Consider the following 58998-nt stretch of genomic DNA (forward strand, 5'->3'; position numbering starts at 1 on the left):
AGTATCTGAAAAGCTAAGCACGTTTGCGATCAGCGGCATGTTCAGCCTGTAAGTTAGCTGTGCCATTTGTACTAAATCTGCCTCTGTGTTAAGAACTGCATTTTTGAGGGGCTCCCTTATGGACAGGATCTGACTTTCAATGCAGTTTCTCAAACTGGGGGCCCTGGAGAAATATTCTCCCCACAGGGGGTCCGGAAGTCTCAATTTGAGCAACTGTGGCAAAATGAGTGCAAACTTTGGGGAGTGTCTGTTCCGAGGCACTGGGCTGCACTGATGTCAGAAGCTTTGAAATGTTTTCCAAGCTGAGCTGGAACTGGAAGGAGGCCGTAGTGGTTAAGGTGCTGTTGCTCTTATAATAAATCTCACGAAGGTTGCTTTCCCCCTTGAGACTCAAAGTCCGCCCTCAAATTCCCACCAGACCACTGGAAGCCAAAGAGGCAAACAGACGCGGGCCAATGCTCAATACCCGATTTATTAGAGATCTCTTCCACATAAAAAGAGGGGGGTGGCAGGTATGGGGGGCGGGCGGGGGCCCGGGCTGCATATGAGTGTCATTTGGGGCCAGCAGAGGCTATTGTTTCAGAGGTGCCCACGGTTCTGGGTTTGAGGAACACAGCACCCGCGTCTGTGCCACGGGCTCGGTGCTCCGGATTGTCACGCGCCAGACGGCAGGGCAGAGGAATGGAGTGGAATCCTGGTAGGAGATAAGACACACGAGGTTTGCAGTTTTTGTTTCCGGAATCAGTTCGTCCATAAAAAGGGGTTTGGGGTGGGGACGGGTGGTGGAATGGAGGAGCCCCCAGAGAAAAGGAGACAGAGGACGCTTGTCCCGGGACAGGGACGGAGGGGCTGTGGCGACAGTACCATGGCAAGGTACAAGGACAAGAGTATTGCACTGAGCAGGACAGGGGACACGTCAGGATGGCTTCGGGGGGACAGAGGCTGATGGGGAGTGGGGGACACATGGGAGTTTCCACCTTGTCAGTCTCAGAGAAAATGCTTTTGTGTTTACAGTACAGGAAATGGGACACTGTCCGTGTTCTCAGCGACAGCAGCCATCAGAGACATGAGGCAGGAGGCATGGCGGGCCTCAGCCACCTGGGTATTTACAGACTCCTGGGGCGGGGACAGCTGGGTGGGTCCTTCCTCGCTGGGGGTCTGAGGAACGTTATAAATAGGTCTTGCCTTCCTGCCCCCTACCCGGAAATAATACCTCAGCATCGCTTTGCAGTTCTCTGGAAAGGAACAAAAATAAAAATGCAACCAACACAAAATGGGTCTCCAACAGGGCCTCGGAGACTTAACACAAAAATAGAAATGTTGTGATGTCCACGGAAGTTTGCAAATTTCTCCTGCGGGTGAGCGAATGACGGAGACTCGTGTGTCCTGGGAGTCGCTCAGCAAAGACGAGGGGGCCGTCCTGGACGTGGTGCCTGTTGCTCTGGGTTATCCCCACTGGCTGGCGGGGTCTCTGGTGCCATCCCTGTTTGTCATCCAGGTCCCATATGCCCCTTCTGCCTTCTACCCTGTCTGTTCCAGGGGCCGGCCAGGACGGATCAGGAGGCCGGGCACCAGCAGGTGAGCACCAGGATGTGACTCAAGCCCGAGGCCACTTGCGGGGGCTGGACAGACACTCCTGGGCAGGGGGCGAGGACCCCAGATGGGCTTGTTTGGATCCGTCCTCCGAGCCACCCAGTGGCTGGTCCACGCTGAGGGCTCTTTCCTTTCCTGGGCCGAGACTCGAGGAGCTGCTGAGGGAATGTCTGTCCCTGCCTGGGAGAAAGGCCCGGGGGGTGCAGCCTGGTTCTCCACGGCACAGGCTGTGGGAGGGCGCGGGGAGGGACCTGAGCAGCAGGACACAACAGCACGTAGGAGCTTGGGACAGGCTCGAAAACAGTGCAATCCTTGCAGGAGGTTCCAGCTGATCTGGCCCCATGTCAGGCTCTGCTGGGGAGGCACGGGCTGGAGGAAGATTCTCCCAGAAGGTGTGACTTCTGCTCCGAGCCCGACCCCAGCTCCTCCCATTCTGGGCTGTCACTGGGGAACCGTCACCAACGTGCCTGTCTCTGGAGTCCCATGTAACGGGCAGGGTGGGGGTGCATCCGCAGGGGCAGGTGTCACTCTGCTCTAACCAGTGCCCTCTAGATGCAGCAGGGGCCCCGGCAGCCACCCCATTGGGCTCTGGGCTCCATGGTCCCACTGAGGGTGCAAGCCCAAACCATGTCTTCTCTCCTCCTTTGATCTCCATGGGAATGACATCACTTAAAAATCAATGAAGGAAACGCTCTGGGGAGAGGGGTCTGCCCCTCTAGGCTCTGCCTGGGGCAGAGGGGGCGGGGGGTGGCCATCACATGTCAAGGCCAGTCTGCCCGCCAGCCCCGAGCCATCTCCAGGACACAGGCTCTCTCTGGAAACCCTGAGGCCCGGCTCAGCCTCCTGGTCTGTTTCCGGCTTTGAAGGGGCATCTCACATCGCTTGGAATGTCTTTGCTAGATGCTGTGTGGTCCAGGCTGGGATGGGGGACATGTCCCCAGCCCCTCCCGTGTGCGTCTGGAGTGTGGGCACCCGAAATTCTTGCTCCCAAGGCCCCTGGGAGGTGGGGTCAGGAGGTCTTTCCCGAAGCGGGGGGTGCCTGAGTGGCGGGACACACAGATGCTGAGGGGCTTGGCCAGGCGAGAGCTGTCCCCAAGGCCACCGCTAAGAGCAGAGGTCCTGTGCTGAGGCCTCCAAACCTGAGCTGAGGGAGGGAGGGTCTGCTTCCGGGTGGGGGGGCGGCCCCTGTGCTCTCAGGCACCCCAGTCCATGAGGGACAGAGGCAGAGCCTGGGGACCCTGCCGTCCCCTCTGCAGGTCACAGGCTGAGGCTTGGAGTGTGATGTTGGCCGGGGCAGCCGGGACATGGGGTCCCGGATCCTGGAAGGTGGCAGGAACGGCCTGGTCCCCTAGAGAGAAAAATGCAAGCACAGCAGAGAACCGAAAAGTGCAGTGGGATGGAGTTTCTTCTTTTTCCACTTGTTTTTGTGTCTTTTTTGTTTTTTTCCTAAAAAAGCACATACGTGCTTCTGTCTGTGTGCAAAGAGTAAGGACCCAAAATAAATACATGATCTGATGCTCGGGAAGGTCCCAGTCTCACAGGTACAGGCAGCTGAAGGGAGGGCCGGGGCCCAAGAAGCTTGGTGACCCAGAGCTGTTGGAGCGGAGGGCCTCGGCCGGTGGCATCCGTCAGGGGAGGAGTTTGGGCCCAGGTGGGCGGGCGAGGTCCATTGGGGTCTCCCCAGCTCTGGGCCACAGCTGGGTGGGCAGTGCCTCCAGGGAGCGGCCGGGGCGGCAGCGGGCGCTGGGCTCCGGGTGGGGACTGCATAGAAATTACTGCAAGAGGGGAGAGGGGTGGGTGAGGCCTGTGGTGGCGTGAGGACTCCCCCCAGGCCACCTGCTGGGCCTCTTGCTAGGGACCGTGTGCTCCAACAGGCGCCGAGACACTCACCCCACAGCCACTGCCACCTCAGAGAGCCCAGGTCAGGGCTCTGGGCCACCCTTGCCCTCCCGCCCCGGCCTCAGTGTCACCAGGCCTGTCCCTGGGTGTCTGGGGGCTGCACTCTCGGGCCTTGGCCCCGGGCCGCACTTACTGTGTCGCTCTCGCCGTCGGAGGCCGGGTGGGCCTGCGTGCTATAGTGGAGCGGGGAGTACACCCAGCTCCTCTCGTCAGTGGGCTGCGGCGCGTGCAGGAGGGGCGCAGACAGCAGGGTGCGGGAGGCGTGACAGGACAGGGAGGAAGGAAGAGACAGGAGAAAATAAAAGAGGCGGGTCCCCCACAGGCGGGGCAGGGGCTCAGCCCCAGCTGCCCTCTCTGACCAGTGCACCTGCCCCCAACCTGGACGGCCTGGGCTCAGCGGGCGGGCGGCAGCAGGAAGCGCTAGTGCGGTCAAGGCAGGCCCGAGACAGCGACAGCGGGTAACAGAGACGGGAGGGAAAGGGGCAGGGGTGCGACCTGGGCCACCGTGTCCTCCTCCTCCTCAGCCCGGCCCACTCAGCCCCCCACCTGCCTGCGATGACGAGGTTCCTGGGTTCTCGGGTGCCCACCTTGTTTTCCAAGTACCCGGAAGCCTCTCAGGACTTGGCCCAGCTGCCCATGTGGCCCAGGGCCCTGGGCCCGGCCAAGGGACAGGCCGATGGTACCTCCCTGGTGTGGGTCCATTGTGGGGGCTCCTCCGGCCCCGCTCCACCCTCTAGGTCTGCTCCCACCTTTCCTGCTCCCCACCCTGGGGCTGCCTCACCTCGCCCCGGCACCCCATGTGCTCTCACTGGGCCTCGACATGCACCAGCCCCGGCCACATCCACCGGGGCATCCCTCGGCCCCTGTACACTTGTCACAGCCACAACCCAGCCCGTCTCTACTCTGTCCAGTCAGGACAGCTGTCCACCAGCGGCCCAGCCGCCCACGCCTCCTCCTCCTTGTCCCCTGTGGTCCCACCCACCCCTCTGCCTGTGCCAGCACCTCTGTCACCCGGGCTGGTGTCTTCACAGCCTTGAGGAAGGCCCCCTCTCCCCGGCGTCCTGCTCAGGCCAGCCCCTGGGGCTCACTGCCTCTACTTGCCTAGGGCCGGCTCGAGACTCCCTCTGCCCGGGAGACCCCCCCACCTGCACCTGCAGCTCCTGCCAGATCCCTGTCCCTGGCGCAAGCCCCCCGGACACCGACACCGCGCAGCTTGCTCCGGCCCGAGGACGGCTCAGGCACCGAGGCACCGCGACCCCGGGCGCAGGCCCCCTCACTCCTTCAGGCGATCGCAAATGCCAGGCAAGAACCCTGCCGCCGGAGCGAGGGGTTGGGCTCTGCCTCCAGCCCCACAGCGTAGCACGGGGGCTGCACCGATGACTCCACAAATGTGGGCCCAGAAAGGGTCCTCACCTGGACCCTCGGGGAGGCCAGCAGTGGCCATTGGGGCCAGCGGCAACTTCAGAGCCGCCCTCTGGGAGGGCCACCCTGGCTGGGCTAGGCAACTGCCCCAGGGCAGGGACAGTGGACAACTGCACGCTCTTGCTACCTCGCTAGGAAGGACAGAACAGCAGCCTCCCTGTCCTCCAGCAGCGGGGACAGAAAGGGCCCCTCAGTGCCCAGCTGACGGGAAGGTTGGGGGACAGCAGCAGCAGGGATCCAGGACGCCGCTGACCCCACGGGGGCCTGGCCTGGGGGCACATCCCTCGGACCCCCGGCCCTCATGCTTTGCCTCTGCTGCGCCCGGACCAAGGCCACTCTCTTCCTTGTAAATCAGGTATTTTTCAGAGTCCCAGGCACCCCTCTCTGGGCAGCCTCTGCAAACTGCTCTGCTACCAGGTGACCCAGCAGGGGGCTGCGGGGCTCATGTGGCCCCTCCCCCTCCCAGCAGAGCCTTCTCTGGGCAGCAACGGGACCAGCTGTGGGGTGTCCCACCCCCACCCCAGTAGACTTCCTGCTGTGGGGGCTGCTTAGAGGGGTCTGGGGAAGTGGCCTCCACCTCTGGGGTCAGCCCCAGCACACAGTGGTGCTCAGAGAGGCCTGTGGGTGGGGCCAGGCTGGGGGTGGCCCCAGACAGCACCTTGTAAGAACAGAAGCTCCTGCTCCAGGCCTGTGCCTGTCCTGCTGTGCAGCTCCGGGTAGTTCCCCAGACTCTCTGGGCCCTTGATCACTGTTCCCAATGACAATGACACACCCTGAAGCTACATGGGAGCCACACGGCGCCCCAAAGGGAACTGCGGGAGAGTGTGGGCCTGGGTTTTGCCCAAACTGTGTGCTCCTGCAGGCTCCCAGGGTAGCGAGGCCTTGGCTTCCCTGTCTGTGAAATGGGTATGGAGATGCCAGCTCCTCCCCGCCTTGGCAGCCCTCAGCTGCTCTGACCTTTGTCATGGTCCCTGTGCAGTTGGGCAAACAGCCCTGTGGCTGGGGACAGCCAGGTCTGGGCCAGCAGGAAGGGTCCACCTGGTGCACCCTGATGTGGCAGGGCTGGCAAGGGGCAGAGGTGGCCCTGAGCCTCAGCTGTGCACTGTGACAGTGTCCCCATATCAAGTGCCGCTTCAACACGGGACGGAGTGACATTCTCCTATGACGCACGCAGCCCTGCGCCCGGCCTGGCCAGCACGGCTATTTCCCCGGCGTCCTTTCGAGGACGGGACATGCTGGGCGCTGTGTTTTGGGCCGGGGACCTGCGGCTCCCTGCTGTCCCAGGCGGGCACTGCCCTTCTCCCCGGGGTGGCCGCTGCGGTCACTTACAGTCCCCAAGGAGCTCGGCGTCACGGCCCGCAGTCGGCGATGGCGGGGAGAGTAAATCCAGTACCTCCCATCCGTGAACTGCACGGGCGGTGGGCCGGGCGCGGAGAAAGGAAAACAGAGGACACGGATGAGGCCACAGGAACCCCCGGGCCGGGTGGAGAGAGGTGGTGGGAGACAGCGGGGCTGGAGGCTGGGGACAGGTGACTGCCAAGCGGGAGGTGGGGGGGGTGCCAGGCTGGGGTCTGGCCGAGGCTGCTCCCTTCTCTGCGGCCCGCCCAGGTGTCAGGACACAAACACACGGCAGAACTGCCCCAGCCGCCCTCCTACCAACAAGAGACCAGGACGCGCACAAATCAAGCCTGGGGATGGGGTGACGACGGGTCGGGGGGCAGGCATGTGGCCCCTCCACCCTCCTTCAGGGCCAGGAGGAGCACAGAGCGGGGCTGTTGGTTATGAGGCCACTGGGTGGGTGCCCCCAAATCAGGCCCTGAGCCTGGTGCCCCAGCCTGCCTGCCCCGGGGGTGCGGAGATGAGTGTGGGCAGCTGGGAAGTAGGGCTGGTGGGGCTGCAGCCTCTGCCCGTTACCTGGGGCTGTCTGACCCCCGAGCAGCAGCCCCAGGACCTGCCGCTGAGACTGGACGTCGCAGGCCTCCTCCCTGGCCGCCCCGCAGCTGCCTCACCCAGGCCCCTAGTGACGGGAGGGAGGTCCCATGTCCCCAAGGCCAGGCACACCCCATCTGGTCCAGAAGCAGCCGCATGTCCCTGACTAGGGAGCCCTCCTGCCACAGGCCCGGTGCCCTGGCCCTCCTGAAGGACGGAGCCCACCCGGCCACGCCCACCAAGAAAGGAAGAAGATCTTGTCACCGACAGCGATCAGGCTGCCAAGGACACAGGGCCTCGGCCTCTGCCTAGGCCTTCCTGCGGGGCCAAGTGGCTGAGGGCTCCGGACGATTCCCAGGGAGACTGAGGTACAGGGCTGGGGCCAAGGCTGTGGCTGGTGGCCAGGCTGTGGTCACAAGGCCGGGAAGTGGGGATGGGGGCAGCCCTGGGGCCTAGGAAGGGCTGGCCTGGCCGGCGAGGGGCTGTCCCACCCTGCGTGGTGAGACTAGGCACAGAAGACGGGTGTGAGAGTGTCTGGCAGGGCGCACGTGTGTCCAACTGTGACTCATGGAGGAGAGACTCCATGGATGGCCCGGGGCAGAGGAGCCCGGGAGACTTACAAAGTAGATGTCGGTGGCAGGTGCGTCCTCTTCGTCCGAGGCCTGGCTGGCGGGTTCTGAGGCCTGGCTGGCGGTTTCCGCTTCAACAGCAGCAGAGGCACCGGCCAAAGACGCCTCCACCCTGGGGATGGGCAGACAGGGAGTCCCAGGTGGGCTCAGGGCCACACACTCCCTCCCCTCCCCTCCCCTCTCTCAGGCTCCAGGCAGGGGCTGCCTCAGGGTGTCACAGCTGAGACGAAAGACTCAGGCTGTTACCTGCTGTGCACCGTTTCACGCAAAACAGAACAAGACAAAATGTCCCAAGAAACCCCACCAGACACCGACCCCAGGAATGCCTTGCTAGCCCAGTGACCCGATCTGTGCACACCCGGGAGGTCACGTTCCTTCTCTGAGCCTCAGTTTCTCATCTGTAAGGAGGGGAAACATGGTGCCCGCCCCAAAGGGGTCGGAACCTTTCTCCTTTCCATCGAACACTTAGTACATGCCAGGCCCGGCTCTAGAGCCTTCTGTGAATGAACCCAATGACTCTCCTTCATGGGGGTGGGGAGAGGATGCTACTAACGCCCCTGTGTTACCGATGAGGAAACTGAGGCACAGAGAGGAGCTGAGGAATGTGCCTGAGGCTGAGGCTGTGTGCCATTTTCATCTCACAGATGACATTAAGGACTTGTTGCCCGCTGTGTTTGAGGTTCGGCTGTTTTTGGCAGAGACTGAAATTTTACATTGCAAGATTCGGCTAATGGCAGAGAGCAGACGGTACCAGGACGTGTACATGCGTGTGTGTGCACGTGTTGCGTGTGTGTTTAAAATACGCTCCCAGTGGCAAGGCCAGCCTGGGAATCTGCTGAGAGTGCTAAACGAGGTCTCTGGGAACAAAAATAAAAACGCATCTAAAGCAAAAATCATTAGAAAGGCACGAATCTGCCAACACAGTGACAGAACTGCACACACCAAGGAGACGAGACACAAGTGAAGACACAGAGGAACCGGATGATGACAGCGGACAAACTGGCTGTAAGAGGCTCCCAGGAAACATTTGGAGCCTAAAGAGAAAGTGCGCCTCATTCCATACGTCTGCGGACACTTAAAACAACAGGTTTTGAACTTGACCATTAGGAGTTTTTTTTTTTTTTTTTTTGAGACAGAGTCTCGCTCTGTTGCCCGGGCTAGAGTGAGTGCCGTGGCGTCAGCCTAGCTCACAGCAACCTCAAACTCCTGGGCTTAAGTGATCCTACTGCCTCAGCCTCCCGAGTAGCTGGGACTATAGGCATGCGCCACCATGCCCGGCTAATTTTTTCTATATATATTTTTCATTGTCCAGATAATTATTTCTATTTTTAGTAGAGATGGGGTCTCACTGAGGCTGGTCTCGAACTCCTGACTTCGAGCGATCCACCCGCCTCGGCCTCCCAGAGTGCTAGGATTACAGGCGTGAGCCACCGCGCCCGGCCTGACCATTAGGATTTTAAACTATTTTTTTTTTAAAGACATAGACTTTTTAAAGGCTACTTTCTTCAAATCAAAACTCAAGAAAATTAAAAATAAATATTGGCCAGGCGAGGTGGCTCACGCCTGTAATCCTAGCACTCTGGGAGGCCGAGGCGGGGGAGGATTGCTCCAGGTCAGGAGTTCGAGGCCAGCCTGAGCAAAAGTGAGATCCGGTCTCTGCTAAAAACAATAGAAAGAAATGATCTGTACAGCTAAAACTATATACAGAAAAAAAATTAGCCGGGCATGGTGGCACATGCCTGTAGTCCCAGCTACTCGGGAGGCTGAGGCAGAAGGATTGCTTAAACCCAGGAGCTTGAGGTTCCTGTGAGCTAGGCTGACACCATGGCACTCTAGCCCGGGCAAAAGAGCGAGATTCTGTCTCAAAAATAAATAAATATTAAAAAGGTAAACAAATAATATCCTTAAATACTTGGAGGTTCAGAGATGTTCAACAACCCTCCCCTGGGCGCTGTGGACACTGGGGCTGAGTCGTTCTTTGCGGTGGGCCGTCCTGGGCCCTGCAGGTGCCGAGCAGCATCCCTGCCTCCACCCACCATGCCAGGAGCACCCCCCACAGAGCTGTGACAACCACAGATGTCCCCAGACATCACCCAGTGTCCCCTGGGGGGGCAGAATCACCCCAAGCTGGTTGAGAACCACTCCCTTAGATCAAAGGAGGAATTAAAAGCAAATTTATTATCTGTACGAAAGAACTACTTTGTGCTAAAACCTCCAGATGCTGTTGGCTCTCCCAGGCTCACAGCAGGTGCCCCGACCTCCCACAGAGCTATACTCACTCCGCATCCTCCTCTTTGGGGACCACGATCTCCACGCTGCACGTGGGCTCCACCTGCACCGTGACCTGCTGCAGGTCTTCCTCCACGTGCGGCTCCTCCTGGGGCCTGGAGGCAAAGGGAAGCTGAGCCTCAGTTTCCCTCCTCACTCCCCTGCCCCCAGGAGTGCTGGCTGAACCCGAGGTCCAGTCCTGCCAGGGAGCTGGGAGCCTCCAGCCTGGGTCTGGTCCCTCTGGCTGTCATACCCGGCCGGGGGTCTGAGTTGGAGGAGAGCCTGCCACCTGGGTCCCTCCTGTGACTCTGGCACCTGGCAGGGCCTGAGGTATAGCAGGTCCTTGGGGCACATTTACAGAATGAGCAAATGGCAGCCCCAACATGCTCACGTGTCTCGGACACTGCCCACAACCCTGGGGGTGCCTGAGCTTGGAAGCCAAGGCCCTGATGCAGGCTGCCGGAACATCCTGGCAGCAGACCTGGCAATGCATGTCCTCTCTGAATGGCAACCAGAGAGCAGAAAGGTTGCTGACTCGGGAGCCAGGCAGCTAGGCAGAAGGGGGAGTGGCTTTCCACTGCTGGCACCCGGAGTTTCTTTCATTAGTGATTAAAAACCGATTAAGGAAAACAATACCTATTAACTGTCCTGGTGTTAACAAGAACACACCTGGGAACCACTGGAATGTCCCCAGAGGGGCTGGCTAAGTAAGATGAAAGGGCTTGGGCAGTCCCACACCGGCTGGGAGGATCCCTGCCTACCAGGTGACAAGAGCAAGGTGTGGGTGGCTGCAGAGACGCCTCCTTTAGTGTCAAAAGGGAACCACAAGCCTGGGTGTATGCTCGCTTGCGTACTCACAAAACACCTCTGTGGAGACACAAAACCCACAGTCGCAGGGGTTGCTCCCTGTGAGGGGATAGGTGTCGGCAGGAGGGAGGCGTTTCGCCACATTCCCTCTTGCACTTTTAAGTTAAAAAAAACATTTAGTAGAAGAAAAAAGAAGGATGGACAGGCCAAGCTGCCTCAGCTCTCCGGGGCCCCAGGCTGGAAGAAACAGGCAAAGCGTCTCGGAGATTCCATGCAGTTCTGCAGCCTGGTAGGGACTTAAACCTGTGCCCGGGACAGAACGGTCAGACGCACAGGGGCTCTGGGTGGGGAAACGGGGGCTCGGGGCTGCGCAGGACCCCTGGTGAGACTGAGAGGACAGGGCAGGGGAGGGGACCAGGGTCTCACCTGCCATCCTGTCCGGACGACTGCGTGCGCCGTCTGCAGAGAGACCGGAAGAAGTGAATCACTAGTCTCCGCCCACCTACCTGCAGATACTTAGTTGCTCCGCCCACCAGCCCGGCCCCGCCCACCAACCCCGGCCGCCCCGCCCACCTGTACCGGGGCTGCTCTGACGTCTCGGAGGGGGAGCGCTCCGGGATGGAGAGGGAGGTGGACGACAGGGTCGTGGCGATGGAGGCTGTAGTGGCTTCTTCAAAAGAAGGGGGCGTGCAGGGCAGGAGGTCGGGCCGGCCTGCAGGGAGGGGGCAGTGGCACTTGGCAGAGCTGCCAGCCCTTCCACCCCGCCCCATTGGTTCCCCTCGGCTGGGCTCACCCTCGCGCCCTCCTGCCTCCTGGGTGCTCCCACCTGCCTCCCAGCACAGCTCTTTACAAGGCAAATTAGATTGAATTTCTGCCTTGTGCAAAGGCTTCCAACAGCTTCTTACAGCTCTCAAAACAGAATCCAAATCCCTAACAGCTAGAGGGCCCTCCCCTTTCCCCTCTGTCCCCTGCTCCCTCTCAGCCCCTTCCACATCTGCTCCAGCCACTCGGGTTCCCTCGCTGTGCCTCCAACACGCAGGCGCAGTCCTGCCCCAGAGACTTTGCACGGGCTGTGCCCCTTCCTCCATGCAATTCCCCAGCCTCTCTCTGCCTGCAGTCCTTGCCCCCAGGGCTGGGAGGGACCTTCTGGACTCCCCTGGTGACAGTGACTGTTCGGGAGGCTGTCACCTTCCTGACAGTGCTTTCTATGCTCAGCTCTCCCTGTGGCTCTTGCTGTGGACCCAGACCCAGCTCCTCACTCCCTGGTGGCTCTGTAGGTCCCTGAGGTGACTGTGAACCCCGTCCCCTGGGGGCACGGCCCAGCCTCCGGAGCCCTCACATGGGCCCCTGCAGCCTCCACGTGTACCTGCCGCATGGCCCTCTGGCTCACCTTCGTCCTCCAGTGTGGGGTAGCTGCGGGCCCCCCGCAGATCGTACTGCGCATCCTCCCGCTCGCTAGGGATCTGGCTGGCGGAGAAGGCGGCTGTGGGCCCGAGGGGCTTGACAGCCAGCAGGGCCCCGCGTCCCTTCTTGGACGGAGACGACTTCAGGGCTGTGGAGGGAAGAGGGCAGGGTGGGTGCTGGCGCTCAGGGCCACCGGGGCCGTGGCGAAGTCCAGGCAGGAACCCCACCGGCCTCCCATGTCCTCCCGCACACCTGGCCTGGTCTGCACCAGCACTGCCCACCACCTACCCCAGGGACCCTCTGCCTGGCCCCAGGCCAGGGGAAGCAGCAAAGCCGCTTCGTGCAAAGGCCGGCTCCGCCACGCAACTGGGGAGCGCTTACCTGGCCTGTCCACGCATCTCTAAGATGAGACACGTGGGGACTAGCACTGCATCTGTCCCTCACCCCAGGGCCCTCCTGACACAAGGCAGAGGCAGCCACCCCGCCTGCCAAGCTTGCCTGGGCCTTGTCCCCTTCCACTCTCTGCCCAGCCCTGGCAGTGGCCCCGTTTTCAGTCGGGCACTGGTGTTAGAGGGGCCTGTGGCCCAGTGTGAAGAACCTGGTGGCTGTGTGACCTGGGGACTCAGCTTGGCCCCTCAGGGTCCCAGAGTAACAACAGGCATGGGGAGCCAGGTGACACCTTGCTGTCCTCACTGCTCTATTCTTAGGAGGCAGGTGACACTGCAGAGCCCCCGCACGGGACCTACTGTCCTCACTGCTCACCAAGCCCTTGTGACCTCTGCCCCCAGAATGGCCCAGCACAGCTCCTGGTAAACAGCAGGGACTCAGTTTGCCTTGTGACACCAGGGAGGACAGCTCAGGCGGTGGTGTGCTGGGAAAGCCTTAACGACTGGTTCTCTGGAGACACAGCCGGGCTGTGTGGTGGCCGCCAATTCCCACGGTGGAAAATACCGAGGAGAGGCCCCTGCTAGGGAGCTGGGGACAGAACTGCAGGGCTGGCTCTGGAGCCGGCCCCAGGGGACTGCGCCTGGCCCCGGGCTAGGAGAGTGGGCCCCCATCTGCAGGCGCTGGGCGTTTGGCGTGCCCATCGCTGCCACCTCCTGAAAGTGACCTCCCCGTGGGCGCGCATGAGGATGCGGCTGGGACAGCAAGGCCCGCACCGAGACCACTCGTGTGCCGGCAGACACTGGCTGAGTTCCCCCTGTTGCCAGGCCTGTGCCGGCAAACCCCGAGTCCCACCTTCCCTGCCACTGTTTGACCTGTGACTCCCCCACCACACCCTGTGGGGTGGTGGTTGCTGCCCTGGCACCCTGGCTACAGTGATGCTATGGGCAGCTGGGCCAGGCCCACCCATCCTGTGTACAAACACATTGTACCCCGACGACCCTATGCAGGTGGGGAACCGAAGCACAGAGGGGTGTTGTTGCTCAAGACCACAGGGCCGGGCCGGGGCCGCTCCAGGATTCAGGGTGCAGGCTCTGGACCCCTGTGCCACAGCCCTGTGCTGGGCAAACACCCCCTGACCCTGTTCCCTGGATGAGGCCCCTGGCCCGGCTCAGAGCCCCCCTCCTGGCTCTCAGCACCCCCCATGACCACACCCTTCCACCCACAGGCTCTGGCGGCTTACAGGAGTTCTTCCGAAAGACCGTGTTGCTCATGAACTTGAAAAAGCGCTCGGCGTAGAAACTGGGGCGGTGGACAGAGACCGTGTCCTGGAAGAGAGCAGCAAGTGGTGGGCGGGGCAGAGGGTGTGTCAGCAGCCAAGATGGCTCTGGCTCTGCCAGGTCGGCCCCAGACACCGCTGTGTGCTGGGGGAGGTGGGGGAGCTACCTTGTATAAAGGGAAGAGGGGGTCCATGGAGCAATGGCTTCCCGGAAAGAGACCCAAGGAATAGGTGACAGTGGTTCCCTCAGGGGAGGGAAGCCGGGTAGCAGGGAACAGGGTGGAAGGAAGACTGCTGTCACTATAAACCCATTTGTATTTCTGAACGACTTTTTGAACCACATGAATGGTTCAAAGAAACCGGAGGATTTCTCTGAAACAGGGGTGGACAAAGTCCAGCCCTGCGCCTGCTCTGTCAATAAAGTTTTATCGGCACAGGGCCTCGCCTGTTCCTGTTTTGTCCCTGGCTGCTTTTGTGTTCCGAAGGCAGAGCTGAGCACAATCGGAGGCTGGTGTCCCCCAGGCCAGGCCGACCCGAATGTCCCCAACCTGGACATAAGGCAGGGGCTCAGCACCTGGGGGCGGCGGGCTCAGAAGGCCAAGCCCCAAGGTGGGTACTTCTTGCTATTTCCAGGATCAGTGCCTCCGTCGTCCACGACAGGGCGCTCAGCTTTGGCACATCTGACATTTTGGGCCGGATCATTCTTGATTGGGGGTGGGGACGTCTTGGGCACTGCAGGTGCTGAGCAGCGTCCCTGGCCCCCACCAACTCTGTAGCAGGAGCACCCCCCAGTGTGACAACCACAGATGTCCCCAGACATGGCCCAGTGTCCCTGGAGGACAGAATCACCTGGCTGAGACCCCCCTGCTGCGACATAACAGAATCCCTCTGGACACATGGCCTTCCAGAAGGAAAACACATGCCCAGCCTCCCCTGGGTGAGGCGTGGACAGGAGCCAGCATGGAAAGCAGCTCTCCACCCTTCCTTCAGCTGGGGTGGGACATGGTGGTCGGCCACTCTGGGCTGGAGGACAAGGACAACCCCAGGGGCGTGGAGCAGCGGCATGGACCACACAGCTCTCCCATCTGCGTGGGCAGCGGGACCACCGTGACCTTCCCCAAGTCCAGAGCGCCGACCGCTATGGCACAGGGCATCTGGCCTCTGAAGGCACGTTCATGAACTAATGAAGGTTCTCACCCCGTCGTGCACGAGAGCCTTCCAGGTGTGTTCCAGCTTCTTGATGAACCTGCAGAGAAGAAACACCCGAAGGTCAGCCCACATCGGCCAAGCCCTGGAGTCCAGGTGGTCTCACCAGGGTGATTCTGCACCCGCCCAGGGACACCAGGCCACGTCCACAGGTGTCTGCAGTTGTCAGCTCAGGGCAGGGGGAGCTCCTGGCCTGCTGGGGGTGGAGGCAGGGACACTGCTCAGCACCTGCAGGGCCCAGCACGGCCCCTCCCCAGCGGACGAGCCGACCCAATGTCCACAGTGCTGGGGGAGACCCTGCTCTAGAGGGACTGAGACTGCAGCTGCTGCACCAGCCAGAAGCGAGAGCCCCCTCGCTCTCTCCTCAAGGCCCAGGCTAAGCCCAACCCCCTCTCCACTGCGTGATGCCACCAGCCAGGCCGCTCCTCTGGGAGCTTCCCAGATGCCCCCCGCTCCCCGTCTGGAGGGGAAGGTCCCTCCTTGGCACAGCCTGGTCCTGGGAGGAGCTCCTGGCTACCTGGAACCTGGCGGTCCTGTTCCCCTCACCTTGAAAGCTACCTAATCCTGCTCCCACGCCCAAGGCAGGACCCTGCAGGCCTGCAGGGGACATGGCCGACTGTCAGGAGGGAAAAGCTACAAAACATGACCAGAAGGGCCCGTTTTGACACTTCAAAAAAGAGAAGCTTCAAAGAACCCCCAAACAGGGACAGCATCTCCCGCGCTCACAGCCCCTCCTGCGCACTGTCTGAAAGGTCCCTAAGGAGCACATGTCACTCTAAAGATAAAAGACTGACACCGGGGAGGAGCTCACTGCTGGGGGCTTATGAACAGCCAACCAGCTGTGGCCCTGGCTCTCGGCAGCGGCTATGGGGAAGCCGGGCTGTCTGTTCCTTCCAGGTTTTTCCAATACGTGTTCACGCCTGAGACCACACGATTACGAAATCTAGTGTCATGTGACACCGGGTCAAAGATGTAAATTTCGTGGCCCAAAGTGAGTTTCTAGAACCCAGTCCTTGGATTCTCAAGGGGCCCGGAAGCCGCCCTGCAGTGCCCACCTGTAGGACTGCAGAATGTCGATGATGCCGATGTGCAGCAGCAGCCGCTCCCCACGCCCGTTCACGGCAGGGATCCCGCCCATCCTGGGGAGAGAGGGCGGGTCAGCAGCCTGCAGAGCAGGAGGCTCCGGGCTACAGGACCCACCTGCTCCCGAGGGTGGCAGCTCAGCCGGGCCCTCGGAGCAGGGTCCCGGCACCTGGGAGCCTCCATCCTGATGGCCCCGCTCACCTCTCCCGGGCTCAAAGCAGGACGTGGGATGCTGCCCAGGGGCCCTGGCTGGGAGACTTGCGCGCACGTCCCGCGCCCCCCGCCCCATGAATGAGCACAGATACATACAGACACGCCCCTCGGGGCCCTGAGCTCTCAGGTGCAGCCTGGGGAGTTAACTGTGTTCCCACACTGCGTGGTTAGTGAGGCCACACGATGCAGCAGCCAACTGAAGCCACCACGGCACCAAACACACTGGGCCCAGGCTTGGCGCGCCCTGCTCACTCTACAACACACATCGTTGGGCTCACCTGCTCCCCGACAAGCCCCACGAAGACCCTACAAATGCCAAGAAGGTCTGAGGGGGGCTGCACAGGACCTCTGCACAAGCTGCCCCACCCCCTGTCCCCCCTCGGGGCCCTGGGCCCAGCCCCTCCTCTGTGCCCAGCAACTGATGCCCCAGTGCGACCCATACCAGCTCCCAGGGCCAGGGTCAACCTTGGCTCCGTGCCCAGCTGGCTATGTGCTTCGGACGGCTGTCCCCAACTCGGAGCCTTTGTTTCCTCAGCTGAAAATGGGGAATGCCACTGGCTCCCTCCAGGGCCCCCAAGGACTGAACAAGGTAACACAAGCCGAGGCTCTGGCCCATTTCTGCATGGTTGGTGCACAGTGACCAGGCTCTGCTGTGACCAGGGGATAATCTTGACACTGCTGTACTGTCAATCCTGCCCACCCTGGGGACTCTAGGCAGTGTCTGGGGACATTTGCAGTTGTCATAACTGGGGAGGGGGTGGTCCTGGCATGGAGTGGGTGGGGGACACTGCTCAGCACCCTAGAGAGACCGGGATGGCCCTGCCACAGATAATGACCCGGCACCAATGTCCACAGGGCCCAGGGGGAGATCCTGTGAGTATCTCCCCAGCCAAACCCTGGGCCCCTGAGCATGGCACCAGGCTGACCCTTCTCCCTGGCATCCAGCAAAGGTGCCCTGGGTAGATGCTCCACAGCATCAGCCACATCTGTGGCAGCCGCTTTCTATCTTTGTGCAATCAGATTTCTCAATCCCACTGCCCTGCGGGTTTTGTCTTTTGCCACGAAAGGTCTACCACGTCCCCAAATCCCCACACCTCTCTGTGGTCTTCCTATGCCTTCTGCCTTGCTCCACATAGCGGCTACAGCTGAGGGAGGCTACCTGTGCCCTTCTCATGGGCACGGCCAATGGCCTTGACCCACCTACTGATTGATGTGAAATGCCCCCACCGTCACACGCCAAGGCCCGTGGCCAACTGCATTCAGCCTCTTGACCTGCAGGACGGCCTGGGTGGCAGGAGCTGCTGCCCATCCCACCCCGATGAGCCAGGCACAGATGGGCTCCTGGGCTCCCTGCTGCTGTGTCCATCATGGACACCCTCGCTGACCCGGTGCCACCCCTTCACCTGTTCTCACACCTGGCAAGGGGAGAGGACGGGGCCAGGGGCTGGAGCCCGGTGGGGCACAGGAGAGGGGGACAGAACTAGAGGGCTCCCCGCCCACCTACGTGTCGTCCGACTCGATGGCCTCCCCGCGTGCGGCCCCACCCTGGATGGACTCCATGGCGGTGGAGTACAGCGCCTTCTGGCCCACGGGCCGCTTCTCGTCCGAGGTGCTCTGGGCGCCCTGGGCCTGGCGCTCTCGCTCCTGCTGGTCGAGGTTGTGCACCCCCAGCAGTAGGCTGTAGTCCATGATCTTGAAACTCTCCAGCACCTGCGGGCAGGGGCGGTGCGGTCAGCCGTCCTGTCCCCAAACCCCGACTCCCACACTCCGCAGGACCCCGGGTGCACTGTTGTTTGGGTGACTGATCCCATGCCATGCAGGGCCCTGGTTATCCCAAGGGACTAGAGGGGCCACAGTCACCCAGGGCACCAAACCCAGATGCTGGGCCCTCGAGTTCGGGCTTCTGACCGGACGCCAGGCTGCCCCTGGGGCTGGGACAGGGACTTTTTGGGACTTTCCAAGAGAGGGCCTGAACCTACGCCCCCACCACCCTGGGGCCGAGGGCAGGACATGCTCTGGCTGGAGAGGCGGAGCCCAGGCTGTGGACACCCGGGGTTCAGGGCCAGGCCAGGGAAGCCAGGAGGCCCCTGAGTGTCTGGGCAGGGGGTTTGGGTCAAGTTATGAAAGGGTCTGGCTAGCTGGGGCCAAACAAAGGACGTGGGCGGCCCAGGCTCTGCCCCTAACCGCCTGGGCCCCCGACCCTCGGCTCTAGTTGCTGGGGCCCGGATGGGAAGGGACACCCACTCTCACTGCAGCCTGCGGGCCGGCAGAGACGGGAAGGGAAACTGAGGTACAATGAGCCCAAGCGGCTGGCAGGGGCACACTGGGCTTGTGACTGCCGCATCCTGAGGCTATACTGTCCCCAGATGCCATCGTCACTGCAAAGGTAAGTGACGTCTGCAGAAACTGGCAAAGACACTCCCGACCCCCCAGGTCTGGCTGGGTATGGAACAAGTTTTACGGTCGCAGGGCTCCCACTTGGGGCGGTGCCCGGAGCTACTCTGGGAGGGGCCACTCTGGGGCGGGGCGGGGCTGCTCGGGGCAGGGCCGTTCTGGGCAGGGGCGCTGCTCGGGGCGGGCCCGGGGCTGCCGTGGGCGGGACGGGGCTGCTATGGGCAGGGCTGGGACTGCTGTGGGCGGGGCTGGGACCGCTGTGGGCGGGGCGGGGCTGCCGTGGGCGGGGCTGGGACCGCTGTGGGCGGGGCTGGGACCGCTGTGGGCGTGGCGGGGCTGCTATGGGCAGGGCTGGGACCGCTGTGGGCGGGGCTGGGACCGCTGTGGGCGGGGCGGGGCTGCCGTGGGCGGGGCTCACCAGGCAGTCCCGCTGCAGCGTCTTGACCAGCGCGCTGAAGGTGTCGGCGTCGAGCAGGAGCCCCTCGGGCATGTCCTGCATGAAGTCCAGGTCCTTGTAGGTGGGGATGCTCTTCTCCTTCTCCTTCTTGCTGGCGCGCCGCTTGTAGGTGGAGCCCTTAAGGTCGAACTTGAGGTGCATCTTGACGACACGCGGCAGCACGTTGTTCATCACCACCACGCGGATGTTCTTGCCGCCCGACTGCACGCAGTACAGCCCGTAGAACTTGGGCAGCAGCGTCCGCGGGTTCTGGTTGAGGTTCTGCGGAGAAGCGGGGGTGAGCGCCCTGCCCAGAGCCCCGCGGAGAACCGGGACCCTCCCGGGGCATCCCCGCCACAGGGAGGGGCCCCTCCCCACCAGGTCTCTGCTTCCGGGCCCATCGGGGCAGGGTCCGCAGACCCCGCTTGGCCAGCCCGGCCAGCCCGTTTTTGTAAGGCTTCCAGCTGAGGGCGGTTTTTCCATTTTTAAAAAGTTGAAAAATAGTATTTTGTGACATGTGAAAACGATGTGGAATTCACACTTCAGCGTCCATAAATAGTTTTATTGGCACACAGCCGTGCTCATCCGCTCACGTGCTGTCCAGGGCGCTCCTGCGCCACCAAGGCAGAGCAGAGCCATGCAGACAGACAGACCGGCTCGCGGAGCGAAAGATACTCCCCATCCGGCCCTTGACTGGTCATGTTTGCAGAGCCCTGATCTAGAGGAGCCAGGGTCCCACCCTAAGCATCACACACAGTGGACGAGGGATGCCTCAAATGGGACACTGAGGCACAGGCTACGCTGAATTGCCCAGAGGGGCCGGCAGCGGCCCGGGCCTGGCCGTTCAGAATGCGCCCACCCTTGTCTGGGTGACCGCCCAACCCTGAGGGCCGGGAAAGGCAGCCCTGCCGTCTGCGGTTCCTGCTCCCCCGTCCCGGGCCTGATGTGCCCTCTTCTCAAGGGCCGGAGGTGGATGGCGCTGCCTGCACGAGCAGCTGGTCTTTTGTGTGGTGCCAGCTGACGGCCCATCCCCCTCATCTCTGCGACTGAGTCACCCTTGGGCCGCTTGGGCCTCGGTGGTGGCTGAGGGAGACGCTGCCCGTGGGCTGCTATTTCTGGGACCCACGACTCTTGGGGGATGGGCAAGGCAGGACTGGGCAGCCAGGCGGGGGGCCCCCAGCCCTGCCCGGGGTTGGCCACCAGGGCCCGCAGCTGCAGGAGGAGGAGAGGGTGGTCCCGAACACCTCATGACGGGGCCCCTGAGGGTGAGTCTGTGAACCTGCCCAGGAGGGGCCCAGGCCAGTGTTGTCTACCTGCTTCCGACACCCAGGGGAGTGGGGTCGGGGCAGAGTGGAGGGGCTGAGTGTGGAGGCAGGGGGTGGAGGCAGGACGGGGCCAGGGAAGCCTGGGTTGGGCCCTGCCGAGCCCTCCCTGTCCCCCCTCCTCCCCCTCCCACAAGGCCACCACCCCGCAGCCGGGTGCTACGCACCATGTAGTAGCCGGGGAGCAGCTTCTGCAGGAACTCGGCCTCCTTGTGCATCACGGTCTTGATGATGAACTCGTCATCGCTGGTGACATAGAAGAGGGAGCCGCTGGCACCCGGGTTGGAGAGCTCGATCAGCGGCTCATTGCACAGGGAGTACTGAAAGGCAGAGGCGGGCAGGTGGTGAGCGGGCCTGGGGCCACCGGACAGACGGCTGGACAGATGGACGCTGCTCCTCAACTGCCTGACAGCCCCGGGAACTGGTGACAGTCCATTTACAGACAAGGAAATGGATGCTGCGGGGCGGGTGACTTGCCCAGGGCCACACACCAAGGATTGGAACTGCTGACTCCACAGCCTGAGTTAGCAGCAGACACCTGATCGTACTGTGGTGCCCACACACCTGGCCAAGACGTGGTCCCAGCCCCCCTTGCAGCTGGGGGTGGCCCCAACAGCAGCTCTGCCCAGTGAGCTGCGAGCAGAACGGTGGACTGAACTTTGGGGAAGGCTCCCGGAATGAGTGACAGACAGCTGGAGTGCCTCATTTTATGCCCTTTTCTCTGTCCTATTTCCCTCCTGGAACACTGACGTGACATCTGGAACCCCAGCAGCCATACGGGGGACCATGAGGTGACCTTCAGGATGGAGGCCGTGTACCAGTGGCGGCAGAAAGAGAAGCTGTGTCTCTGATGAGTAGTCCCCAACCTGGCCCCCAGCATACCCCAGCCCCTAGCACTCACTCCCCACCTTTCTTCCCCACTTTCCCCCTCACTGGTATTTGTTTCCCTCCCCACATGCCACTCCCAGCCATCAGATGGGACGTTCCACGGGAACAGGTGTCTGTGCATTTTCTTTGTTGACACACGGCAGGTGCTACATTTGTTAAGCGAGACACTGAAAATGAGACCTGCAGGCTGTGACCCTGGGCCACTGAAGTACTTCTGGGGTTAAGGCTGTTTGGGTTGGGCTTTCTGTCCCTCACACCCCCGACATCCTAGCTGATTGCCACTGGTATACATGGACGAGGCCACAGGGGCTCCCCAGCAGCTGAGTATGCCAGGCCTGCTGCAGGGGGAATGCCAGGTGAGCACCTGCAGATGGGCACGCCGATGGTTTGTGAGTGACGCGTGCCGGCCCCACCCTGCCTGGGAAGAACGCCAAGTGCTGAGTGGGTGGGGCATCCCCCTCAGGTTAGGGGTGGCAGTGAACAGAAGTGAGGGATCCAGCTTCTGGAAAACCGTGGTGAGTCCTCGGAGACAGACACCAGTGCCACACACCCCTCCTGGTGCAGAGCACCCTGCTGGCTCCACCGCGGCTCCCACCGTTGTGGGAAGCGGCCAGTTCCCGCTGTGTCCCAAGGTGGAGTTGGTGGCATTCACATGGTGCTAGCCGCAGGGAGTGAGGAAGCCATACAGGGAGGACGGAGGTGGAAGCGAGAGGCGCCCAGGCTGCAGCCACTGCCAGGCCCAGCCATCTGTCTGTCCTTCCTCCGCCCACGGCCATGAGCCACAAATATCCACGGAAGACACAGAGAGCCCACACCGGGCTCCTCCACCCTCCCTGACGTGGCAGGAAGCCTCCAGCCTCTCCTGGACACAGGCGTGGTGGTGCGGGGTGAGGGCGAGTCCCTCCTGGGGCTGGCACCCTTCCTGCATGGTGAGGAGGCCCCTGCAGACCCCACAGCCACTGTCCTCAGGTCTCCTCAGACGGGGAGGACACAAGCAGCCTCTACAAAGCGCGGTGGGGAAGGCCGTGCTGACTGCACAGTGGAAAAAGCTGCAGAATGGGTATGTTCAGCTTGATACAAAAGAAATCTATGAGAGAGAAAGTTCTGGAACCAAGCAGCCCATGGCAGTTGCTCTTGGGGAGCAAGCCACACGCGTGGATTTCTGAGCCAGGCAGCAGCAGGACAACCGGGATGGGACCCTTCGCCAGGGGCCAGGGGTGGGGGCTCTTGGTGGCCGTGCTCTGTGTGGGCTGACCGAGGCCCACCTCTCCATGCTGCAGCTGACTGGCTGGGGGCCTAAGGCTGACCGTATGCAGCCCCCTCAGCCGACCCTCTGCTTTCTGTCCCAAGGGGGGCTGCCCCCTTGGCTGGGTGCACTGTGGCCTCAGCTGTCCAATTGGAGTGGAGCCCGGGCAAGCCCAGCTCCTACAGGCTCCCACTGGTCCCCTCCACTGCTCCGGCTCAGGGACCCCAGGCTGCATGAGCGGGGACAGAACATATGCCATCGTGTCTTCCCACTGCCATTGCAAGGCCACACTCGTGCTGTGGCCTGGACAGCCGGGGGCTGCTGCCTGCCTGGCACTGGGGCCCCAAGGACACTGCGCCACCTGGGATGGGCACGAGTCAGGCTGAAGGGCCACCGTGCAGACCTCTGAGGCCGGGAACTTGCTCTGATTGGGGCCTAGGTGAGACCTAGGTGTCCCCCGCCTCCGTTCTCATTTGTCTACTCCCCACTAAGGGACGTTCATGCTGTCTCCCCACTGCTATGAACCGCAGCATCCATTTCCACTTCTGGCAACCTGACGACCAGTGTCTGGGTAATCTGGGGGCCATTTCTATGCAAGAACAAATCGCTTGTCTTCGAGGTGCTGGGACACTGCAGTCAGGAGCCTGGGTCCCCAAATGGGGCTGGGGTCCTCTGGGGTCACACACACCCCTGGCTGGAGGAAACACTAATTCTCTCTGGAAGAATGCAGCCTCTGTTGAGGACACAGGGTTCCCCCAGACCAAGATAAACCAAATTCACAGGCATAGTCAACAACCACCAAAGACACAAGCGAATGAGACACCATGCGTGACAGCCCAGTTGCAGCCATCAGACACAGTGTTTCAAACGATTACACACCGGCTTGTCTACAGATTTTAAGCTTCCCTCTAATACAAAGTTATAAAACAATGACCAGGCAGATTTGGAAAAGGACCACACAGAGCTTTTCGACGTAGAGCTCTGACGAACTCGGACGCCGCCTCGGTGAGTGCCGGACTGGACTGTAACCCTAAGCAAGGAACCGGCTGAGCTGCACCCGGGTGCCCAGCCTACGGAACCTCCGAAGCCACAGACATGCACTATTTTACGCCACTGAGCCTGCAGTACTTTGTTACATGGCAGTAGCTGACACACTCACCAGGTAATCATCCGGCCGGATCCCAAACAGTTCCCGGAAGTAGCGGAAGGCGACAGGTGCATAGGTCTTGAACCGGAAGTCCTGGAAGTGGTGGGCAGGGGTGAGGTTGCTGCCTTCACTGTGGAGGAAGGACAAAGAAAACGTCTGTGAGGGACAGTGGTGTTTTGGGCACCTCTCTCCGCTCCTCCCAGTGGCCCTCCCCAGGCCCAGGGCAGTGCCCCCAAGGCGTCCTCCAAATGGCCCAATCCCACAAGCAACATGGGGCTCCTGACGGGACTGTCCCCCAACAACCAACCCTCCTCTCATTCGCAACAGAACCCACAATGGGCTCTGTTGGCTGGACACATGGCTGCCCCGAGTAAGAGCTCACTGCCCAGCCTCTCTTGCAGCTAGTTGTAGTCATGTGACTGCACTCAGCCAATGAGATGTGAGTGGGACAGGAACAATGTGTGTTATTTCCTGGTTGTGCCCTTAAAGGGAACGGGCACATTGTTCCCTTCTCCTTCTCTTCCTTCCTGCTGCTGGAATGCAGATGTGATGGCAGGACCTTGGGCAGCCACCTGGAACCACTGGTGACAGAAGCTGCATGTTGAAGATGGCAGTGTGGAGCCACCCTCCCAGCCCTGGACTGCCTACTGGTATTTTTACATGAGAGAATCAACTTCAACCTTTTCTTTTTCCTTTTCCTTTAAAACTGCTTATATATTGAGTCTCCCTGATTCTGCAGAAACTAATATCCTCACTGATGTGGGCTCAGAGCTCAAAGCCAAGGAGATGCCTGGTGCTATTTTCGGCAGAGAAGGGCACTCAGAGAACGGGCTGTTCCGTGTGAGAACAGTGGCTGTCCGGCAGGCAGGCCCCCAAACCCCAGGGCTGCTGCTGCAGGGCGAGCCTGGCCCACCTAGGGAAGAAGATGCTCTCCACCACGTAGAAGTCCTGCATGAGCACGTCCCGCTCGGGCTTGGAGCTCAGGTTGCCCACGGTGTAGCCGATGCCCAGCTGAATGGCACCCTTCAGGGTGGAGGAGGTGGTCTGCGGAGAGACGCAGCGAGTCAGGACCCCCGTGGGCTGGTCTCTGCCACAGCCCTGTCCACCCTGGGTATGCTGGGAGGGTGGGGGCTGGCGTTCAGCCTGCAGCTGACCCCCCAGCACCCATCCACACCCTCCTGGGAACCCCTGCATGGCCACCTTCCAGAACTGTGACCATCCTGCTGCCATAGTGCAGGGGAGGGAACCAGCCGGGAAGGTGAAGCCACCACCTTCGGGGCCACACAGCATGCAGTGGCTTGGTCTTGACTTTGACACCACTTTGTACAGCCCAAGGCCTGTTTTCCAGGTGTGTTCCCGAAGGCCCCAGCTACCCCCAAACTACCCCCAAACTACCCAGACTGAGCAGGGTTTTGTTTTGTTTTTTAGGGTGGCACAATTTACAGAGCAATGCCCAAATCACACTCATTTCCACAGACTGGGTTCCTTCTACCCGCTTTCTACGTGACAGATGGGGCTGGGCATGATGGTCCTGGCCCTTCTGGGGATGCTGTGTGAGCCAGAGCCTGTGCATGCTTGGGCAGCACTCACTGTTTTTCTTTCATTTTGATTTTTGATAGTGTCACTCTGTCACCCAGGCTGGAGTACAGTGGTGCGATCACAGCTCACTGCAGCTTCCAACTCCTGGGCTCAAGCGACCCTCCAGCCTCAGCCTCCTGAGTAGATGGGACTACAGGCGCCACCAAGCCTGGCTAATTTTTCCATTTTTTGTAGAGATGAGGTCTCACTATGTTGCCCAGGCTGGTCGCAAACTCCTGGCCTCAAGCCATCCTCCTGCCTCGGCCTCCCAGAGTGCTAGGATGACAGGCGTGAGCCACCGTGCCAAAGGGTCTATTTTCATCGCCAGCATCGTTAATGCTGTCCTCCCTGTGCATTCTCAGTGATGTGTCCATCCTAACACTGAGGAAGACACCTCAGTCACTAGGTTTCAGACTGGTCCCCAGCACTCACACCGATGGTGTGGGAGACAGGGAGGGGGTCGGAGTTGGTCTTTGCCAACAGGGCAAGGCCTTCTTTCCTTGCTCAGGTACCTGGCCCTCGGCTTGCCCCCCTGCTAAGCCACCCAGGTGGGCCCTGGCCTGGCCTCCGAGTTCCACTCCCTGTCAATGCTGCGCACCGAGCAGACATTTGCTCAGAGACACACAGCAGGAAGCTCAGCACTCCTGGGAGTCAAGGAGAGGAAGAGCAAATCAGAATCACAAAGAGACACCGTGTCTCGCCCACTGGGCACCAGAATCACAGAGATGGACAATCACAGGCGCTGGTTCAAGTGTGGAGAAACCGCGGGCCTCTCGTGCTGTGGGAATGTGAAATGGTGCAGCTGCTGTGGGAAACAGTCTGGAAGTTTCTCAAAGGGTTAAATGTAGAATTACCCTGTAACCCAGCAATGCCACTCCCAGGCATGTATGTCCACACAAAAACTTGTAAATGAACGTTCACAGCAATGTCGTTTGCAAGTGGAAATGACTCAAGTGTCTGTGGACAGGTGAGTGGATAAACACAGTGTGGTCCATCCACACAGGGAACATCACTCAGCCATGAAAAGGGACGAGGCTCTGACACAGGCTATAGAGTGGATGGACCCTGAGGACATCGTGCTCAGTGAGAGATGCCAGACACAGAAGGACACACAGTGTGAGACTCCGTTTATATGAAACGTCCAGAACAGGCAGATCCACAGAGACGGGACGTGGACTCATGGTCGCCAGGCACTGGGGGAGGGGATGAGGAGTGACTGCTGATGGGGACGGGCTTCCTTTTGGGTGGTGAGAATGTTCTAGAGTTAGACAGAGGTGACAGTTTCACAACTCTGTGAAAGCACCAGAAACTTTTTACTGTACACTTTAAAAGGGTGAATTATACAGTATGTGAATCTCATCTCAGTGTAGCTAGTATGTTAAAAAAAATGCAACCGAGGCAGGGGTGTGAACAGCAGTGGGTCACACCTCCTGCCCACACAGCCTGGGCTAGAGTGTCCTACCCTCGTCGTCCGAGGCCATGGCAGGCTGTGAGCCCCTCTCTCTAGATGAGGTGCTGCCCACAGTCACTTGACTCTGGGGCCAGGCTGAGCCACGTGGAGCATGTCACCCGGCCGCCTGGCCAGGCCAGCACGGAGTGGGAGCCTCACCAGGGGCCGAGGTCCATGAGAGCATCTGCCTCCAGCCAAACATGGCGCGGCCCACACCGAGCTTGCGCAGACCCCCTGCGATCGTGGGAGCCGGGAGCCCCTCCCCTCCCCCGTCACCCTCCCCCTCCACCCAGCAAGCCAGGCAAGAGCAGCTGAGGAACCTTCTTGTAGGTGGTTTCACCAGACGCATCCACGCCTCGATGACCCAACTTCTTCCCATGGCCGGGGCCTGGCTGTCCAGTCATCGACAGGGCCTGCGGGGAGGAAGCAGGAAGTGTGAAGTTGCCACGAAGGCACCGCCACCAAGAAAGCAAGAAAGGGGCTTAGTCACCGGGCCCAGCGGGAGCACTCGGGGGCCGGGGCAGGTGCCACCCACTCCAGGGTGCAGTGGGAGGCCGCTCACTGGCACGGGCCCGGTGGGCAGCCAGGGCCTGCAGCATCTGACAGGGACACCAAGGCTAGGACCCCTGGCTGCTCCGGAGAGGCAGGAAGACCAGGCGGCCTTGGCCTGCCAGACTCAGGGCTCCCCCAGGCACCGCAGACACTGGGCCGGCTCGTCCTCTGTGGTGGGGCATCCTGGGCACTGCAGGCGCTGGGCAGCGTCCCTGCCTCCACTCACCCCATGCCAGGAGCTCCCCCAGTGTGACAACCACAGATGTCCCCAGACATGGCCTGGTTTCCCCAGAGTGCAGGACCACCCACGGGAGACTCCACACTGGAATGACTGCACACAGCTTCTCCTCCCGAGGGACAGGGTCCCGCTGGCCGGGATGACCCATCCCGCTGTCCCCGTGGAGGAGGGGAGGAGGGGCCTTGGGAGCCTACAGGGGCACAGCCTCACCTGTCACTGACGTTAAGGGGGCTCCCACTGCACACATTCGGGGAGCTCTGCAGCCCTCTACCAGCTCAGCCAGGCGGCACCGCCTGCCCCTCTCCTGCCCTCCTGGCCGTGACAGCCTCTGCTCTGCCAGGGGCCAGCGAGTTCTCCTCTCCAGCCAGCAGGGGGCAGGCTCCTCCCAGGAACTGACCCCCACCTGCCCCCCCCCCACGGTGGACTCGGAGTAAGGTCCCCGTCCAGGTAGACGACACCATCCTGGCTCTCGGTGTGGACCCACGTGGCAGGTGACATCCCCCGTGAGAGGGGACACATGCCACACGGGACTCCTGCTACCACACGGCCCTCGCAGCCGACTCCCCTTCCCTGGAGGGACGGTGACCTTCCCCAGTACACCCACCCCCGCCCTGAGCTGCAGACAGCTACAGCTGAGGAAAAGCTCTCGGAGCCAGACTCCAGAAGGGATGGTGACGGTGGGCAAGTGGCAGGAGGGACCCGTGACCACGCACACGCGAGCACGTGCCCACAGCCTCACTATGCTTTCACGCCGCCTCGTGTGGCTGCCAAGGGTGCTGTGTCCGCTCTGGGGTGAGAGGTTTGGGTGGAGCCACTGGCCTGGGGCTTTGCCCTCTGTTGGGGTACCCCCCCCCGTACCCCCCACCACTGAATTCTGCCCTCGCAACTGGAGATGCTGTCAGGTCAGGGTGGACACAACATCACCCCCTGACGACACTGGATGGCGTCTGGGGCCCAGAGAGGTGCAGTGAGTTGCCTAAGGCCACACAGCTCCTCAAGCTCAGTGGGTCAAGTTGGGACCCCCAGGCCCTTCACCCTCTCCGGACACTCACCTCCGTCGGGGCCGCCTTCTTCTGAGCCAAACCTGCGGGAGAGAAGGGAGACTTCAGAATGGGGCCTGGAACCACCCCCCTCGGCTCCCTGCACCCCTGGAAGGACTCCACTGCCAGGTAACTGTCCCCCCTTGGGGCCTGCCTCAAGGTCACATCATGGCGGGAAGACGCTGGCTGAGCAGATGCGGAATAATGTGGGAAGAGGGTGGGGCCACAGGGCCTGCTGAGGTCCCTGGGCAGGTGGGAGGCTTTGGCGCCGCAACACCCAGGCTGGGTGAGCGGTTAGACTCGGGCACCACCGAGGCCAGGCCTGGGCTGGGACATGGTGGGGAAGGGGCAGCGGACACACACCTCCCCGCCTCTGCCCCCTGCACCTCCAGGCGCCAGGTCCTGGGCACCAAACTGAGCGACTCTGAGCTGACAAAGCCCATCTCCCCAGCCGGCGGGCGCCAGGAGACGCCTCAGTCACAGGGAAATCGAGTGACACCGCAGGAGGAGCAGTGCGCAGCCCACCCCCCAGGCCCTCTCTGCCCCACTCCGAGGAGAGGTTTGTGGAGGGACAGGCAGGTGGCAGGAGACTCCCAGCCTCGCCCCACTCCTGGGGCCACAGCCTCGGTCAGGGGCTGCAGCTCCGGGGGACAATGTGGCCCTGCTGGCACCAGAATCCTTGGACCAACTGGCCCAGGCCCAGGCCGGGCTGGGAGAGCGCCCCTGCCTGCAAGGAGGCTGGCTGGTGGTGGGGGGTCTCTCTCTCCCCCTGGCTCTCCACGGGGCCCTCGGGCCACCCACTGGCCTCTCTGGGCCTGGGGTCATCATCTGGAAACGGACTTCAATTAGGAATCATTTATTCAATGAGCATGGTGGCAGAATATGCCCCCGTCAAAGACACCCCTGGAATGGACTTTGCAGCTGTGATTATGGACCCTAAGGTGGGGAGGTCACCCTGGATGACCCAGGGGCCCAGTGTCAGCACAGGGTCCTCCCACGAGGGGGCAGGAGGGTCGGAGGCAGAGAGACTGGAAGAAGCTGCGCTGCTGGCTCTGAAGGGGGAGGAAGGGCCCTGAGCTGAGGGACATAGGCGGCCACTAGACGCTAGGAAAGGTGGGAGACCGGTTCTCCCCTGGAGCCCCCAGGAGGGACCAGCTCTGTCCCACCTTGACATCAGCCCAGTGAGGCTCACTTTGGACTCTGACCCAAGAACTGTGAGCTGAGAGCCGTGTGCTGTCTTCAGCCAAGTCTGGTGATTTGTGATGGCCACGGGGCACGCACACACTGAGTGTCCACACCAGACCTGCTCCCTGCCCTCGAGGGGGGTCACTGTAAGCGGGGGTGGGCACTCTGCACTTCCTAGAGGTCCCTGCCCTTACAAGTGCTGGCAGGGTGACTTGGGGTGACAGGCAGTGGTGCAGATCAGCAGGGGAGGCCTCCCTGGGGAGGTGACGTCTGAGCTCAGTTGGGAACAAGGAGCAGGATAGGGAGCCCTAGGGAGGCGGTGGCCAGTGCAAGGGTCCTGAGGCAGGAAGAGGCCTCTGCATTTCTGTGTGGAACATGGCCACGGCCTTCAGGGCTCGCACAGGCTGCTGGTGGTGGTGAGCAGGGTTACGTAATCCTGCCGGGACTACGAAGGCAGCATCACCCCAGGCACTGTGGACCCACAGGCTGGCATTTGAGAAAGGCAGACCGTGCCAGCAACTGCCATCATCCTCTCATGCTGTTCTCCCTTCACAGACGAGGAGACTGCAGGTCAGAGTGGTGCTGGAACTTGACCATGGCGTGGGGCTGGGTGCTGGGCAGGCCCTCGGGTGGGCACAGCCTCTCCCTGACACCACCTGGGTACCAGCAGGCACTCGGCAAGTCCAGCGGGGACTGTCACAAATCCACAGAGAAGCCGGCTCCACTGGAGGGTGCAGCCCCCTCCCCGCTCTGGGCCGGGCAGACATGAGGATGAGGACAGTCTGTGGACAGACCAGTGTGGACGGGCAGGGTGGGGCAGGACCCCGTGGGGGAGACACGGGGCGAGGCTGGGGAGGTGCTGGCTGGGGAGGAGGTGGGCGCCAGGCTGGGTGGGGCCTCAGGTGAGGAGGGGGGAGAAGTCTTTCTTGCCCGGGTCAGTTGTGGCCTCACAGGCCAGGGAGGGGCCTCTCTGCTTTAAAGATGCCTACGGGGAGGCTGGAGAGAGGGATGAACCCGCCCACGGTCACGGGGAAGGAGAAGGAAATTCAGACCCGGGTCTGGGTTGTTGGTGCCCCCGTCCCGTTCACCCTCCCTGCTCGGCCGTCCCTGCCAGGGCCCCTGGCCTCCACGCCACCCTCGGGGGTTGCATGGACGACCCACTGTGCGTCCAGCGCCAGGGCCACTCTGCCACCTCAGATGCCCACTGTGCACACATCACAGGTGGCTGGGGCTGCTCAGCAGGGAGCCCACGGTTCTGCTCTGGTGACGGTGACGCCGGACACGCAGCAGGGGCCCCACTGAGCCTGAGGGAGAAACCATGTGCGTCCGTGTCGGGGGGCTGTGGGCAGACGCGGCTCAGGAGGGGGCAGCTTTAAACCAAGACACAGGAGTGATCCAGCCGCCTCTGTCACCGTGGTCTGTCCTGCTCTGCCCGCCTGGTGCACGGGCTGGAGAGCATCCCCCCCAAATTCACGTCCTTCCAGGAACCTCAGAGCATGACCTTATTTGGGAAAAATCTTTGCTGACCTAATTGGCTGAGATGAGGTCGAACCTTGGGGGGTGGCCCTGGTCCAGCAGGACTGATGTCCTTATAAGAAGAGGGGAGATGCAGGACACCACGTGAGGGCAGAGACCGGGTGATGCTTTTACCTGCCAAGGATTCGGCCACTGCCAGCAGCTGGGGGGCACCTGGGACAGACCCTCTGCCACAGCCTCAGGAGGACCCAGCCCTGCCCACACCGTGACCTTGGACCTCCAGAACTGAGTGAGAATAAACTTCTGTTGTTCTCAGTCCCCCAGTGCGTCCGTGGGACACACACACACTGCCGTGGCTCTCTGGCGGGTACCGGGATCCCATACCGGCAGGGAGGGGCCCAGGCAGGGGTGACAGGCGGCCAACGGGGCCAGGGCGGAGGCAGAGGAGGGGACGGCTGGCTCTGGAGGGATGTGCCGCTGGGAGACAGCCTGTGCTCACGGGAAGGGGCGGAGGAGTCGGGATGACCAAGGATTCCGGCTGCGGCACTAACGGAGGGATGGAACTGCCCTCAGCCGGAGGGGACAGGGCAGCCCCGTGGCCCTGCCGAGCAGGAGCCCTGGAGCCCCAAGTGCAGACGTCTGGTCTGGCGCTCGGCCCCTCCCCGGGGCGCCCCCTTCTGGAGGACAGAGCCAGTCGCTTGGGTCCCTCCTGGCTGCAGGGACCACCCGCCGTGACGGCCGCTGGCTGGAGGGTGGAAGGTGCTGACAACATGTTTGCATGGCCGCCAGCAGCAGAACAATTCACGGCTTTGCATCCAGGGCGTGGGGGCAGGAAAAGGAGAGCAGGCAGGAAGCCGGTGGCGAATGAGGCGGAACGTTCTAGACCTGGTCAGGGGCCCCTGGGGCTGCCCTTCTTGGCTGCCCAGCGGGAGGAGCCAGGAGGGCGTCCTGTGGGTGGGGACAGACCATGGTGCTGGACCCGCAGCCTCCTGAGTCAGGGACCCTGGGATGGAGCTCCCAGCTCTGAGCAGAGGCAGGAGGCGCCCGGCCTCAGTGCCACCATCTGGGTGGGCGAGGGGGTGTCGCCTTCTCCCCACGGCTCGGTTCTCGGGAGCCCACCCCAGGCACAGAGCCTGGACGTGTGGAGCCCCGATGAAGGACTGTCATGATGTCGAGGTGACTAATTATCTTCTGAATGAGCCACCCTGTTTTCGAGGAAATTAAGTTTTAAAAATAGTCGGGGGAGGAGGAGGAGAGGGGAGCTACGCGGCACAGCGGGAGCGCCAGATGTGCGGGGCGAAGCGTCCCCCCCCCCCCCCCCCCCCGCTCCCCACACGGGAGGGGCAGGCAAGGACCCCTGGGCCTCCAAGCCCGGCTCCCGCCCATCCGCCTGCGACCTCAGCACGTCCCTGTACCTCTCTGAGCAGGTTTCCTCTGGCGGAGCTACGGCAGCCACCCACCGAGTGCCCAAAGGTGGGGCTTCCCGGGCTCCTGGGGACCTGGTGGTGATGAGAGCCTGGCGCATGCGCTCTGACCACCTGCACCGGTGACCTCACAGCCCCCTCACCTTCTCACACATGCTGGGGCTGCTCTTGAGACTCGGTATGTGAAGCGGGCCCAACGTGACCCTTCGGCACTTGCTGTGCTCCCTGGGAGGCCACACCCCGCACAGTGGCACCTCCTTGCCCAGCTGCCACCTGGTCGGCTCCTGGCATTGCGCTTTGGCCGTCACCATCCCCCGCCTGGATGCTCTGCCCTGTGCCAGCTGCCTTACCCACCCTGCTGGCACCACCCTGCCCTGCAGACCCCATCTGGTCCCTGCTGCCAATGACAGAGGGGCTCCTTCAGGGCCGGGCCTGCCCTGGGCTGACACTCAAGGGTATCTGTTGACTGACTGAGGGATGGAAGGACATGCCTGTTCCTCTACTCTGCACAAACACAAGCCTCGGCAGGAGATGTTCTCCACGTCTGCTTGATTGGAAACTGAGGCAGGGAATGACCATACTGGGGCCTCATAACCTCCCCACCCTCCCCTCCTCCCTCTCTTCCCCTCCTCACTCTGCTTCAGCCACACGGGCCTCCTCGCTGTGCCTCCCACACACCAGGTGCCGTCCTGCCCCAGGGCCTTTGCAAAGGCTGTGCCTCTGCCTGGCAGGGTTTGCTCCCTCGCTTCACCCAAGCCCTGGCTCAAATGTCACCCCCTCAGAGGCCTCCCCACCCCCAAGCACCCTGCCCCCAACGGTCCCTTCCATCACTCCCCTGCTTCCCAGCACACGCAGCACCTGGCACACGTCTCTCTGGGTGCCCTGGGCCAGGTGCCAGCCCACCGTGCTGAGCAAACCAGGGCGCAAGGACACAGGCAGCTCGGAATGCCTGGGGTCCCATGAGACCGGGAAGCTGGCTCACTTCCCCCATCTGCCGTAACAGTCTGTCCTTCGGCTTCCCGCTGTGCAGGCCTCTGACCATGCAGACCAGAGACCCTGTGCAGCCTGCCAGGGTGGCCGGGCCGGGAGGGACACCCCAGGGCACAGGCCTGAGCTGGGGACCCCTCTGGGGGCAGAGCCAACCCTCAGCCCTGAGGCTCGGCCTGGCCAGGGCCCCGCAGATGAAGAACTCAGAGGCCACACCTGGGGATCCTCTCCCTAACCTACTGTCACTGCGGAGGGGCTGGACATGCGTGCAGAAGCTGTCTCAGATTCCGTGCCGCCCACTGACCACAGCTGCGGGACCAACCCCAGCAAGACCCGCAGAACCGCCCAGCTGAACCAAACCCAGGTGACACATTAGCAAGCAGACGCTGTGGGAAGGGACAAGGTCTGGGGTGGTTTGTTACACAGCAACAGCTGACGGAAACAGGGTCACATTCACACATGGGAAGCGTTTCTAACAGAAATACCAGGACCTGCTGCCAGGGACCTCTTTGGGGCAGGAGAGGAGAGTTAGAGTTTTTGACTTCTTCATCCTACCTGGGTTTCGTACATTCAAAACAGCATTAAGTATGTCCGTAGGACAGATGGCTCAGCTGTGACACGGCTACGACGTGGAAGAATCCTGGAAACATCGTGCGCGGTGAGAGGAGCTGGGCACAGAAGGCCACGTAGTGTCTGATCCCATTTATAGGAAACAGAACGGGCAGATCCACAGGGACAGAACGTGGACTTGTGGCTGCCAGGGGCTGGGGAGGGGGTAGGGAGTGACTGCTGACAGCGATGGGGCTTCTTTTTGGAGAAATGGAATGTTCTGGAATTAGTGGTAACCACTAAACTCTGTAAATATACGTTTAGAAAACTACTTAATGGTATACTTTGAAAGCACCATGCAAAACACAGTACAAGCCAACTACTGGAGAAATGAGGTAAAGGCATAAAGTCCAGTCCCAAGTCTTGACGCTCTGAGTCCAGGGACCCCAGATCCGCATGGAGTTGGTCGCTGACGCTGACCCTCGGCTTCTGGTCTGGCTCACACAGACCAGGATCAACTGCACTGCCTGCCGGACTCCCCGGGTCCTGCCCCAGGCCTCTCCTCTCCTGACACGCAGACGGTCTGGGGGCTCCAGTCACCCCCTAAAGTCCACCCACCATTCCAGGGTCTCCCCTGGGTGATGTGGACACTGGGGCTGGGTCGTTCTCTGCGGAAGGGCCGTCCTGGCCCTGCAGGTGCTGCGCAGCGTCCCTGCCTCCATCTGCTCCAGGCTAGGAGCTCCCCTAGTCATGATGACAACAACAAACATCCCTAGACATCGCCCCGGTGAGACCCCCTGCACTAGCCCGTGTGGTTAAAAACCCTTAGATGAGGCCGAGCTTGGGGGCACCTGTAGTCCCAGCTACTCAGGAGGCTGAGGCAGGAGGATTGCTTGAGCCCAGGAGTTGGAGGCTGCAGTGAGCTATGATGACACCAAGGTACTCCAGCCTGGGCAACAGAGTGAGACCCTGTTTCCAAAAAGCCCTCAACTAAAACGTTAAAAACAGCAGCGAGAGCAAATACCCGAGCTGCTACACTTTGCCGGGTGTCGAGCCAAGCGAGCCCCTCCCATGCAGAACCTCACCCCCAGTCTGACCAGGTAGCCGCTACTGACAGCTTCACCTTACAGATAGGGAAACTGAGGCTCAGAGAGGTCCAGGGATTCCAACACTGCTAATGGACAGCTGCGTAGGCAAGGCCCCTCACCCAGACCGTCTTTCACCCCCTCTGGGCTCCCTGTCTTGGGATCAGCAGCACTTGGCCAACGATGCCATCAGGAAGGGACAAGAGATGTGAACTCGTGCAGCTGCCCAACCCCACAGCAAGTCATTGTGGACTGTGCTACCAGCGTGCCACCGGGAATGGCCCGTGCCTGGGCTTTCTTTCTAGCGCTACGGTGTTTGAATTGAGTAAACTTTAAAAATCACCGGCCGGGCGCGGTGGCTCACGCCTGTAATCCTAGCACTCTGGGAGGCCGAGACGGGCGGACTGTTTGAGCTCAGGAGTTCAAGACCAGCCTGAGCAAGAGCGAGACCCCGTCTCTACTAAAAATAGAAAGAAATTATACGGACAGCTAAAAATATATATAGAAAAATTAGCCAGGCATGGTGGCGCATGCCTGTAGTCCCAGCTACTTGGGAGGCTAAGGCAGGAGGATTGTCTGAGCCCAGGAGTCTGAGGTTGCTGTGAGCAAGGTTGACGCCACAGCACTCTAGCCCGGGCAACAGAGTGAGACTCTGTCTCAAACAAAATAAAAAATAAAAAAATAAAGAAAAAGGGGCCGGGCACGGTGGCTCACGCCTGTAATCCCAGCACTCTGGGAGGCCGAGGCGGGTGGATCACTTGAGGTCAGGCGTTCGAGACCAGCCTGAGCAAGAGCGAGACCCCGTCTCTACTAAAAATAGAAAGAAATGATCTGGACAGCTAAAAATATATATAGAAAAATTAGCTGGGCATGGTGGCACATGCCTGTAGTCCCAGCTACTCGGGAGGCTGAGGCAGAAGGATTGCTTAAGCCCAGGAGATTGAGGTTGCTGTGAGCTTGACGCCATGGCACTTTAGCCCGGGCAACAGAGCCAGACTCTGTCTCAATCAATCAATCAATCAATCAATCAATCAATCACAGTATCCTGGAGAAAAACCTGGGTTTCCTGAGAAACAAGCAGACCTAGAAATAAAAGGCTGGCACTGCCACTTGCCTCCTCTGCCCCCACGGCCCTTCCCCATGGCGGGCCGCCAGGGGGCGCCTGTGAGCACCAAAGCCAGTGGCCACTTAATTCATTATACTGCCCTTTCACAGGCTGGGAAACCGGGGATTTGGAGAAATTTAGGAAGTTACCCAAAGTCAACAGAGAAAAACCCTATGATCTCATCTCCAAATCCAGAAAAGCTGCCAACAAAATTCAACATGAATTTCATGTCAAAAAAAAAAAAAAAACAAAAACCCAAACTCAAAAAACTACAGAAAGAAGAAAAAAAGGGGTGGTGGTGGTAAGAGAGGCTGCCTTTCCATGAAAAGAAACATAAGGCAAAAAGTTATGAAAAGTGCATTAACATCCACCGCGAGACAGGAGTATGGCCGGGAGAGTTACTGCTGCAGTAGCAATGCTGCCCAGAGTGATAAGACAAGAAAAAAGAGAAAGGAATGAAGATTGATAGGAAAAAAGACAAAATTTTAGAAAACATAAGAAAAGCAACTGACCAAAAATTAGAACTAAACAGAGCAGGACAAGACGGCCAGGTTCCAGTGACTACCCAAGGCCGTGCCGCAAGTGTGTCTGGAGAGCTGGAATTCAGGAGTTCCCGCCCTCTGCACACAGCCCCTGCTTTACACAGCTCAGCCTCCTCTGGGCTCACACTAGGTTAATTTTCACCTGCCACGCGCAGATGACCCTCTCTGGTCGGCAGAGGCGCTGGGAAGAACCCTTGTACTCCAAGGGCACTTCAAGGGCACGAAGACCTCGGTGGCTGCTGTTCCCAACCCGTGTGGCACTGCATTAGTGTGAATTTGGGGTCTTCACCAGGCAGAGGCAGAAATAAAGCACTTGTGTGCATTTGCGATGTCGCAGACTTTCACCCCCAGGACTGGAGTGGGAAAGGCTAAGAATTCTGGAGTTAACAGCTGATCGGAGTAGTTAACATTTCAAAAGACAAGTTAAAAAATAGCAAGCTCTAGCGACCGACCGTGCTGAATCATGCGTAAGCGCTGGCTGGTGGGATGCTGAGGTCTGCAACTTGGAAATGCACCCAGGGAACGAGACGGACGGGGGATGGGAGAACGGTGGGAGAACTGAACGTGGCCAAATGTCGACTGTAGGATCCAGGCAGTAAGTAGCGGAAGGATCCACTGCCTGATTCTATTAATTTTTTAGCAGTTCTGAAAATCTTCTCAGTAAGATCCCTTCTCCCCAGGTGAAAGGTCTCGACCTTAGATGTCAGGTGTTTTCAAGCTTTGGGGACACATGGTGTTTGAGTGGATTCTGCCTGAGGAATCACAGTAATCTCATGGGTCACAGAGAACACAACTGAGTACCAGGCAGGTGCCATAGGCTACCCATGCTTTTGCACGTCACACCTTGAGGAGGCATGGTCCTATCTCAGGGCCTTTGCACGTGCTGTGCAATCTGCCTGGGACGTGCTATCACTACGTCTATGCGTGGCTGGCTCCTCTCCTCCCTCGTTGGGTCTCGGCCTGTCAGCTTCCCAGAGGGACCGTCCCTGCCCAGGCAGGCTGTGGCAGCCCCCACTGCCACGCCCTCACATCTCCACTTTATCACTGTCTGGCATTACGCTGCTCTGTGCAGGCACAGGCCTAAGTGTCCCGTTCCCAGCGGCTTCCCCACACCCAGCAGGTCCCCACAGGAGAGCAGCAGGAGGCAGAGGCAGCTTCGACGGTCCTCAGCTGCCGAGGGGAGGAGCGGGGAGGAAGTGAGGCTGGGACTTGGGCTCGGCGCACAGTGGGTCCACCACCGAGATGGCAGGGGCAGGCTTGGGTCAAATGTGCCAAGAACAGTCGGGACCTGCGGAGTCTGAGGGCCCTCAGGGACACACTGGATGTGGCCAGACGCCACCCGCAATGGTGTGGCCCTTCGAATGCCAGGATCCGGGGCCTCTCTGACCCCCTCAGAGGGCTCAGGCTCTTCGTACCATGTGGTTGTCACTGCTGTAGGACACATCATGCAGCAGTGATGGCTGCCACCAAATGCTTAAGTCTTAGAAGGTTTCAGTTATTTCTGCGGCGTGGGATTGGGGGGGGGGGTGAGGTCTTTTCTTTTGCATGTTACATCCTTGGGTGCTGTTTGAAATAAATGTTTTGTCATTTTCATTTATAGAAATGAGGGTTTCCAAAAGCATTAACCCGCTTGATTTGTACAACAGGCAAAGGAAAAGAAAACAAACAGTGCAAACATCTGAGAGACATACAAGCCCCTTTGATGTTAAAAGACATGAATATGAACATGAGCTCGCGGTGCCCTTGGTCACCTGTCGGCAGGGACTGGGGACACAGGGTCCTCACGCTGGGCTGGGGGTAGTGCTCGTGTCAATGGGTTCACTGACCTGGGAGGCAACTTGGCAACAACACTACGAATGTGTGTGACCTTTGCCATCAATTCTGCTTCTAGAACTTTCTCCTAGATAACTTTAACATAGGTATAAAGACATATATGTTCCAGGAGGCTCACTGATTATGCAGCAACAGTTTACAACAGCCTAAAGGTCCTATAAAGGACTGCTGAGAGCAGGGGCTGGTGAACCACAGTCCAGGGCCAGATCCGGCCCACAACCTGCTTTTGTAAATAAAGTTTTATTGGAACGCAGTCACGCTCATCAGTTCAGGAACTGTCTATGGCTGCTTCTGTGCCACAATGGCAGTATGGAACAGTCGGGACAGAAACCATCTGGGCCATAAAACCTAAAAGACATACTGCCTGGCACTTTATAGAAAAAGTTTCCCAACCCTTGGGTTAGAATAATTGAGCCCAGTTTTCCCCAGCCTCCCAGCTGGGCTGAGAACAGAGCCCAGCACACAGCAGGTGCTCAATAAGGAGCTGATGACAAGGTGAATGAATGATGGAATGCACACAATGGAATGTCACAGAGCTGTTTAAAAGAACGTGGCATCTCTAATCTGTGTTGACACAGACCAGAGGCCAGAGAGACTCGCCACATTAAAAGGCAACTTGCAGGACAAAGGTGGAGGACTGACTCAGACTGCCCATTTCAAAATTTACTACTTTGGTACCAACTGAAGGTGTTTTTTTTGTTTGGTTTTTTTTGAGACAAGGTCTTACTCTGTTGCCCAGGCTGGAGTGCAGTGGCATCATCACAGCTCACTGCTGCCTCCAACTCCTGGGCTCAAGTGATCCTCCTGCCTCAGCCTCCTGAGAACCTGGGACTATAGGTACACCCCACCATGCCCACCTAAATTTTTTTGCATTTTTGTAGAGACAGGGTCTCGCTCTTGCTTAGGCTGATTTCAAATGCTTGGCCTCAAGTGATTCTCCTGCCTCGGCCTCCTAGAGCCAACTGAATGTTTTTGAAAGAAAAAAAAACTTACTACAAAGCTACGGTACTCAAGACAGAGTGGTATTGGCGTAGACACACATACAGATCATTAGATTAGTCCAAAACAGATCAACTGAGAAACCAGAAATAACCCGAACAGTCAATAGATTTCGATAAGGTGCCAAGACAATCCAATGGGGGGAAAACAATCTCTTTAACAAATGGTGCTGGGACGACTGGAATGCCACGTGCAAAAGAGTGAGGCTGGACCCCTACCTCACACCATGAACAGAAATTAACTCAAAATGGATCACAAGCCTAAATGAATTTAACAGCTACAACTATTCAACTCTCGGAAGAAAATGTAAGGGCAGATCTTCATGACTGTGGATACAGCAATGGTTTCTTAGCTACAACACCAAAAGCACAAGCAACCAAAGAAAAATAGATAAATCGGGCTTCATCAAAATTCATCATAACTTGAGCTGGGCACAGTGGCGCATGCCTGTAGTCCCAGCTACTCAAGAGGCTGAGGTGGGAGGATCACTGGAGCCCAGGAGTTGGAGACCAGCCTGGGCACCACAGTGTGATCTTGTCTCTAAAAAAATTTTTTTTTAAATCCTCAGGACACCAGAAGGAAACTGAAAATACAACCTATGGGATGGGAGAAAATATTTGTAAATCATGTATCTGGTAAAAGATGTACATCTTAAAATATATAAAGAACTCCTACAACTCAATAATAAAAAACCAAATAACCCAATTACAAAATGAGCCAAGGATCTCAACAGACATTTCTGCAAAGAAGATATACAAATGGCCAACAAGCACACAATCTCTAGTCATCAGGGCAATGTAAGTCACAGCCACAATGAGATATCGTACCCACTAGGACAGCTTTGACAAAAAAGACAGAAAACGAGAAGAGTTAGTGAGGATGTGGAGAAACCAGGGCCCCCACACCTTCCTGGGGGTAGTATACAGTGGTCCAGCCACTTTGGAAAACAGTCTGGTAGTTCTTCAAGTGGTTGGACGCAAAGTTTCTATATGACCCAGCAATTCCACCCTTAGCTTTCTACACAAGAGAAGTGAAAATCTACTTCCACATAGAAACTTGTATGCAAATGTTCATACGGTATTGTTTATAACAGCCCCAAAGTGAAAACAACCCAAATATCCATCAATGGATGATAGACAAACACAATGTGGTCTAAGTGGAGTATCACTTGGCCACGAAAAGGGACGAGGCTCTGACACAGGCTACAGAGCGGATGGACCTTGAGGACATCGTGCTCAGTGAGAGACGCCAGACACAGAAGGACACACAGTGTGTGACTCCATTTATAGGAAATGCCCAGAATAGGCAGATCCACAGAGACGGGACGTGGATTCGTGGTCGCCAGGGGATGGGGAGGGGATGGGGAGGGACTGCTGATTGGAACAGGGCTTGCTCTCTGGGTGATAAGAATGTTCTGGAAGTAGAGATGAATGTATTTAAACCCATTGAATTGTACATCTGGAATGGGTAAATGTGCGTATGGGACCGTATTAAAGAAGAGCTGGGAGGAGGAGCCCGGTGTGGAATAAGGGGTGTGTCACATACGAGGGCAGAGGCCGAGTGACCGAGGTCTGCGCAGACGCAGCAGTGGGACAGAGGCTCCAGGGCGGGCCTGGGGCAGAGCCGGAGGGACAACCAGCTTCCTCTTGCACAGGCTGCGTGTGGCGCCGTGGACATGTGACACCTTCCCAGAGCCGGGGGAAGAGAACCAGAACCACAGGAGTTTCCCTGCCTGCGGGCAGGGGGAGGTGAGAGACCGTGCACAGGTGGCTGGTGACACAACAGGACACTTGGGGGCTCAGGAAGGAAGGGCTGGGTGGGACCGCAGGGGAGGGCACACCTGGGGGCCTAGGATGGGGGCAGCTTGGGGGTCTTCCCTGGCCAGCAGGTGGCCCTGCCCCACCCCCCACCGCAGTCAGTCCCGCTCCAGGGCGGTAAACAGGAAGCCCTGTGGAGGGCAGGGAGGGGCTGGGGTCCAGGACTCCGTGGGCCCCCACACCGCTGCAGTTTCCCAAAGCACCAGCATCCAAGAGAGGGTTCCAGGTCAGCATGGAGCATCAGCGAGTGCCAGGCACAGCCCCACCGCAGCCCAGGGCAGGAGGCTCTCGGGCATGGCCAGCCACCGTGGGAGGGCTGGGTCCGGCAGGGTCAGGGTCCAGAGAGCAAAAGTCTGGCCCAGAGGAAGCCTGGTCCCACCATGGTCCTGGGGGCACCCTGCCACCCTGCCGTTGGAGCGTCCCCCATGGCTACACTCTGTGCGTGGTCCTGGGTTCCCGGGGCCTGGCGGTCTCTTGTGCCCGCTGTCCACGGCACAGCGTGGAGGGCTGGTCTGTGGGACGAGGCCACACCTCCCTCGTCCCCGCTGCAGATCCTGAGGGGCCCTTGGCTCTCATCTGTCGGGCTAGACGGTCACCTGGTCCCTGCTCCGGGTTGGGGGTCCGGGAGAGTAGGCCTGAGTGGGCCCCCAACTACCTCTGGATGTGTGTTCCCAGTTCATGTGGCGCGAGGCGACCCTCTGCCTTCCTGTTTCCGCTCACACTGTGAACACAAGGCCTTTTCCTGGACCATTGAGAGCCACGATTTTGGCATTTTTGTGCTTTTTCTTGGTGATTTTGGTGTTAAAATTGCTCCCCCCGCCCCCCGCCAATGTGCTGCTGAAGCCCTTTCTAGTGTCCCCCGGCGCCAGGAGGCTGGAGGAGGCTCGTGGAGGAGCCCCTGTGTCAGAGAAGGCCCCGCTCAGGAGCGGGGACAGCGCCACGCCCGGGACCTCAGTGCGATGAACTCTGCAAGGCGTCCTTCAGCAGGACACACAGGGCGAGGGCGGGCTGGCTGGTGGGAGTGCTGGGACCAGAGGCTGGTGGGGACCTAACCCTGGATGTCCCCTGGGAGGATGGTATGCACTTCTCAGTGTTGCAGGCAGCTTTACAGGACAAAACTATCGCAGGTGACGAGAATCGACTGGGCTCACGTATTTAGGGGCAAAGAGGCATCGAGCCGGCAGCCAACTCTCAAATGGCCCCGCACGATCTCTCACGCGTGCACACACACACACACACACACACACACACACACATGGGCTAACGTACACACACACATACACACGGGCTAACGTACACACAGAGAAGGCCGGCGCCACAGCCCAGGCCTGTGATCCCAGCACTCCGGGAGGCCAAGGGGGGAGGATCGCTGGAAGCCAGAGTTCAACATTAGCCTGGGCAACACAGTGAGACCCCATCACTACAAAGATAAAAATTAGCCAGGCATGGTGGCTCACACCTGTAGTCCTAGCTACTAGGGAGGCTGAGACAGAAGTATCGCTTGAGCCCAGGAGTTAGAGACCAGCCTGAGCAAGAGCGAGACCCCTATCTCTACTAAAAATAGAAAAATTAGTTGGGCATGGTGGTGGCACCTGTAGTCCCAGATACTTGGGAGGCTGAGGCACGAGGATCGCTGGAGCCCAGGAGTTGGAGACCACAGTGAGCTGTGATGATGCCACTGCACTCCAGCCTGGGCGACACAGCAAAACCCCATCTCTAAATCACTGTTACATTCATGCCAATTTTTCTATAGGCTTGAAGGTTTTCAAAATAAAACATTAAAAAAGACAAAAACAACAATACATACTGAGACAGGTGGGTGCAGAGAAACACCTGGGATGCAGTCGTTACCCCCACAGAGACAGGGAGGGGGAGGTGGAAAGTTCACTTTTTACTGACTACACATCTCACTGCTATTTTTTTTTTTTAACCACAAACGTGTTATTACTTGTATTTTAGGATTCGCCTGCTGCACGGGGACACAGGCAGGGAACGGAACAGAATAGAAAGCCCAGAAATAGCCACATGGAGAAGTTCAGTATGGAACGAGGGGGCATCTCAAACGGGAAGCACAGCCAGGAGCCACCGGAGAAACCCGGAGCAATGAAACCCTCACAGACCTGGTGCCAGGGCAACTCCAAATAGAGCAAGAATTCAAATGTGGAAAAAAAAAAGAAAAGAACCTATAGAAGTCCTAGAAGAATTTAATCATAACCTCAGAGCAGGGAAGATTTTCCTGTCCATGACGCCAAACTAGGAAACCACAGAAGGAAAGGAGGACAAACTTGACCACACAAAAACAAAACACCTGTCAGGTACTAATAATCACCATAAGAGAAGATGAGAAAAGAACTACTCAAACTGGTATCACAGATACATGAACAGCTTCCATAATATATAAAGAGCTCCTACAAATCAACAAGAAAAAGACTGATACCTCAATTGTAAAACAAGAAAGATGCAATTATACCATTCCCAGAAAATGAGGCCCCAGTTCCACCTGACGTGTGTCGTTAAATGCAGGAACGGGGCAAGGAAGACAGACAGGTGTGTGGGCCGGGGCCACGGAACTTGCAGGCAGCACAGAGCCAGCCTTGGTGGTGGCCCTGTCTCCCTTGTGGGTGACACTCTGTTTTCCAGCTCTGACAAAAACACAGATTATCGGTGGGATGAGTGAGAGGGAAGCCCCCATGAAACCTGGGGGCAGGTCCTTTTACCCACGCTGTCTGCGCTCCCTTTGCAGAAAAACATTTTCAAGAGAAAGAGGAAACATTAAAAAAGAAAAGCTGTATGGAGAGCTTTTTCTCTGATTCACATTAAGATAACTATAAATTGCAACTCTGCGGAGAAGTCACTCTATACCTGTGACATCGCCAGTTGGGGAAACAGATGAGGCCCAGGCTGGTGGGTCTGGTCTGGTCTGGTCGGGAACCGTGCTCACTCTGCGGTTTACCTCCTGGGTTTTATGGCGCTTTGACATCAGGGGGGCCGTGTGCGCCTGGGGAGGGATGGTCCCTCCCAGGGCTGGCCCGTGCCTAGAGGCTGCGACAACTCGCCTTTGACCACGCAGGCAAAGGGGCCGCGAGGCAGCCGTCAGGGTCTGGGCCCCTTCCCCACCTGCACGGCCCTGTGTGCTGTGGGTGTGCAGAGCACGGCCGGCCCAGCCTGGGCACCTCGCACTGCCGGGTGTCTCTGTGCCCATGACCTGGGTGTTTCCCACGGGCTCATCTGATCCTCGAGTGACCTCGCTTTACAAATGAGGAAACTGAGGCACAGAGTGGTGGGACAACCTGCTGCCCATACCTGTGGGGACCCCTCCTCCTGGCTGTCCTGTGGACATGGCAACGAGACTGAGATGGTGTCCACTGGCCATGGCCCCACCCGGCCCCATGCCCATCCTCCCACTATTGCCTGCAGCCCAGACTCCAGCCCAGCTCACAGGGCCCCCCACACAGCACAGCCCCGTCGGGCCCTGCCCGGCCCCCAAACCTGCTCCTCCTGCAGGAGCCACCTCAGCCGAGGGCAGCTCCATCCTCCAGGCTCGGGAAACTCAACTGTCCTCGCCACTCCTTCTCAATCCTCCAAATGGCCCTGTTGGCTCTGCTTCCAAAGTCCCTCCAGCATGGCATTACTCACTTCTCACAGCCCCGCCTGGACCAGTGCTGTCCCCTTTGCCTTGTCCCCCAAGTCTCACCCTCAGCCCCCACAGCCTCCCCGCAGCAGCCACCAGAGGGCGGCTGTGAGCACCTGAGTCCAAGCCTGTCCCTCCTCTGCCCATAGCACTCCATGGCTCCCACCTACCTCGGAGTCAAAGCCCAAGTCCTCCCCAGGACCCACCAGACCCTGCACGACCTGTCCTGTCCCCTCCTCGCCCTCCCCTCCTCCCTCTGCTCCAGCCACATGGGTCTCCTTGCTGTGCCTCCAACATGCCATGCACAGTCCTGGTCGAGGGCCTTTGCATGAGCCATGCCCCCTGCCTGGCACACCCTCCCCCCACCTCCACGATGCAGGTCTCTCATTTCCTTCACGTCCCCTCCATTCCAATGCCCGCTCCTGAGCACCTGGCCTGGACAAGGCCCTCCCACGCCATCTCTCTCTCCTTCTCCGCGGCACTCGTCTCACGCCCCCAGCCCCAAGTTACATATTTTGCTCTGTCTTTGTTCACTGTCCACACGCTCCCCACCCTCACCCCTAGAGTTCGGGGGCCCTGTCCGTCTCCTTCCACCTGGTTCCCCAGCACGTGGCCCAGAGCGCACTTTGGCAAGTATTCCATCGGTGACACCTGAACTGCACCTCGCTCCCCCGAAACCTTCAAGGGCAGCCCCCGCCTGCAGAGTAATGCACCAGTGCCCTGCAAGAGGGAGAGGCGAGGGCTGCGACAGGTGCTGGGGTCTGCTGCCTCCCCACCACCAGGACTGGGGACTCAGACGCCCAGGCACTGGCTGTGGCACCTGGGGGCCCCCCAGTGCGACCCCAGCCCCGCCCATGCTGGCCTCATGAGGCAGGTGCGGGGACTCCGACTAATCCCTGAGGCCCGTAATCCCCAAGAGTGCCCAGCGCCGTGGGCCCCACCATCCAGCTGGCACTCGGCCGGCAAATCCCCCGCGGGCCCTGCCTGCGCGGGCCCTGGTGAAGGGACACGTTGCTAAGCCCAGGAGGCAGGCAGCGGGGAGCAGGCAGGCCTGGGCCACTCCCGGCCCACACCTTGCTCCAGGTGGCCTCCCCAGCCCTCCTGGAGCCTCAGTGTCCCCATCAGTAAACTGTCAACGCCTGAGTCATACAGCTTCCCTGGCGGGTGGGGCCTCACCGATTCCTGCTCCCACTGGATCCTCGGGCCCCTGCAGCCCTTGTTTTGGGGGAAGAAAAGGAGGTCGCTTGCTCAGCCCCACACTAGGCCCCAGGCCGCCCTGCCCAGGCTCCCGGGGCTCTGCCTGCTTTGGGTGATCCCTGCCATCTGCTCACCATCCCGGCACACGCCCGCCAGACGGCCCAGGGCCCAGGCCACCAGCACCAGGGCTCAGGCCTAACCCCCCCAGGGCCTTGGCTTGCTGTGCCCAGGCATTCGCACTGCTCGCCAGGACACCACCCCAACCCCCATGGCCACTGCCACCCATGGCCGTCCCCACCAGGCACCGGAGTGCGAATCTGCACTCGCTGCCCTGCTTAGACACCCCGGTGCTGCCTGCTGTCCTCAGAGCAACACCCCAGCCAGGGTCTGGCCTCTAAGGCCCGCGTGGCCAGCCCTGCCCCCACCTCGCTGAAGTCAAGTCTGTGGTGCAAACGGGTCCAGCTCATTCCTACCTCAGGGCCTTTGCACGGCTGCTCTCGCTGCCTGGAACACTCACCCTGTGGCCCACACTTCTCATCTGGGTCTGGGCTGATGGGTCACCTCCCTCTCTGACCCCTCGGCTACAGCAGGCACGGCCCCATCCTTTGCCATGGTGGCCACGGCGGTCCCTCCCCGCACCCACCACTGTTCAATGCAGCTTGACACGGGGTTCGGCAAATATTTCCTGTGAAGGACCACACGGTGAGAGCTTTCAGCTCTGCAGGCCACACGGTTGCCACTGCGGCCACTCAGCTCTGCCGCCACAGCCGGGAAGCTGCTGAGGATGGCGTGAGCGCGAGTGGGCGAAGCCATGTGCCAGTAACACTGCAAGGACAAGAGCTGGTGCGACGGGATGTGGGGGCCACGGTCAGCCGACCCCTGGTTTCTGCTCCCTGCTCCCATCCGCCACGGGGCAGCCAGGGAGCCCTCTTGGTCCCTGATGTGACCTCGGCACCTGCAGCTCCCTGGCCCGTGGCTGGTGCTCAAGAAGGTCCTGTGAACACCTGTGAGGACCACACAGCGTGGCCTCCACACTCCCTGGTGATGCCCTCAGACCTCGGTGCCGCTCAGAGCCCGCCCGGTGCCAGGCCCTGCGGACGCAGCAGGCAACAGTTGGTTTGGTTCCCTGTGCACGACGGCGACCCGGGTGCGTCTGAGGCTCTGCTCATTGGCCCTCCCCATGCAGCCCACGAGAAAGGTGCGGTCACCACACCCCCTTCACAGACGGGGACACTGAGTCCAAGCGCCCCACCTGGTACTCGATGGAGCCAGGTGTGGGCCAGGTGGCCGCCGAGGCCCGGCCAGAGGACACTGAGGCTGCAGCGGCGAAAGTGCCTGATGTCGTCTCCCAGGAAGCGGCTGGGGCAGAACTGGACTAGGACCTTCCTGCTGCCAAGTCCTCGGCCTCCGCCCTGGGCCCTGCTGACCTGCGACGTCGCCACCCCCGCTGGCTTTTTCACCCAGTCCCTGACCACCCCAGAGAGGAGGCCCCGGTGCCAGCTCCCTCCGGCCCTTCAGGTGCTGGTGCTGCTGTCCAGGCATGCCTGGCCTCAGCCCGGGCCGTGCCCTCTTCTTGCCCCCTCCTCGGGGCTCCCTCAAATGTCACCTTCCTGGCGACGCCATCCCCAGCCACCCTGTCCGCCTGCAGTTCCTCCTTGGCATCCACCTGCTGTTTACCAGGCGGCGTGTGCCAGGCGGCTCCAGGCGCTGGGGACGCCGCGGGAATGACACAGACGGTCCTGGCTCCTATGGCGGTCTCGCTCAGGAGGGATGGCCAGAACTCACGTCAGCAAAGCCATATGTCTCAGGTGGTGACAACTGCTGCGGTGACGAGAGCAGTAGGGGAAATGCGGAGGGTGGGCCCGGAGGAGGGGGAGGTGCTGTTGTATAACAGGAGGGTAGGGCGGCAAGAGCTAAAGCAACAGGCACAGACATGGAGAAAGAACATTCCTGTGCTCCCTACAGCCCGTGCAAAGGCCCTGGGGCAGGATATGCCTGGCGTGTTGGAGGCACAGCGAGGAGGCCCGTGTGGCTGGAGCAGAGTGAGGAGGGGGAGAAAGGGAGGAAGGGAGGGCAGAGAGGGGACGGGGCAGGTCGTGCAGGGCCTGGTAGGCCATGGGAAGGACTTGGGCTTTTTCCCCAAGGTAGGTGGGAGCTATGTATGGCTGTGGGCAGAGGAGGGACAGGCCTGTGCCAGTTTTTAACGGGATCCTTCTGGCACGTGCGGCAGGGAGCCCAGGAAGAGGAGGAAGAGGAGGGAGGCCTGGGCGGAGCCGACTGCTGGTCCAAGCAGGGGAAGGAGGCTGGAGCCGGCCTGGCCTGGTGGAGGCAGGCGGGGAGAAGCGGGCTGATTCCGGCTGTGATGGCCAGGCTGACAGAATTTGCATGAGCTTAGATGTGGGAGGGGCGGGGGGCTCAGGAAAGAACATTGACTGTCCGGGTGTCGCAGAGACAGGATGGGCAGCGGGGAGGAGGCTCCGAGAAACCCAGACCACAGTTCAGGCCCCAAACCACAGGCAGAGCAGTGGCTCCAATGGTGGGAGCATCCCCAAGCCTCCGGCCCTCCCAAGAGCCACCCCCCATGAACCAGGTGCCCCACATGGCCCCAGGTGCCCCAGCAACCCACAGCGCATGCCACCAGGCTTTTCTGGGCCAGGCCTCGTGAGCAAGGAGCCTGGGCACTTAAAGTAACCAGAGTCTAAACTCCAACGAGATAGCGTTTTGCTTCCGATCAGATTGGCCGAAATTACCACGGACGACAACATCCAGAGCTGGCAGTGCCCTGGGGACACAGGCAGCCTCTCTTGGACCCTGCCAGACAAGGCTTGGCCACCCCGACTTTCTGGAAGGCGACAGATCATGATTTTTCAATCTGCCTGCCACTGACCAACCGCTGGGAATTAAAGCACCCACAGGTGCAGGCCCACGGCCGCAGGCACCTGCCAACACGCTGCTTCTAACAGCATAAAAGTGACTCCACAAACAGCTAGAATGTGCCCTGCAATGATGGCAGGTGTCTACAGCGGGCACCAATCGCCACTGACAGCCATTAAGCATAAATGTTGACTCATTTAAGGCTCACGGTCAACCTGACGTGGACATGGTCATCACCCCATTTTACAGATGGGGACACTGAGGCTCAGAGAGGTGAAGGTCACCTGGAAACTGAGGGGCTGAGCTGCGGGTGGAACCCAGGCAGTGTGACTTGCCCTCCCAACCACGCCCTGTGTGCTGAGTTCTCTCTCCACAAGGATCACTGACACCAACGTCGGGGAAGATTCCAGGTTACTACAGACAAGTAAGCAAGTCACCGGTCAGATGTTGTACAACGGTTCTCACCAGGGCGACTCTGCCCCCAGCGGACTCCAGGTGATGTCTGGAGACACATCTGGTTGTCATGACCGGGGGTGCTCCTGGCATGGGGTGGGTGGAGGCCAGAGATGCCCCCCAAATAGAGAATTTTCCGGCCCAATCTGCCAATAGCGCCGAGGCAGAGAAACCCTGGTGGGGCATGAAACCGTCTCATAAGGAAAAAGCAGACCCATTCACGTGTTTACATATTGGTATGAAAAATGCAAATATATTTACATATCTGTATGCACAGGCCTGGGTAGGCCACAAACCAAATCTAACAGCACTCACAGCAGGAGAGAGGGGTTCGGAAGCGGAGCAGCAGGTCTTAATTTTAAAATGAGTAAAATAAACGAATAGCTGCAGTCAGATTGCTGCAGATTTTGGGGACAGGTAGGGAGGACAAGCCCTGTTCCCTCAGCTCCCCCATGCTCAGAGCCAGCCACGGCTGAAGCTGGGACTTTATCTGTCCCCAGTCAGCCCCTGATAACACAAATGGGTGCCCTGTGGCTTTCTTGTGGTTGGTGAGTCTTAGGCTACTTTGTTTCTGACAGCCCAGGTGGGAGGGCTGATGGCAGAAGTCAGGGGGCCAAGAAGGGGACCCTGGCTGGGGCCCGCTGACCCCCTGCATTACTCAACCACACCTGGAGCTGGCCAGGCCAGGGCACCCGCCGCCGCGGGCAAAGAACAGGGCGAGGCGACGGGCTCGTGGCAGTGAACCAGGTCATCTAACCGAGCAAGCGGGTCCAGATGGCCGTGGGGAAGGCAGTGGTGAGTGACTTTCAGAGCCCGGGGGGACCTGCTCTCTCTCCCCAGACATTTCCCCCGACTCCCTGCACCTCCTCGCCTGCCTGCCAAGGACGCTTCGGGAGGGAGGCCTGGGTGAGGAGGAGGATGGGTACCCACGTGGGTGTCTAGAGACACTGACGGCTGCTTGGGGAGAGAGCGCAGGATTTTGCGAATCCGGAAACTTCCTATTTGGGAGTTGTGACCTCGACTGAGAAGGAACCGTTCCCTCTGGGCTCTGCACGCAGTCCCCTCGGAAACGGAGGCTGGGAGCCCAGGGGTGGGGCCCAGCTGCCGGCACCTGCTCGGCTCTGCAAGGCCCGAAGACAGCCAAAGGCATGTAAGCCTTGCCCCCTACACGGCCAGGGCTGCCCCGCTGGTGTCTAAGCAGAGAAGGTGGCTTCAGGGCGGGGAAGCAGAGTGACAAGGCATCCAAGCCCCCTGCTATGCCGCCCCAGCTGCTTGCAGCTGTGCGACACTGAGGGCGCCTGGAAATGTCACCCCCTTAGCCCCCTCGTCTTCCAGGCAGGCAAACTGAGGCCCAGAAAGGCAAGGAACGGTCAGCGCACCCGCGCCCAGGTCTGGGGGACTTGCAGAGGGACAGGTGACACCGCCAGCAGGCTGACCCAGATGGCCCGGAGGACCCCCCACTTGCACCTCCACCCCAGTGGCGGATGCTGCGGCTCCGAGACACTCGGATGCGCCCACCCAGTGGCTGTGGTGGGGACAGGCCTGGAGGCTGACCCCGACCAGGGGTCCAGGCAGGGTCGCAGCCTCGCGTGAGTGGCAGTGTCAGCCCCGGGCCGGGCAGCGCGGGGGAGGCAGGTGTCTCCCAGGATGGGGGTCCCCGTCCGGCCCCCCGCGACCGTCCCCGCGACGTCCCCGCGCCCCCCGCGGGCCCCGAGTGGAACGTCCCGGCCCCGCCGGCGCTCGGGCGGGTCCCCGGGCCGCGGGGGCCGGACCGTTACCTGCCGCCGCCCCGCTCTCCGCTGCCCAGGCCGCCTCCGCGCTCCCGGCCCCCGCCTCGGCGCTCTCCGCCTCGTCCGGCACCTCCAGCTCCATGGCCGCGCGGACCGCGGCGGGGCCCGAGCTGCGACCCGGACTGCGGCCGCGAACAACAGGCGCCGCCGGCGGGGGGCGGGGGACGCGCCGGGCCGCGCGCGGGGGGCGGGCCGGGGCGGGGCCGCGTGCGCCGGCGTCACCGCGTACGGCCAATCGGGGCTCAGGGGCGGGACCTGCGCGCGGCCCGGGCCCGGGAGTGCCTCGAGCGCCCCCGCGCGCCCAGGGGCGGGAGGACAGCGCCATGCCGGTCATGTCATCTTGCTGCTAAATAAATACATCCTAATGCTGACACGCACAGCATAAATATAATAACGGTTGCACCCAACGACGTGTTTACGATCAAACACATCCCATTGTTTATGTTACATGTTATAAATACAGACGTTTCATTTTCTAGATTATTATTTTATTAATAATAACATATTTTACTATTTTTTTATTTTCTTGTGTTCCCGCTAAACAGTCTAGGGGTAGTTATAGTTTACTATTAATAAGGAACATCACAAATAATATTTATATATTTATATAAATATATGCTAATGTTTATATATTCATATAAATGTAAGTAGCAATGTGGATGCTGTTTATATAAATATAGTAATATCTGTATTATTTATATAAATATAAATGATAATTTTTATTATATATTTGTATACATATAAATCATAATATGTATATAAATAAATATAATACAAATAAACATGTATATAAATCGGTATAAATATTATATCTATATAAATATAAATTATATAGCATTTATATGAATATAAATTATATAATATGTATATAAATATAAATTATATAATATGTATACAAGTAAATATTAATTATATTTATGTGAGTAATAAAGGTATTATTTGTGCTTATGTGAATATTATTCATGTAGTATAGATGGATTACTTTAAATCATAAATAATAGTGTAGATAATATACACTTATGTAAATATAAATAATACTTATATTAGTCATATAGATAATGGTAATACAATAATCAATCCATTTTATTTTATTATGAACATATATAAATTATATAATATTGTGATATAAATATTATTAAAAATAATGTGTTGCTATTATGCCATAAATGTTAATATATAACATGCATTATAAACAATATTGTTATAAGTGGTAATATTAAATGTCAGGCTCAGAGCTAAAGCCTTTGCACATGATATTTCCCTAACAGTTAGAAACTTGTTTTTTGTGTTTTGCTACTAATACATTCCCAGTACGTAACACCTAGTAGACAAAAAATGTTTGCAAATATTAACCAGCCAAATGCTATCACCTCCATCTTACACATGAGAAAACAGGAGCTCAGAGAGGGTAGGCCACTTGCTCAGAGTCACACAAAGAACCGTGCTGTGAGTCAGCCCTATGGTTGTACTAAGAATAATTGTGTTAATGATGTTATTACGGAATAATGGTGAATTTATTGATGATATGGTTAGGCACTTACTTACCCTGAGATCATGATTTGGGTACTAATAAATGTTGTGGGCGCTGTGGCTCACGCCCGTAATCCCAGCACTTTGGGAGGCCAAGGCAGGAGGATCGCTTGAGGCCATCAGTTGGAGAGCAGCCCGGGCAACCTAGCAAGACCTCAACTAAAAAAAAAAGTTAAATGGTAAATTTCTTATTTATTTATTAAATGTATTATGTTGTGTGTATTTTTCCACAATTTTTTTTAAAGTCTCCAGGCAGAGTTCTTTGGACACACGTTATGAGCAGAACTCCTGATTCAGGCAGAATCTGTCTGGAGAGAAAATTCAGACCCCTGGTTCTCAAAGTGCAGTCCCCGGACCAGCTCCGCCAGCGGCGCCTGGGAACACGCGTTGGACGTGCGGGTTCTCAGGCCCCGCCCCAGACTTCCCGCACCAGAAACTGGGCTGTGGGGGCGGGCACCGCCATCTGGGTTTTAAGGAACCCCCTCTCCTCCAGGGGCCAGATTCGGATGCGACATGGAGTTTGAGAACCGCTTGCTTAGACAGTGGGGAAGGGGCGGGGCTTGGATCATTGAGGAGCGTTATGAAAAGGAAATAAATTTTTAAAAATACAAAAACTGGCACAACAGGCGTGATTTAGAGACGCGAAAGTAAAAGTCAAATGGATCAGCTAAGAGCAGCAAAGGAGGGGAGGTGGCCTCTGGGGAGGGGGAAAATGTGCGGAGACAAACTCGGGGGGCTGATTTTCTTAACAAACCTGGGGGACGATGGAACTCTTTAAAATGCACACGTGTATAACTTTAGCTTTTAAAAAACTTAAAAAAAAAAAAAACTAGTGCCGGGGTGGGCGGCAGGAGGGGCCAGGATCCAGGTGAGACAGTGGCTTTTTTGTGCCTTCGAGAGTGCATCGTGCCCAATTTTCAGGGTGGTAAACTGAGGCCGCTGGGCCCGGCCCGTTACCTGGTTTCTGGCGCCCCCTGGTGGCCACAGTGGCTATTACCATCAGCACGAGGAACTTGGTGGGTCTTGTCCACCTCCCCTCACCCTATTCCACTCATTCATTCATTCGAAAAGTGTTTATTGGGTACCCACTGGGTACTGGGCACTGTTGTAGGCCATAGGAGATGCTAGGCATGAGCAAGACAAAGACCTCAATGAGGTGACATTCTAGAAGGGACAGCAAACAAGCTAAGGTAGTTCCGGCAGCTAAATGCTTAAAAGCATATATTATTTTTTAATAACACCATAAATAGCTACTATGTATTAAGCACCTATTCTGGTACTTACAGAGCTATAACTCAAGCCGATTTAAATTTTAAATGCCATTTAAAATGTTCTAGGTGCCACATTTTTGAAACTCTGCCCAATTTGTATAGTAGCCACATTCTAACAACGTCAAAAGAAACAGGTGACATTAATTTTAAACCTAGATTTCATTTAAACCCAATACATCCAAAATAGGATCATTTCAACACAGAATCGGGATTAAAATCCATGAACTGTTTTTACGTCATTTTTTGTACAGCAAAGCTTTGAAATCCCCCACGCATTTTATACTTCCCGAGTGGCTCACTCGTTGGGACCATCACGAGTGTGGCGGGTGGCGGAGAAGCAGGATTTGCACCCGGAGCTGCAGGGCGAAAGGAGCCCACCCTGCCACAAACTGGCAGAACGGCACAGCAAGTGCTAAGGCTGAGAGGTTCCAGGTCCAAGAAGGACAGCGAGGGGAGCGGGGGGCGGGGAGCGGGGAGCCCGGAGGTGTGGCCCATTCGTTCCTGACTGTATTCACCAGACGTTTCCCTGAGCACCTACTACGCGCGGGTTCCCAGGCAGGTGAAGGACTCGGTGTCCCTGGCCTCCGGGCAAGCAGGGGTTAAAGCCAGCTGCTTCCACGTGAGAGCACCTTCCCACAGAGCCACACACCCAACCAGCCTGCTGGCCGGCCTCCCTCACACCCAGCCTGTGCACGTTGTCGCACTGGTGGGTCCCACCTGACATAGGACCTCTCCTCCTCCTGCCACCACGACCAAGGAAAAGTTGAGCACCCAGGTGGGGAAGCCAGAGCCACCAGCCTCGGGTGCCGTCCCCACCCCCGTGCCAGGCGGGCACCCCGGCCCTGGCTCCTGCCACAGGCCCAGAGGCCACCCAGCCTCCTGGACAGGTGAGTCCCCTGCCCTACTCTGCCTTCTGCCCTGTAGACATTGTCCAAACTGGGTTCCCCCACCTCAGGGTCCTGGGACCCCTCAGTGGCCTCCCCCTACCTCCCCAGGAAGCAGGAAACTGACACTCCTGTGTGGGCATCTGACATAGTTTCTAAGGGATTATCTGCCCGGCAGTTACTGCCCCTGGCGGCCTGCCCAGGACGACGTTGCCAGAGACTTTTAAAAGGGTCATTGTTGGCCCAGGTGCTGCAGGGGGTGGCGGAGTGCCGAGGGGCACAGGTTGGGCTCTGATCCCCCAAACTGAGGAGGGGGAAGGGATGTCAGGTGGGGAGGAGGCTGGGTTTACCTCCTGCAGCCTGAGACAGTGGCCAGGAGGTGACAGGTAGGGCAGGCTGGGACCTCGGTGTCCCCGAGCACCCTGAATTTATAAAGAGGCTCCAAGTTTTCAAACAACTGCAGCCCCCCCCTCCACCTCCCGATCTCACTGCTGGGACCTTTCGGGGGTGAAGGGGCTGGGATGGGAGCTTTACTCCTTCTCTGGGGGCAGCTGCTAAGGGTCAAGGAGACCCCAGATCTGGAGAGGGGAGGGGCTGGCGGCAGGAGTTTTTTCTGGGTCACTTGCTCCCAAAGGGGAGGACAGAGGGAGCTTCCCCGTGAGCCCAGTGTCCGGTTGCACTTCAGGTCTTTGTCCAGGACCAAGAGGTACCCACCCCCCGGGGACCAGGGCCGGGGAGGCACAGGTGACAAGTGTTTGCATGGTGGGGCACAGAGCTAGCAGGCATTTGGGGTCATGGCGGGGGGCGGTGTTATGTGGCCCCAGGAGCTCCCGGGGAGCTGTGGGGGTGGGACGCACATCTCCGCTGTCAGATCCCACCCCTCTGCCTGGGTTTCTGTCTGGGCCTCCGTTTTCTGCTCCATAAAATGGGGATAGTGAGAGTGACCACGTCACAGGGCTGCTGAGAGCAGGAAATAATCGCGACTCTCGGTCATGTGGGGGTGAGAGTGAGCTGTCCCACCCCAAATCGAAACTCAGGGCGCAAGTCCAATCCCACTGTCCCTCCGCCTCCCTGTTTGACAGATGACGAAGGCCTGCTCCGAGAAGGGCAGCCACTTGCCTGGGGCTGCACAGTAAACTAGAAATGTCAGGCAGACGAGAGTCCGAATGCAGAGCTGGGGGGAGGTCTGGCCCCTCCAACTGAGATCTTGAAACAGTGTGGCCTGCCTGGCTAGTGCTTCCGTGTGGCCCTGAGTGCCGGGGAAAGTCCGCGGCGGGAGCTTGGGTGCCTGCTCCTCCTCTGCAGGCCTGGCCCGGAGCCAGGGCGGCGGTGTTTGCTCAGGGCACGAAGCCTGACACCCTTTGGAATGGGTTGAGGTTAGTGGAAATCACGGCTGGGGGGAGGAGCCGCCCAGGGAGTGAACTGGCATTTACTGAGCGCTTACTGTGCCAGGGGTGTCGTTACCAGGCCTCGGCAATTCAGCTGGCAGCGAGACAGACCAAGCTTCCTGCTCTTGCCGGGCTTACACTGTCGTGGGAGGAGACAGACGAGAAACGTAATAAGTACGTAAATTGCATCTCAAATAGAGGCGTTTTCTAATCATAAGTAGGAGGATTGTGGAGTGATCATAGAGGAGGTGACTTTTGAGCAAAGACTTGAAGAATGTGAACAGTTGGCCCAGCTGATATTGGGAGGAAGGGCATTCCAAGGAGGACATAGCCGGTGCAAAGGCCCTGGGGCAGGACAGTGCCTGGCGTGTTGGAGGCACAGGCAGGAGACCTGTGTGGCTGGAGCAGAGTGAGGAGGGGGAGAGAGGGAGGAGGGGAGGGCGGGGAGGGGATGGGACGGGTCATGCAGGGCCTGGTGGGCCCCAGGGAGGACTTGGGCTTTGACCCCAGGGAGGTGGGAGCCATGGAGGGCTGTGGGCAGAGGAGGCACGGGCCTGACTTAGGTGCTTACGGGCGCCCTCTGGTGGCTGCTTCTGGGAGGACAGACCGTGGGGGATCAGGGGGGGAGTTGGGATCAGCGAGGAGGGGACTGGGTTGGTCCCGGTGGGCGATGCTGGGGCTGGAATAGGGGTCAGAGCTTTAAATGCTGACCTAAAGCCTTTTGGTTTCATGATGCTAAAGGACATTTTTCACCAAAACATAACATCATAACTCTCATGCAAATATAAAACAGACAGAGCTCTAAGAGTTTCCTGAGCTCATTAATTAACGTGGTAACCGGATTTTACAGCCTGCTCAAAGGAGAATTTCTTTTTTGTTGAGACAGAGTCTCACTGTGTTGCCCAGGCTAGAGTGAGTGCCGTGGCGTCAGCCTAGCTCACAGCAACCTCAAACTCCTGGGCTCAAGCGATCCTCCTGCCTCAGCCTCCCAAGTAGCTGGGACTACAGGCATGCACCACCATGCCCGGCTAATTTTTTCTATATAGATTTTTAGCTGTCCAAATCATTTCTCTCTATTTTTAGTAGAGACGGGGTCTCGCTCTTCCTCAGGCTGGTCTCGAACTTCTGAGCTCAAACGATCCTCCTGCCTCGGCCTCCCAGAGTGTTGGGATTATAGGCGTGAGCCACTGTGCCCGGCCTGCTTAAACTTTTGAGCCTCCCCCAAAATACTGCTCAGTGTCAGAACCGGAATCCCATTTTACAGATGAGGAAACTGAGGCAGGGGCTAGAATTTGTGCCGGGCACTGCTCTTTCCTCCTGCTGCAGAACTTCCTTCCACAACTCAGGCGTCCTCCCATCTTGGGGGTAAAAACACCCTCCATGGAGTCCTCTGAGCTGCATCCCACACTCCAAGCTTCTAGAAGTTTCTATGGCCCCCTTCTGACCTTCCTCTCCCTGTACATCAAAGTGCCCCTTGTAAGGTCCCCCAGCACCCCCACATTGCCAACCCTGGGACATTCTTCAGCCCTCAGGTGCTTTGCGGCAGAGCCTGCACACCCAGAATCTGTCCTTCCTCAAAGGCGAGGCTGCCCTCTGGACCCACAGAATGGGGCGTGACCTGTCACCTGGCCCCCCTCTGCTGCCGCCTCACCTCTCCACACAAGTTCCCCAAAACCTCCCAGGGGCCCCGAAAGCCAAAGCCATCACCCCCGTCTAGACAAGCAGAACGCATCAGATAACCCCACCCTGAGGGACATTCTACAAAATACATGTCCAGTCCAGACCGTTCAGTTCATGGAAGGAGGAAAGACAGACTCGGTCACAGCCCAAAGGAGCGTGAGGAGACGCGATGACTAAATGCCACGTGGGACCCTGAACAGGGCCCTGGGGCAGGAAAGGACTCGAGGGGACACCTGGGTACAGGCTGCAGCTTCCTGAATAGGGACGTGACAATGTTGGTTTCTCAGCTGTGACAAATATACCGTGGTAATAACAGAAAAGACGTTTGTGTTTGGGGAATTGGTGAGGCGTGTAAGGGAATTCTGTGTATTTACTTTCCTGTAAATTTAAAATTAGTCCAAAATAAAATGTTTATTAAAAAATAAAATAAAAGCCAGGTGCAGTGGCTCACGCCTGTAATCCCAGCACTGTGGGAGGCCAAGGCGGGAGGATCGCTTGAGGCCAGGAGTTTGAGACCAGACTGGGCAACATAGCAAGACCCCATCTCTAAAAAAATTTTTTTTTTAAATTAGCTAGGGGTGGTGGCATGTGCCTGTAGTCCCAGCTACTAGGGAGGCTGAGGCAGGAGGATTGCTTGAGCCCAGGAGTTGGAGGCTGCAGTGAGCTATGATGACGCCACTGCACTCCAGCCTGGGTGACAGAGTGAGACCCTGTCTCTTAAAAAAATATATATTGGTACCGAAGTTATTAAAAGAAAAAAATAGAATAACTACAGCACAGCAGGAATAAGAAAAAAGAGTCAATAAATACCTTGCCGGCTCCTGGCGCAGCCTGAGTCTTCCCACTTCCGTCTGCACTGGCTCCTTGGTGACCTCCCCGGCACTTCTCTGT

The 58998-nt window shown here is 58.9% G+C and overlaps 1 protein-coding gene across 6 annotated transcripts; it reads right to left on the bottom strand.

Moving 5' to 3' along the window:
- Positions 1–453: 453 nt before the first annotated feature.
- PIP5K1C (phosphatidylinositol-4-phosphate 5-kinase type 1 gamma) lies at positions 454–51524 on the bottom strand. Of its 6 annotated transcripts, none has more exons than XM_045544787.1 (19): positions 51343–51524; positions 28420–28451; positions 26898–26990; positions 24463–24593; positions 23562–23679; positions 20436–20588; positions 18929–19228; positions 17621–17826; positions 15876–15959; positions 14812–14860; positions 13579–13663; positions 11938–12099; positions 11121–11259; positions 10974–11006; positions 9752–9856; positions 7464–7584; positions 6244–6321; positions 3626–3709; positions 454–694 (listed from the first exon to the last, which is right to left on the bottom strand). In XM_045544787.1, the coding sequence occupies exons 1-19, from the start codon at positions 51434–51436 to the stop codon at positions 572–574; spliced, it is 2190 nt and encodes a 729-aa protein (XP_045400743.1). In that variant the 5' UTR covers positions 51437–51524; the 3' UTR covers positions 454–571. The 6 variants fall into 6 exon arrangements, 5 of the variants coding, with proteins under 5 accessions (XP_045400743.1, XP_045400739.1, XP_045400740.1 ...); XR_006733652.1 differs by lacking the exon at positions 6244–6321 and adding an exon at positions 1214–3368 and having other exon boundaries at positions 609–694; positions 51343–51472; XM_045544783.1 differs by lacking the exon at positions 6244–6321.
- Positions 51525–58998: the final 7474 nt, after the last annotated feature.

The sequence above is a fragment of the Lemur catta genome, chromosome 1 (genome assembly GCF_020740605.2).
Source record: "Lemur catta isolate mLemCat1 chromosome 1, mLemCat1.pri, whole genome shotgun sequence".
Taxonomy (NCBI): Eukaryota; Metazoa; Chordata; class Mammalia; order Primates; family Lemuridae; genus Lemur; species Lemur catta.

Bases quoted from the DNA above. Each gene is read 5' to 3' on its own strand.
- PIP5K1C (XM_045544787.1), bottom strand. From the start codon at position 51,436: ATGGAGCTGGAGGTGCCGGACGAGGCGGAGAGCGCCGAGGCGGGGGCC. The intron at 19,229-20,435 runs GTGCGTAGCACC...GCTTCTCCGCAG, and splicing joins TGCTCCCCGGCTACTACATG to AACCTCAACCAGAACCCGCG. The intron at 7,585-9,751 runs GTGAGTATAGCT...GCCCATCCCCAG, and splicing joins CCCAAAGAGGAGGATGCGGA to GGTGGAGGCGTCTTTGGCCG.